The sequence below is a fragment of the Perca fluviatilis genome, chromosome 10 (assembly GCF_010015445.1).
Source record: "Perca fluviatilis chromosome 10, GENO_Pfluv_1.0, whole genome shotgun sequence".
NCBI lineage: Eukaryota > Metazoa > Chordata > Actinopteri > Perciformes > Percidae > Perca > Perca fluviatilis.
In genome coordinates, this window is record NC_053121.1 from 32,300,693 (window position 1) to 32,372,781 (window position 72,089).

The 72,089-nt window shown below is 39.7% G+C and overlaps 1 protein-coding gene across 1 annotated transcript; it reads right to left on the reverse strand.

Moving 5' to 3' along the window:
• Nucleotides 1-12,856: 12,856 nt before the first annotated feature.
• ankrd50 (ankyrin repeat domain 50) lies at nt 12,857-54,303 on the reverse strand. The gene is made up of 6 exons (XM_039813218.1): nt 54,050-54,303; nt 52,454-52,744; nt 51,625-52,344; nt 37,948-38,180; nt 14,926-18,470; nt 12,857-14,620 (listed from the first exon to the last, which is right to left on the reverse strand). The coding sequence occupies exons 3-5, from the start codon at nt 52,128-52,130 to the stop codon at nt 14,929-14,931; spliced, it is 4,281 nt and encodes a 1,426-aa protein (XP_039669152.1). The 5' UTR covers nt 52,131-52,344; nt 52,454-52,744; nt 54,050-54,303; the 3' UTR covers nt 12,857-14,620; nt 14,926-14,928.
• Between the last annotated feature and the right edge of the window lie 17,786 nt (nt 54,304-72,089).

Here is a 72,089-nt window from a genome sequence, read left to right on the forward strand (position 1 = left end):
GAGTCACATTAAAAGAGAGAATGAGCCACAAAGAAGAAGAGCAACAGGAAAACAGCAAAGAGACAAAAAAAGACAGGAAAATGAATAAAATATGGAAAACGGGGGTCAAAAAAAGAAAACAGACATGGACAGGAAAAGCACGAGAGGAGAAAATGCAAACAGGCAGCAAACAAATAATCAGAGAGGATGGAGGTATGGATAAGGAAAAAAAATGGAATGACAGAGACCAGGAAAGAGAAAATCAAAATACAGAGATAGAAGGAAAAGATAGAGGGAAAAACAAAGACAGTGAACAGGGGAGAAAGAGAGTGACAGGAAGAAACATGAATATACTGGCAGCAAGTAAAAAAAAGACATGAAAGAAGAAAAATAAAGGAAACAGTGCCAAGAAGAGAGACGGAGCCAGGTAGCAAGAGGGAGTGAGAAAGCGAGAGCAAACCTTTGCCAACACTGTGAAATTTCCTCAACTCCCGGCGATAACAGCTCTGCATAATAAGCCGATTTAGCAGCTCAGTACCAATAAAACACCCAGGTGGTACTCACTTTTCTCAGCTTGATGAGCAAACGCTGTGGTTTCAAGCGAATCTGCTTCTCATTGTTCTGTTTGTTCTGTACTTGTAATGCTTAGCTACAGTAACACTAGGGAAGAAGCAAGGAGCGGTGGGGGAGTTTACAGGGTGTCAATGATCATTACCGCTTAGATAAAAATTAACATTGTGGTGCTGTGCTTATTGATCTGTCTAGGTAGGATCTGTCTTGATAGGATACCACATGTTGAAAATGTCTTTGATAACTCCTTACCTGTAGGCAGTTCAGAAATGACTTGTATAACAGATTTCAGTGTTGTGGATGAAGTTGTGCACTCTTGAGTTTCTCAATATCAATGCAGAAGTTCCTCTGGATTCTTAGGTCTTATCCTTTTTTAGAATTTACATGACTAATTATGACCGGATGTTAATAATTGTGGATTAAAGTTATATGCAGATGACACTACATTTCTATACAAACGCAAACATAACGAAACACTTAGACCTGGTTTTGTGCTTAAAAAGATCAATCTAAAACTGATTGTATACTTCAAATGCATTTGAATGGTTTTACATTTTAAAAGTATCTGCCTACAAATATCTTGGAATTTGAAAGCAATACCATTTTTATTGACAGTTTTTCACTTAACAGGTAGAAAACAGTTTACACATTTACACTTACACTTGCATTTCTTGACTATGGCCCTGTTTCAGACCTGTCCACACGCTTCTTAAATGACACTTGTTATCAGATCTTACTTCCCTGCTCTATATGCAAATACACACGTACATCATTTTCATTTGTTAAGACCAAATGTGTGTTGTTGTTTTTTTACCAGCACGAGGCAGCAACATACTCGTAATATATATCTTTGGGACTTTTTAAGACAACGTGGATAAAGAAAAGCCAGTTCACACGATTTGAGAATGCTACGCTTACACAGAGGACACATTCGCATACACACTGCTAAAAGAATGTAGACATATGCTGCCCAGACCACATTCAAATGTGGTCTGAGTGATCAGATCTCTACGTCTCGAGGTGCATTCACACCTGTACTTACTGTAGCTGTCCACTTGTGTTCAGATCACCCAAGAAACATGTTAATGCCAGGTCTGAACAGTGCCTACGATGTTGCAGTTTATTTTCAAACTTAACCCTCATGCCTTAACCACCCAGAGAAATTTGACAAATTATTATCCTGTGTCCCTCCCTACATTAATTGTTGTGTCACCTCAATGCGTTATCTCAATGCATTCTCATGAACGGGTTTGTATGATATCCTACAAAACCGCATGCACAAGTCGCATGATTTCCTACACATTATTAGTCACGTGATGACTGCTCACATTACAGTTAAGTGTAGCAGTCTTTACAGTTAAATTTAGCCAACAAACGGTCACTGTAAGCTGGGTATATGGCACCGCAAGGTGGCAGTCCTTTCAGGGTCCGTTGCAGTTGAGTTTAGTTAACAAAAGGTGACCGTCATGCGACGCTGACAATTAAGATTAGGCACCAAAATTACTGGTTTAGAATACAAAAAAGATTGTGGTTTGAATTAAAACACCGGTCCCGTAAAGTAGTACTCCCGGGACACAAACACACATTTCCTGGGTCAAAGTCTTCTGTTTTTCCTGGGACATGAACTCCACTCCCCCTCTTGAAAGCCCTGTAAAATGTCCAGTAAGGCTGAATGAGAGGATTATATGCTTCATGGATTGGGAAAATTCTCTGACCTTTTGGGATTATACAACATCAACAAGAACACTGAGTTGCATCAAAACAGGATTGTCTTTAAGCTGTAAACAAAGATGTTTTTCTAAGTTTCTCTAAAAGCTGACATTTTGGAGATACAAGGTTTCCTTATGAAAGTGATTGTGATGGAAAGAAAGCATGGAGCTATGACATATTGGGCTATCTAGTTTGCAGGCTGCTGCTTTTGTCTGACACCAGAATATCTCGGTCTGTGGAGCTACAGACCTTTCATTGTGTCAAGCTCTAGTCCATTTATTGTCCTTGGCTTGATTAACGATGCAGAGTATGACTGCACTATAGCCAACTCAACCACGCTGAAAAGACCAGTTTTTTTCAGTGTTTTGTTTCCCCACAGACAGACAGACTTCATATTTTACTGGTGTTATCCTGTTCAGTGTTTAGTGAAAGTAGAACACCTGTGTGCATGTTGGGCCACTGTGTTAAGCTTCAAAGAAGAAGACGGGTTTTCCACAGAGAGGTGATGAAAGCTTTTCATCCACGCTGCTTGATGAGAGACTGTAGGGATTATCTAAACAGGCAACAAAGAGGAATACAGTATGTTTAATCTCTCATTCTCCAGTTTTGTTGGCCATGAGTTACTTCATTGTTGTCGAGCAGAGACTGCTTTCATAGCTGCTTGTTTTTAAGCACTGGCTTTTTTATTTATTCAACTTTTTGAGTTGATACTGCCCTGCAACAAACAGATATAGAGCCTACAGTTTGAAATCTTCCTTTTGTGAAAAATAAAAATGCATTCATAAAAGTGCATTCAGTCCTTTTGGTGAATCTAAGAGCTGTTTATGAAAGCAGATGAGCACAACCAGGTCTGCTAAGCCATCTTTTAAATGCTTGGTTCCTGAAGGGCTCTTGAATAACCACCTGCTGTACTACACTGACACAAATCCAGACTAGAATGACCTTGTTCAACTCAAACACTGTGTTTGAACCGTTGCCAGTAAAGAGTGTAAAATTCAGCAGGTTGGCTGTAACAACCGCATCTGAAATCAACTTTGTGATTACGGCTTGTTGGCATTGTGGGAGTCTAAAAGTTTATAGGAGCTATAAAAAAGATTTATTCTGCCCTATAGCACAAAGTGATCATAATGTATCTGCAAGGAGATGATGGGGTTTCTGATCAATACCAATGACGTAATGACTACTTCAGGAGGTTCAGAGATTTCTGGCTTTTAAACTCATGGAAGTTGTTTGAACTGAGGCAAAAGGTATACATGTAACTGTGGTTCTATGAATCATGGCTGATGTCAAGATCATCATCGATTGTTTAGGAGGTGAGCAAAACAAGCTTACAAAGCCTCGGTGAATAAGAACCAAGGCTCAAGAGGTTACAAGGCTAACAGCAACTAGTCATTACAGGATCTGTTTAGACTTTTCATGTTTTAATGCAGAATGTAGGTAATCAACCAACATGCAACTGCCAGATACACACTCGATTTGGCTAACTCCTACTACAGACGCCTCTTTTAGCTTCAAACATTAGCATCATAGGACATTTTAGCCATGAAGGCTCAAACAAAAGACTAATTATTAATGACGCAATATTATTGTTCCAGCACTTCACCTGTTAATACAGAAGGTACCTTCATTAATTGTTGCAGTTCTCTGATGTCTTTAGTTAAGAAGTGTAACTGTTTTCTGTCCACTACAGATCAGCCATGCCAGAGAGCTGTTGATTTTGTGATGCCTTGATCATGACAAAATTAAAAATAAATCACAGAAATTGGATGGGGAATCTCAATACTCGGAAATAGGCCTACCCTCTCTTGAAGTGATCTAATATATATAGACAGCAGCCACTTTGGCAACAAGTGGCAATTTATAATGGTAAAGACTAAAACGTTTTACTGTAGAGACAAGTCATAACGTTGGTGAACTGACTCAGTAATGTAAGTTAAACAGCTATGTATATCTAACATCAGCTAACATTAGCCATCATAGGCTAATGGTAATACCAAGTATAGGTTGTATCAGCGTAACTCCAAGGTGTTTTGAGCAAGTGTGTGTTTAGTCATACTTTTCATTTCTGAGGGATTCAAAGTGCTATTTCCTCCTTCAAAAGTTCATCTCACAAGATCATCTCACTTTAAGAGCAACTGCCAGGGCAGACAAAGTCTGTCTTGGATCAATTAAGGTTAGACGCAAGATCTCATTCATGAAAGAACGACAAATCTATTATGGACCCTAACTTCTAAATCTCTTAAAAACAACATAAATTTCAGTAAAATGTAGCTGGGAATTTGAAACCTCTTTCAAGGTCAGTGGACCTCCAACTACAACATGAATTTCCCTTCAAAATACTTAAATTGCAGTCATTTCCTCTTGAGAATTGTCAAGTAATTGCTGTGAGTTTGGAAAAACATCACCTTTTTTGAATAATGCTCCTATACTGGCAGTGCCAGTCAATCTAATTTGAAATATGGTATGACGAAGGGCTCTGCATGGCTACACTTGTGTCATTATAAAAATGGATGGACAGATTTAAATACCCCTTTGTAAAATTCTTCATAAGTCTGCCACTTGGCTGCCTCCTCATCAAATCACTGCTGGCATTGATCTGCAGAAGTTGACTATTTGTGTGTGTGTGGATGCCAGTTTCCCAGAACAAGTCAGGGGTTCCAATTTAGGGAGCTATCACACAATTGAGGACTGCAAGGGAAAAGTGCAAACAAAGCATAATATATTTTTCATCCCACTTCCACATTAAACTACTACTACTAGTTGTCTATCAAAATTGTTAACTTCATCGCTGACTTTTTTACGACCTAAACTTAGCACAAAAACTAAGGAAATTTGTGTTTGGTAGATTATTTCTCTGTGGTAACAATGCTTTTTGGCAATAGATCTTATACCGTTGGAAAGCCTGTTTAGTTCCCTTTCAAATGGTGCCTGATTTGTAAGGAACATGCATTTGTGGGATGAGCAGCAGCGCTGAGTATGTGGGTTGCTCCCATGAAAACTTTGTCATATCTTCTCTGCCAATGCCAAACAGCTTATTCTGCCATTGACTCGTCTGGTGTTTGGTGGATTGGATGATTGAAGTTTGAAGAAACAAGACATATTGGCAATTTAACTGTGTATTCATTTCACAAACAGAAACCTCAGTAGTGTGTGGAAGAACCATACACAGCCACAACAGCCTGGCACCTCCTCCTCATGCTGGTCACCAGCCTGGTCACACACTGCTGTGGGATGGAATCCCATTCTTCAACCAGCATTTGTCGCATGTCAGCCAACGTGGTTGTGTTGGTCACTCTGGCATGAACAGCACGCCCAAGCTGATCCCACAAGTGTTCAGTGAGATTGAAGTCAGGACTGCTGGCAGGCCATTCCATCCTCTCCACTCCCACATTCTGGAGGTAGTCTCTGATAAACCCCGCCCTGTGGGGGCGAGCGTTGTCATCTTGGAGGATAGAGTTCGGTGCCAGACTGTGGAGATATGGGATTGCCACTGGTTGCAGAATTTTATCTCTATATCTCGCAGCATTGAGATTGCCTCCAATGATAACAAGCCTAATTTTTCCAGTGAGGAGATGCCGCCCCACACCATCACACTGCCTCCACCAAAAGGTATTACTCTATCGGTGCAGCAATCAGCATAGCGTTCTCTGCGTCTTCTCCACACTTTGACCCTACTGAGGCTCCTGTTTTCACTCATCCAATCCACCTAACACCAAACAAGTCAATGGAAACTGGCACTGGCAGAGAAGATTTGGCAAATTTTTCATGGGCGCAACCCACATACTCAGCGCTGCTGCTCATCCCACAAATGTATGTTCCTTACAAATGGGGCACCATTTTGACTTTTTATCACTTTTTTATGACATACTATACTGACTTTTCGTGACTTTTTTATGACATACTATAGTACGCCTTTAATGAAATTTTTAAACATACTATACTATGACTTTTTTATGACATACTAAACTATGACTTTTTTATGACATACTAAACTATGACTCTTTATGACTTTTTAATGACATAATATACTATGACATTTTAAGGACATACTATACTATGCCTTTTCTTTGAATTTTTTATGACATACTATACTATGGCTTTTTATTACTTTTCATGACATAATATGGCATTTTATGACTTTTTAAAGACATGCTATACCATGACTTTTTTGACATGATTGACTATGACTTTTTATTACATACTATTCTATGACATTTTGACACTTTTATTACATACTATACTATGACATTTTAATGACATACTATACTATGACTTTTGTATGACATACTATACTATGACTTTTGTATGACATACTATACTATGACTTTTAATGATATACTATACTATGACTTTTTGTCATTTTTATGACTTTTTTATGACATTCATTTAGTAGGACTTTTTAGGACATACTATACTATGACTTGATATGACTTTTTTATGACGTATTATACTATGACTTTGTAATGACATGAATGACTTTTTATGACATATTATAGTATGACTTTTTATGACATACTATACTATGACTTTTTATGACTTTTTAATGACATACTATGACTTTTTATGACTTTTCATGACATTTTTGACATAGTATATTATGCCTTTACCTACTATATTATGACTTTAATGTGACATACACTATGACCTTTTATGACATACTTTACTAGGACGTTTTTATGACGTTTTCTATTACATACTATGACGCTTTTATGACTTTTTTGACATACTATATTATAACTTTTTATGACTTTTTTTGCAATACTATACTATGACATTTTATGATGCTTTTATTACATACTATACTATGAATTTTTAATGTCATACTATACTATGACTTTTTTTATGACATACTAAACTATGACTTTTTATGATATACTATGATTTTTAGACATTTTTATGACTTTCTGTGCTATGAGTTTTATATGACATTTTCTTGACATACTATATTATGACTTTCATGACAGTTTAAAACATACTATACTATGACTTTTATATGACATACTATACTATGACTTTTTATGACATACTATACTATGACTTTTTATGACTTTTCTTGACATACTAGACTATGACTTTTTATGAGTTTTTATGACTTTTTGATGACATACTATGACTTTTTAATGACATACATGAATTTTTATAATATACTATTCTACACCTTTAATTATTTTTAGGACATACTATAGTATGACTTTTCATGACATACTATACTATGACTTTTTGGACATTTTTGACATACTATACTGACTTTTCATGACGTTTTTATGACATAGTAAACTATGACTCTTTATGACTTTTTAATGACATATTATACTATGCCTTTTTATTACTTTTTATGACATACTATACTATGACTTTTTATGACATTTTAATACAGACTTTCTATTTCTATTCTATTTCTATCACGTACTATATTATGACTTTTTAATGACATAATATACTATGACATTTTAAGGACATACTATACTATGCCTTTTCTTTGAATTTTTTATGACATACTATACTATCTATGGCTTTTTATTACTTTTCATGACATAATATGGCATTTTATGACTTTTTAAAGACATGCTATACCATGACTTTTTTGACATAATTTACTATGACTTTTTATGCAATACTATACTATGACATTTTTGACACTTTTATTACATACTACACTTTTAATGACATACTATACAATGATTTTTTTAAGACATACTATACTATGACTTTTAATGATATACTATACTATGACTTTTTGTCATTTTTGTGACTTTTTTATATGACATTCATTTAGTAGGACTTTTTAGGACATACTATACTATGACTTGATATGACTTTTTTATGACGTACTATACTATGAATTTGTAATGACATTAATGACTTTTTATAACATACTATAGTATGATTTTTTATGACATACTATACTATGACTTTTTATCACTTTTTAATGACATACTACGACTTTTTATGACTTTTCTTGACATACTAGACTATGACTTTTTATGACTTTTCATGACATACTATACTATGACGTTTTTGACATTTTTGACATACTGTACTATGCCTTTATGACATACCATACTATGACTTTTAAGTGACATACACTATGACCTTTACTAGGACGTTTTTATGACTTTTTTTATGACATACTATGACTTTTTATGACTTTTATGACATAATATACTATGACTTTTCATGACTTTTTAATGACATGCTAAACTATGACTTTTTATGATATACTATGACTTTTGTATGACAAACTATACTATGACTTTTAATGATATACTATACTATGACTTTTTGTCATTTTTATGACTTTTTTATGACATTCATTTAGTAGGACTTTTTAGGACATACTATACTATGACTTGATATGACTTTTTTATGACGTACTATACTATGACTTTGTAATGACATTAATGACTTTCTATGACATACTATAGTATGACTTTTTTATGACATACTATACTATGACTTTTTATGACTTTTTAATGACATACTATGACTTTTTATGACTTTTCTTGACATACTAGACTATGACTTTTTATGACTTTTCTTGACATACTAGACCATGACTTTTTATGACTTTTCATGACATTTTTGACATACTATACTATGACTTTTTATGACATTTTCTTGACATACTATACTATGCCTTTATGACATTTGTATGACATACTATATTATGACTTTTATGTGACATACACTATGACCTTTTATGACATACTTTACTAGGACGTTTTTATGACGCTTTTATGACTTTTTTGACATACTATATTATAACTTTTTATGACTTTTTTTGCAATACTATACTATGACATTTTATGATGCTTTTATTACATACTATACTATGAATTTTTTATGTCATACTATACTATGACTTTTTCATGACATACTAAACTATGACTTTTTATGATATACTATGATTTTTAGACATTTTTATGACTTTCTGTACTATGAGTTTTATATGACATACTATACTATGACTTTTTAGGACATACTATTCTATGACTTTTTAATACTTTTTTATGACTTACTATACTATGACTTTTTATGATTTTTCCATGACATACTATACTATGCCTTTTTATTACTTTTTATGACATACTATACTATGACTTTTTATGACATTTTAATACAGACTTTCTATTTCTATTCTATTTCTATCACGTACTATATTATGACTTTTAATGACATAATATACTATGACATTTTAAGGACATACTATACTATGCCTTTTCTTTGAATTTTTTATGACATACTATACTATCTATGGCCTTTTATTACTTTTCATGACATAATATGGCATTTTTATGACATACTATACTATGACTTTTTATGACATACTAGACTATGATTTTTATAACAACAGAACTTTTTATAACTTTTCTTATGACAACACTGATTTTTTATAAAGTTTTTTATTACATACTATACTATGATGTGTTATGACATCTTCATGACATACTATACTATGACTTTTCATAGTAAAAGCATTTTTTTGGCATACTCTATTATGACTTTTGTAATTATATACTATTCTATGACTTTTTGTGACTTTTTATGACACACTATATATACTATGACTTTTGTTTGACACTTTTTAGGACATGCTAATTTAAGTTAATTGATTATTACATTGCATGACATTCAGTCTGCAGTGTTGTTTCCACTGTGAAATAAGTGTACAATCAGGGATATTATTGAAAACGCAAATTGAGCTTGAAAATGGTAATGTCTCCACAGAATATTACTGTTATATATTATATGCTCTTTTTTTTTAGCGAGGCTTTGTACGCGTTCATACCATAGTCTCATGTCTGAAGATGCATTGGCAAATGCACCTTTTTTTTGTCAGTTTTTGCCCACTACGCTGCATTTTTCACCAACTGAAAATTTAATTTCTTGAAAATCTCAGATATGATGAGCTATACAAAAAATGAAAAACAACACGCCCCCCCCCCCCCCCCCCCACCCTCTTTCTTTTTTTTTTTTTTTTTTTTTTTTTTTTTTTCTCTTCCCCCCCCCCCACATTTTTTACCCACAACCTTTTTTTTTTTTTTTTTTTTTTTTTTTTTTTTTTTTTTTTTTTTTTTTTTTTTTTTTTTTTTTTTCATCACACATTCTTTTTTTTTTTTTTTTTTTTCTTTTTTAAACCTGCATGCACATGGCTATTGATGGCACATAGATGAAGGCCATTGGGTTTAAAGTTGTGTCTGGAACGAGTCGGGCCACAACTGTCGCCATGTTGTGTATATTGCGTGGGAGCTTGTTAGCACTGTATCCAAAACAAGGGCATGGGTGGAGAAGAAACAGATGTGGCTATTGGCAGATGGTTCAGGAGGAGATCCTCCAAGCATGGTCAGAACATATTACATGACATCAGCACCAGATGGTTTAATCATTAACACCCACCCTCCCAAAACATACAGAAAAGGCTGTGCTGAAAGTCCAAAAATCAAAATATAACTTTAGGAAATGTTTACACTTGGCGTATTTTTTTAAGCTGCCAGCGTCTGTTTTACATTATAATCCTATAAGCATGTTTTCAAAAAAAGTCCTGAGCGCTTTTTTAAACGCCACCGTCAATGTTTTTTTTTTCTGCAGCTAAGAGAATCTTTTCGAAGTTGAAAAAAGTTGAACTTTTCTGAAAAACAATTGTCCTACGTCAAGCGCTTTTTTGGCAGCTGACCAATGACAAGCCGAGTAGCGAGACCTGTTGTTTCAGGTCAACAAGAAAAAAAATGGAGAAGGTGCTGAAAGACTTGTGCTACTGTCGGAGCACAGCGAGCTATATGATATGACTTGCTTTGTTTTAGCTAACGTTAGTAGTAGCGCCGCTCCGTCTCTATTCATTTCACTCGACCGCTTTGTTTTATCTAGCACCGCTCCACATAGCACGCTTTTTTTTTTATCTACAAAAGACTCTACAACTTTTTCTTGTCATAAAAGACGCAATGTGTTTATTGCCTTACCTGCGCTGTCGCACATTTTTTCATGAGATGTTGGGTGAAGACAATGAAGCCTAATTAATCAGCATAGGAACTTTGTCCAATCCTCACTCTTTGGGCTAAAAGCTAAAATGCTGCTCATTCCAATAAATGCATTTGAAACACAACCGAGTTTTGTTTCTGAAATGCTATTTTGACTTTACATTTTGTAATATATGAAATGAAAGAAATAAATCCTTAAACCTACTCTGTATTTGATCTATCTCACAGCTCCTGTTTGACTGAGATAAACCCGGGGGAAGGGGGGCAGTGATAGCACTTGGCACACTTGTCTGTTCCACTTCAGCTTGATCAATGTGTTGTGATGCCTGCAGTGTCCTGGTTTGGCCCTCCACCACCAAATGACCCACAGTGACGTAGGTATTAATGGTAGCCTGTGGTTTTGCAGCCCCAATACAGAGAAAAGCACTACAGTGGATAAAAAAGGGCCTTTAGATTCAAACAAACAAGATTTATCTGAGATAGGAATGGATGGAGAAAATAATAGTCACTGCATAATTGTCACTTTCTAGTTGCCATTCCCCTATCTGTTTTTTTCCCCTGTGTATATTATATCTGTATTAAAACGATGCAGACTTCTTCAAAGTCAATGGGAGCATCAGTGCTAACACAAGGTTTTCTGTTCCAGACATAATCAATTAGTCTGCCTTGGATTGAGTTGAGATACAGCTAAGATAACCAAACATGTAACCACTGAGTCAGTTGTTTTGTAGTAATGTATTGTCTACGTTTGTATATGGCTGCCAAGGTTATGGTTAGGGTATAGGTGATGGAGTGTGGGCGTCCAGGTGATTGGGGTTTTGTTGTTACGTGATGTGCTGTTCTGTGTAATGTGGTCACGACTGTGAAATGTTGATGTAATATATTAGTATACAATGTATTTGCTGCATGATTGTGTAACTCACACTATGTAGTTCTTTTTAAAAATTATATTTGGATAATTTTTTTAGAAAGGCTTGACCAGGGACTGGGGTTGAAAATTAGCCAATTGGCTAGAAACCTTTTATGCATCTACACATATTGTTATGGCTTTGACTATGATAATTATGTATGTAATAATGTGCGCTGCATTGTCCCTGACAAATAAACTAATAATAAAAAAAAGAATTTGGAATATTTTTATTATATTGCAGCGAACACTATCCGCGTGGAATTTAGAAAAGTGTAACATTGCAACCACTTCATCGGCATTGCCGTGACTCACCGTAACTTTGCTCCATCCGCACCCCTGCGTGTGAGCGTGCTTACGTGCTCACATCTACCGAAATTTGGCAACGTTCAACGTGAATCTGTCTTTGGTAGCACCGACGTAATAAGGCCGTTACCCAAAAAAGGACTGAATTCGGTACCCAAGCCTACGTCAGTATAACTTCAGATACCAGTCATATTAATTTACCAGAGATTTACACCATATTTACCAAATATGACTGGTATTAAGATACCAGTCATATTTCAATTTAAATGTCATATTAATTTACATAACTACAATGCCTTAGACTGTCATAACATTAATTTATTGTACTCATCAGGTCCGTGTATTTTTCTTTTTACCTCCAGTCCTATTGACAATGTAAATAAATTAGCAAACTTTTTTTTTTCAGCAGTAAAGCAAATCTGTTTATTAAGCACTTTAATATACATCAGAAAATCCCACTTCATATAATCCAGGAATTCTTTTTAAATGACAGTTGAATGTACATGTTAAGCTATTTACAATCCAATCACTGACAGTCAAATCAAAGATGACAGACAAACACAGTCAAGACAAACAATATAACTGCTTAATAAGACTATACAGTATGTTTTTTTTCAACACTGTTTCAAGACCCGATCCTGCTTTGAATCCTTCTATTGACCCTTCATGGCATACGTTTGAACTACTGTAGAATTGAAGAGCTGAGAGCCTTCACTAGGGCTTATAAGTGTTTGTGCATGCGATAGGTTTCTACTCCCCCCCCCCCCTCCCCCGATCCCAGTTCTTGGCAAAAAATAGCTCACTGTTGACAATACGAAAAGCCTGCAAAAATACGACACAGCCGGTAAACGCTAACACAGCTCCACACAGTTCATGAGAAACAGATGTTTCAGTTCCCTCCGCGTCACAGTCGAGCACCTCCTCCCCTCCGTCTCTCGCGGGGTTAAGTCCTGTTGAACTGATATTCAGCTTCTCACAGGGAGGAGGTGGGACAGCGTTATGTTGTTTCAACTTTGGCTTTACAACTCTGCATTTCAAACAATATGATTCACAGCTATGAGTTGTCTTAATGGCTGAACCCTTTTGAACCGTTTTGTGCCATGCCCCCCCCCCCCCGAAAAATCCAGCAGGAATTAACTGGAAATTAACCATGTGGCAAGAAGGAAACAAAGCTTGGATTTTGTTTCTTGCAATGCAGTAGGTCTATACATGTAATTCTGCGGACAGATGCATGTTTTTAAATCACTGCTTTTACTTGAAATCGCTGCATTTAGCACCAAACCTTTGCTGACGGTACACAATGGGTTATTTAAATAGTTTTTATGCACACATAAAATAACACACAAGCAACTGAGAAATCCCATAGGGACAAAATTTACTTTTTTTTTATATTTTCAATGAACCTCCCTCTTTCTTAGATATTTGTAACAATACACAAATGCACAAAACCAACAAAATTAGGAGACCAAAATAACTGCAGGCAACTTCTGAACACAGCACCATGGTAGAGCGTAATGCAACACAAAATGCAGCAAAAGTGGCTTTTTTTCCAAAAATAAATATGCTCGTATATACCGGTGAAGTAAATTGCCATAGCTATTAACATATTACACACAACATACTGTAGGTTAAGCACACTGATCCAAGGTTAACACAGATTGTTTGGGGTCTCTAGAAAGGCAGACTATCAATGCACCATTTATACCATGGCATCATTTACTGTTATGTCCTCTGGCCTTGTGACAATGTACACAGTGGTACATTGCTGTCAGTGTGAAAAAGTAGACAGAACAAACATAATATAAAATAATTAAAAAAAAGCATTGGTATGTTTCTCTCAAACAATTACTTTGATAAAACATGGATGGGATACAAAGTGAATAGAACAAATGCATGTCTGTCATTTTACTCTTTTAAAAGTGCATACACTGTTTATTAAATAGCATTACATTAAATTAAAATGATAGTTTGCATGAATACATGAAGAAGGCTGTAACAGATGTAGGCACATTGATGTATCAGTTCACATAAGCCTTAGGCAGCAATCAACAATAGTCCCTAGCTATTATTTTGTCTCCCACGGATGAGAAAAAGGAGTATTTTCTATGTAGATGAAAACCGTTGCTTTGGCACATTCCCTCGATGTCTGCATGACGAATGGCATTCATGACATCTGAAATGGTACAGGAATGATTTGGGTTAATGTTTTGTTTGGGAGGAAAAAAGCTCTGCTTCTCCATTTGAGGCATTCTTCATGCAAGGCTGATTAATTCCAACTAATGATGGTTGTGTTGAGTGCAATCCAGTATCAACTATAAGTTAGTTTTAGCCTCATTATTAGCCACTGTAAATGAAGGGACAAGTCCAAGTCTTGCATACGTGCCATTGCCCTGACCTTAATTTCAACTTTGAGACAAATGCGTTATGTATTTCAATAAGAGCACATACTGGAGGACTATTTTGAAAAGCATCTCTTACCAGCTATAATGGAGTCTCCTTTTTGTAGTTAAACCCAGGGTCTGATCCTTCAATCTGCAGTTTCAGGGCTTGTTTAAGGCTTAGTTCAGTTTCCCCTATGGGATAGTTCTCTAGAACATCCTGGTGGCCTCTGTTCTGTACAGTCCGAGGAACTGATACTCTACTCAGGAAAACCTGACTACCCTGTAGATGATAGTTGGGGTTGGTCATGATGCCATTCCTCTTCTTCTCAGAACAGCTCTGCTGCTGGATAAAGAATTGATCTTGGCTTTGGCCCCTTTCCTGCCGAATTGAACCACCAATCATGATCTTGCAATGTGGATCCTTCACTGAAATGTTTGCTACCGATTTGTTGAGAGCAATCCTCTTGTCAAACTGTGTCATCTCGTACTCCAGAACCTGAACTTGGGTTGATCCACTGTTCTTGACTTTTTTCTTGTCTCCCAGTGCTCCTTTACCATTTGATGTCCCATTTCCGGTCTTACTTCCCTTTGTTGACTTGAAACCAGATTTTAACTGAGACCAGTCAAAGTCACTGGATGGAGATGATGGCTGCTGACCAATGGACTTAGACGTAGAGGAAGGGGAAACAATAGACTGTCTGCTCCGGCTGCGAGGCAGTGAATGCTGTTGGATCTGTTCTGTGAATGTCAGTCCATGAAAACTGTCAATCGGCACAGTCTGGGCTGTGGCAGTAGATGATGTGGTTCTCAAGGAGGAGTTCTTTGAACTTTTGAGGGAATTATTTGAAAGGGAGGATTTCTGTCGGTCTACTGTGGAATCAGGAGATTCGGATGGTGAACTGAAAGCATGGACAGGTCCGTTGGGTAGACCACGTCCAGACGACTGCATATCTCCTGCTCCGGTGCTGCCAGAGCTACTTGATTTAATGGTGAGGGACTGCATTTTACCAGTCACAGCCAATGGTGTTTTCTCTTCCATGGTGTGTACTGGGGAGGGATTGCAGCCATTTAGAGTTGTGCCCCCATACTTTTCCAGAAGTTTAATGATCATTGAATGGCCACCTTTTGCTGCCACTCTCATTGCTGTGCGTCCAAACTGATCAGCGTGGTTGGGGTCAGCACCATTTTCAAGAAGTATTTGCACAACATCAATGTGACCCTCTTGTGCCGCTATGCCTAGTGCTGTTGCTCCCTGGTTACACGTATGATCCACATGTGTGCCGTTCTCTATCAAAAACTGCACCACTTTTGTGTGTCCTTGCCATGCAGCAGATTGGAGGGCAGATCGCTTCTCATTGTCACAGGCATTCACATCAGCATGATAGTTAATCAGCAGCCTCACCATTTCAACATGCCCTTGCCAGCAGGACACGTGGAGGGCTGTTCTGCCCTCAGTGTCACAAGCTTCCACATTTGCTCCATTTTCGAGGAAATACTCTGTCATGGCCAGCTGATTTTCAAGTGCCAATATGTAGAGTGTTGGGCGTCCGTCTGCGTCTTTGTAATCTATGTCGGCACCGTGGCTCAGCAGCAGTTCAACAATGTCTCTGTGGCCTTCCAGTGCAGCCACCCTGAGAGCATTTCTCCCATCATATCCCCTCTCGTCAATGCATGACTTGTTTTCCAGAAGAATTTGCACACAGTCATAATGTCCCTCTTGTGCAGCTAATATCAGCGGTATTCTACCATCATTATCAACCTCTGTACAACGAGCACCTTGCTCAATAAGGGCATCGCACACTTGTCTGTGGCCCTCAAATGAAGCCATGTGTAGCGGGGTCCAGCCTGCATCATCCCTGTGATTCTCATCCAGACCCCTGTCCAGCAGAGTTCTGACCACCTCCACGTTACCCTGAGCAGATGCAATGCTCAGCACAGTCCTTCCCTCACTGTCAATGCTATCAACAGCAGCCCCCCAGAAAAGTAATGTGTTGACAACAGAGGCATGGCCCATAGATGCAGCAGCAAGAAGAGGAGTGCGACCATTGTTGTCTGTGTGATCCACATCAGCCCCACCTTCTAAAAGCAGATCAACTACATCGACATGTCCTTCATAGCCAGCCACAAGGAGAGGAGTCATGCAGTCTTTATCACAGTGGTCAACTTCTGCTCCCCTTTCAATTAGAAGGCTCACAACAGAAGCATGGCCTTTACTTGCAGGAACACAGAGAGCAGCAACTGAGAGGGCAGTCCTTCCATCCACATCTTCATGATTAACTTCGGCCCCGTGGTCCAAGAGGTGCTCAACGATCTCTCTGTGTCCCATGTATGCTGCGGCAATGAGAGCTGTTCTTCCTTCATTGTCTGCCTTGTTGACCTCAGCCCCATGCTGAAGAAGGTTCAACACTATGTCTTCATGACCTCCCCAAGCAGCAGCTCTCAAGGCAGTTCTACCATCAGCATCAGCACAGTCGACTTTGGCACCAGCATAAAGCAGAGCAGAAACTACCTCTGAATGTCCACCCCAAGCTGCTGAGCGCAGGGCTGTCCATCCATCATGATCTGTGTGGTTTATGTTGGCCTCACAACCAATTAAGCAGTTGACCACTTTAGTATGGCCCTGCCTCGCAGCAAGAGTAAGTGCCGTTTGTCCATGGTTGTCTTCTAGCTCCATGTTTGCCCGTCTAGATATGAGCAAGTTGACCACATCGAGGTTTCCACTGTATGCAGCGTTAGCCAGCAGAGTTCTCCCACTGGAGTCACACTGGTTCACAGATGCCCCGTTGTCAAGTAATGTTCGTATTGAGTCCTCTCTTTCCAGGGCCTGTTGTACAATACACGACGCATGGTCATCCTCATTGTTGACATGAGCTCCAGCTTTGACCAGAAGTTGCAGGACCTCCTGTTCTCTTGGTATGGAGGTGGTCAGAGAGTCTTTAGCAGGAGTTCCATTCCAAACCATCCAAAGAGCCAGATTAAATGGCTCAATCTGCAGATTGGAATTAACAAGGTGCAGTGCAAATTCCTGCACTTCGAGTGGCTTAAGATGCTTTGCCCGGCAAGTATAACTCATCGCCAACATCCTATGTCCCTCTGCTGCATTGCACAAGTACTTCTGGGTGCAATGCTTAACATCTAGTAGCCACTCTGCAAAACTGTAGTGAAAAAGGATTTTAGTACTCCCAAGGCCATCGACCAACAACTTGGAGAGAATGTCCATCTTTTTCTGAAACTCTTCCATAGTAAGTGTCATGTTTTTGGTCCAGACTGCATGGTACAGTTCCTTGACCGTAAGTGGCCTGCACGTTGCCAGGATTACATTAAGGATAGGCTGGACTTTGGCAAACTGTTTCCTGACAAAAAGTCTCTGGCAGAGCCACAGGTAGAGGCCATTGAGGGTGCCAGGGATGTCACGGATTTCTCGAAGCATGATAAAGTTTTCCACCACGCCATCCAGCACACGCTCCAGGTAGAGGAAGCAGCCACTGCTTTTGATGTGGAGTTGGTTGAGCATTTCGGCTGTCTCCTTGGTCAGGTGCTGCCTCAGGGCCTCCTCCTGGTCCAGCCTGTGGAGGATATACTGTTGCACATCCTTGACGATGTAGGCCTTGCGCAGATCATCAAGGCTGATTTTGCGGAATCCTGTAAGAGAAGAAATGGACATTAGAGGAGTCGGATGACAAAATGGATAATATAAAAAGACACTTCAAAACTTACTAGGCCAGTATATGAAGAATATGAAAAGATGGAGTGCAAGTGGTTGTAGAAATCACCGTTGATGATAAGTAGTGTTACTTTCCCCACAGTGCTTCTTGAGTCTTTAGCTTATGTCGACCTTGAGATCATACCCAGTATGTATCCACTGATCTTGTACCTTTGGATAATTAGGTTAAGCCAACCTTTAATTTCCTAAGGCATGGGATAATTAACAGTAAAGCTGTGTTGTTGAAGAGGAATTGAGCGCAATACCCCCTCTGGCTGCTAGAAGCAGACACGATCAGCAGGAGTTCACGATCAGTTTAGCCCTTAAATAACTAAGGAAAACAAAATAATGGCAATTAGTGCACTACATTGTGTCTGATACAGAATCAATGTCAGCTGTAATCATTTGATCCTTGGTGAGGGTGAAAACAGCAAGCATTTCAGTGGAAACATGACTGAAATAATGACTAGCTTACATTATATTAAAATATACCTGTACTGTTGTTTAATCATGTATGGCAACACCCAAATGTACTCATCAGAAAAACAATTAAAAAGGGAAAGCACCAGTCTTAGCAGAAGACCTTAAAATGTGCCATGGCATGGAAATTTCACTTTGAGTTTTTTTTAACATTAATATGAGTTCCCCCAGCTTGCCTATGGTCCCCCAGTGGCTAGAAATGGCAATAGGTGTAAACCGAGCCCTGGGTATCCTGCTCTGCCTTTGAGAAAATGAAAGCTCAGATGGGCCGATCTTGAATCTTCCCCTTATGATGTCATAAGGGGAAAGGTTACCTCCCCTTTCTCCGCTTTGCCCACCCAGAGAATTTGACCCACCCATGAGAAAGAGAGAGACATCATGGCTTGCAAACAAGCGAAGCATGGCAGTTGGTCAAGGCCACACCCCCACCTTGCCCCCCTCTCTCCTCCTCAATAGCATTTAAATCTACAGACACAGAAATGGCACATCCTAAGGAAAGCTCATTGTGGGACTGGCTCTAGTGGCTGTAATTCTGTACCAAGGCTGAATTTCGGGAAAGAGAATTCAGATACAGTATTAGGGGACCACTGAGGCCTATTTAAAAGTATCCAAGAAGCAGCATGTCATAGGACCTTTAACGAAATAACATATAATGGTAACTATGTGTAAAATAAAATCATGATACCCTGAGAAAAAAAAAAAAGTTCTTTCAACACTAAAGTTGAGTTGATTGGTCACTTAACCTGCCCATTGACTTAGAGGTTATTAGTGCTTAATCAGCAGGAGCAAATCTGTGGTAGGGGCTTAAGATGTACAAGAGTCAAATGGAGGAGAGCAAGGGAGACATCATTTCCATGCCTGTAGCACATCAGTGGTCTGTAAAACATCTCTCCAGTGCCTCACTTATTATCGTACTACACGCTCCCAGAACAGACCTTTAGAAATCCTTCTGAAAAAAAGAAATTATCACAGTGGGTCTTAATGAATGATCTTTAAATGGGAATTCCTCTCTGAGACGTGGAAAAATGGCTCCATAATGGCCTTGGCTAATGGGCATGAAGTGAACTTTCCTCCATGTTAAAACAATCTGTTCATGGTCTGTGTAAGCCAGCCAGAGGGCAAGAAGAGCATTTTTGCATACTTATATTTGCAGTTCCCATGGTTCTCAGGAGTTACTGGGACATGAAAAAAATGCCACCAGAGACTCCCTCAGTGTTATTGACATACTGTATTTTAAAATGACTAACAGGCCTCCTACTATGGGAAAAGCAGTTGCATTTTCCTCCCTAAAAATGTGCACTTTGCCAGGCAGAACACAGAACAAGGACTCATTAACCTTTTCAAAGTATGGTAATTAAATGTTATTATTGCATCTCATTACTGACTGAACATTTCATGTACTGACAGGAAACTACTCTTAAGAGACTTTTTTGAAAATAATCTATGAAATTCAGCACCAGCACTTTTATCTTGGAACAGTAAACTATGATTGCTTTAATTATATAACACAACTTTTACCTGTACATAATATGCATCAGACTCACAAAGCCTGGGGCAGTGCTCTGTTCATCTGACTGCTATTGTGTGGCTAGAAAAAGCTGTGAAATCTTACTCCACAAAGGGACCAGTGCTAACCACACCTGGAAGCCTAACGACAGTTAGTTGAGTTTAACGACAGTTTCCATGCCGGTACTAACAGTTTGAACAACGGACCCTGGTAAACAGAAGGACCGATGGGTGTTTTTCTATCATCTGCTTCTGAGTTTGTTTAAGATAAGCACCACTCCACTAACTGGGCCTCACAATCTTTTACGTTGTCCCTGAGGCCTTCGTTATATTTCAAACTGTGATAAACCAGATAAAATGAAGGCATTTACACCTTAGATACTGACTATGTTGAATTACATCCTGTGATACAAATTTGATTCTAATAAATCACACTCTTAGGTTGAACTTTGTTATAGGCACAAAATACATACCATACAAAAACTTTTATTGATTAAGTTTTAATTTTATTGTAATAGAGATAACATGGACAGCTGGGTTTAGCACTACACACTAAACTGTAAACAAAGGTAAATAAAAAACAAAAACCTCCCAAGTACAAAAGTGCTTATTCTGAATATAGCTGTGGGGACAGCTGTGCAAATATTTTAAATTAATAAAACGGTATCAAAGTATCATTCTCAATTTGCATTATACTACATGCATTACATTAAATATAACTGCTCAATCATTACAAAAACTCAATGACCCCAACCCACTTTCAGTCCGTCTTTGTTTTCAGTGACTGTGCACATTTTCCACCCTCCCTTTGCCCTCTTTTGTCTGGCTCCATGACCCCCTGTACCAGCTACCACTCCCCTCCTGGAGAAGTCATTGACAATACAAGAGACAGATGCACGGTAAACATTCATAGTAGCTATAAGTAAGTAAAACACTCAAGCACTTCTACCTTTGAGTACTAAAAACCATTAACTGTTTTGTGTATATTCAAAATCTTTGCTCCAAAAAGCTGACCGATTCCTCATTTTGACAGGGCCATGGGAAGAACCGGAATGGGTCTATGAGTCTAGCAATGGCTTCTTTAAGGTTTGTATCAACAGATACAGAAACACTTGAAGGCATCACATGTTCCTAATGTGCATTTAGGTTTTCATGTTCCTAATGTGCATTTAGGTTTTCAGGGTACTCACTACTCCTCTGGCTCAGGCAATCGGAGGATTTCTCACTCTTCCCCTCCTTATTTTCTCTAGCCTTTTGTTTCATGTCAGGTTCTTAAAGCTCTTTTGTTTAGCTTAAAGGCCACACTAGCTGGTGTACATGCTTCCTTCCCCTGCTTTTCAGGCTAATGCACAATCACACGTGCCTCAGTCGACACAGGCACATACAGTATCAAATTTGCATTTACAATTCATGTTTAAAATCAGACATCTTATGCCCGGTATGATCTCCTGCCTATGTGTGTCACTGATGGGTCCTCCTACTCCTTCTGGACCCAATCCCTCTTTGGACATTCTGGGGTTGCTCCAGTTGAGACAGGAAACCCACTGGCTGAGAGAGGGGAAGAGGCCATTAATGGGGAAAAACAGAAGTAAACTATTTTCTATTTTCCCCAGCTAGTTATTTCAGCAAAGTGTGACATTTAATATGCTGTCCTGATTTATATTCTTTGTTGATTTGTCTATATACAGAGGGAAAAACATTGCATTTGCATTACAGCCCAATTCTGGAGATGTTCCTCTATCACAACTATGTTCTCAGGGGAACAAATGAAAAATGCTTCTGTGCTTTAGTTTATGATAAACAGTTTCTCCAACATTCCACGGTCGGTGACACACCAATTATGAAGATATAGCGACTAGGAAAGCTAGAGCAGGGAGGAGGATACAGACATTTGACTGCAGCCACCATGACAAAAAACACTTGCCTGGATTAAAAAACAAACAAAAAAAAAACTCTATATGCAAGAAATAAAAGATTAAAACAAGTAAGAGCCTCCAGTCAGAACACACCATAAAAGACCTCTTCTTTCAGTTGCTGCACATAGTGGAAGATGACCTACAATTTCCACTTTAGTCATCAGCAGACATCAATTCATAGGTCTTGGATGTCAATTGTGAAGTCATGGCATTATTACTACCCCACTCCTGCAGATAAAGCACTAAAAAAACCACAGGCGGAAAGTCATCCAAACTGCATTTGATGACAGTGGTGTAACAGGAACTACTATTAAGTACTACACAAGAATGCAAGAACTTTCATTGGCTACAAATGTCCAATTGCCTTCCAAGAACCATTTTCTCTCTTTCCAAAACCCAACAGTCATGAAGGTCTAGGTTTTGCGCCATTATATGTGGGCTACACAAACTGTAGTGTATTTTGTGTGTTCAGGCTATTTGTGTGTGTGTGTGTGTGTGTGTGTGTGTGTGTGTGTGTGTGAGAGAGAGAAAGAGAGAGAGAGAGAGAGGATGGTTCAGAGTCTGAACAAAAGCGACTGCTAAACAAGCAACAAATGACACATTCATCGGGGTGAGGGATGCAGCTCCCGAGTACAGGCCTCTGAGCCAGCTGCTGCTCGTTACAGAACTGGATACCAGCCACAGGAGACAGAGCCCTGCGTACAAAAGAGGGGCTGTTTGCCTACTAGATTAATTTTTCAGATGACAAACGAGGCAGCGTGTGTGCAAGCATGTTGAGAAATTAGAGGTCCAGGCTTATCAAGCAGGATTTCAAAATGGCAGCGTCTCCGATTTGGCACATTCATTGCGAGACACAATCTTAGGTCATCTGATCCATAAAGAAAACAGAAACCCAAGCCCCGCTGCCCTCTCCTCAGGCTCTCCAGTAAACCCGCGCTCGACAAACGTCTGTTCGACAGCTGCAGCGTTCTGGGCTCCAAAAAACATGAGAGCGCCAACCTCCTAAACACAAGTATGTGGATGAGAGTTGGCTCCAACGGTCTGCAAACAAAAGTCCTTTGACAAGAGTGCTGCTATTTAATCTTTGACAAATACAGTTCCCTGTTTAATTATATACACTCTCTAATTCCTAACAGATGAGTGGAGGTACCACTTTCTAGTTTATCTCGGATAAATGTGGCATATTCACAAGTGAAAAAAGACAAAACCGACTCAATCAACTGTGCAAAGACAACCGCTGCAGGAGAAAATCATTTGAGATTAGCAGCTACATTCTATGGCCTATGTACTGTATATTTTCTGCAATACTACACGACCACCAGGTGAGTCAGTGAAATGACTGCACTTTGACAATTAATTTATGTTACACTAAAGGCAAAGCACATGAAAACGCTCGTGCCCAAACATGCCTGTTGCTGAATTTCAAACGGGATGTGAAAGGGTTTCCAGTCAAACCTGTTGTGGTGCAACTGAACAGTGCTGATAAGATGAGGGGTGGAGCAAACAGGAATACATTGAACACAGTAAAGCCATTTACAAACATGGAATATATAACTTTGCTGATTTCATCCATCTGTTAAAGTTATGGCGTTTTGCCATTAGCACATGTGACTTTTACGTTAATGTTCCTCATGGCTGCATTCAGACATGACATTTACAGAATGAGCTTGCTCGTGTAATATTTGTCACCTAGAGAGAGAGAGAGAGAGAGAGAGAGAGAGAGAGAGAGAGAGAGAGAGAGAGAGAGAGAGAGAGAGAGAGAGAGAGAATGCAAGCCATTGCTTCTAACAGTAAATTACCAATACATTTTCGCATCACTTTAATAATATGTTATTGATAGCGATTTTCTGCTGCCTGTTTTGCAATATCCGACAGTGCACAAGCGTCGAATGACAGGATGATAAGTTGGGACTTTAATTTCTATTTCCTCAAATGCTTTATGTAGAAAGTGTGAACATTGGAAATACATGCAAGACTGTTGGTCAGATTATTATTGTAAGAAGGGTTTTTACCTCTTTTCCCTGGTTGTCCCGGGATGGGAAAGAAAATAGCTTTTATAGACTTTAAAATTTGCTCTTTCACAGGGTTTTCTGATTTTGTGCATAGTCGGTTCTGAAAAAGGAGGGAAAAAGATCTGTCATCCATAGCTGCTGTAATCCTGTAAAAACGCCCACCAATCACTGCCTCATGGTTCGCTTGGAAAGAACCAATGAAAAGCCTCCTTGCCCCGCTCTGCGTACTCTACCCCTGCGGTGTACGGGCCTGAGCTCAATGCGCTTTGTCGCATTGCTAACAGTAGTCACGTTTGTTTTAAACATTCGGTATGATAATATTAGCCGTTTGCTTACCGGTGAATGAGACATGAAGGAAATTGTAGTCCTTTCTCCTCTCTGCTCTGAAGCAGCCGTGCACGTCTGTGTGTGGGTCGGAGGCCCGAGGAGATGCAACTTTCAAATCTTGCTAGTTTTTTTTTACATTACCAATCCTGCCTTTAATCTCTCTCTCTCTCTCTCTCTCTCTCTCTCTCTCTGCATGAAAGGGGCTTTACAGCATGGCTCAGCTTTAAAGGTGCATTCTGATAAACCTATCAAACCATTTACACACATAATAAAACAATCTTAAGACCGTCTATGCAGAACACACCAGGAATTGAAAGTTTTTTTTCTTCTTCTAATAACCAAAAGACAAAAAGTAAGTTGCTGTAAGTATGATTTTGAATGACAGGAGCTCATTAACTGATGACAAGAGACTGAGCCATGAGGCTGTGCACCTGGTCACAAGTGTTTGCCTTCACTCACTGTGCATCCCATAATGGATTTCCCTCTAAGAGAGATGTAACTATATATCATGGAGCTTCTTGCAGCTGCACAGATGACTGGAGATTTCATCTATGTGAAGAAATTCCAAAAGAGAACTGAAATAAGCCAGGAATACACAGATCAAACAGGATCGACTGTATATAAAAACAGTATAAACTTCATTCAAACTGTCCATTTACCAATTTCTGTAAATCTGGGGGAAAAAGTAGGACTTGTACAAACAATATAATCCCTCTTTTCATGCCACATAGTCCTTTTTTTCTTAAATAAAAAAAAAAAGGTCAGATATGTGCTATACATGTCCCATGATCCTTGGATCTTTAGAACCGAGTCCATTTTAAAATAACTCATTTGTTTCTGAAGATACAAGTTAAGTCTACATGGTGGCAGTAAGCTCTTGTAGTGCTGGGAGTTCCCTGCCCCACACAGGATCAAATTCCCTCAATCTCTGCCCGTGTTTTTGTTCATCATTACACTAGCTGACCTCCTGATGACCTCATTTAGCCCTACCAGCAGGTTTCCATTCACCTGCGCAAGGAAATACTAATATAAGTATAGCATGTCAGTCAAACAAGCCATTCTCTGCTACCAACATACAGTGCCAGCAAGGTCTGGAACTCATTTTAGAAGGATTTCACAGGGAAATGTCCAGACTACAGTTCCAGCATGGGGAAAGGTGTGGCTTACTGTGGAATCAGATACTTGCAGTCATCCTTGGCATGCAGGTCAAGGCGGTGTGGTATAAAAAAAACCCAACAACCCGTCTTTAATTTAAAAGCCCCTGCAGCAACACCAGCCAAAAATGTGCCAGGAATTCCACTGCATTTATTCAAATTAAGACTTAATTAAAATACCCTTCCATTAAAGCAAAAACTGACAAGTCGTGCTCTGTACTACAGCCTTGAAGAAAATAAAGAATCTCAAGTCTATAAAATATTTGGCAGGGGCATGCCACATACCAAAGGGCATCACCTCAGGAGGAAAGAGGCCAGCCGGTTCGCCCGCCATGTTCAGAGTCATGTTACTGCAGTGGAGCACCCAAGGTGTTATAGATACAGACACGGTAGACCTGTAATTTGCCCGGCTGTCAGACTGCACGGTGGTAAATTACAGTATTCAGCGAGGATTATGGTCTTCAGCTCATCCAAAGTGAGGCTCGACATGCAGCCTCACAGACGACAACTCACACATGAATATGGACATAAATCAGCTTGTCTGTGTAAGCCAATTTCAAGAAAGGGGGAGTTAAGCTAATTAAATAGGTTGCCCTTGCTCTCGTTACCCAGGCATCGAGGCATCGACACAATCAATACCCAAAACTGTAAGAAGAGAGGACAGAGAGGGCTTTTATTATGCTTTGGTAGCAGCACGCATTTGTCAAATGTGCTCTTTGGTTTAGTGTTGTGCGATTTAATCTCTCTGAGGAAGCTGTTGAAATTGGTTTTATAGTTATTTAAAGCATAAAATAAAGTCTTATTTTTTTATTTCAGATCCTTCCCCTTTCAGTACTTGGCATCCACTCTCTTATAAAACTTACAATTTTATTTCAAAGTTTCAAATTCAGCTGTTGCATTTGTACAGTTAAACATCCAATGGTCTATATGATGCCGCAAAAAGTCATTTACTGGTGGTGGGGGGGTCAGTAAGCAGAGCCATCTTTGTCTCTCTTCGGAGAGCATTCCACAGCCCAGAAGAAATAAACCGTCCTTGCTGCTTTACGACCGTGTTTGTGTTGTCAGTCGGCCAGAAGATCTCGCGGTCCCTCCAGTGAGGTCTTACATTTGAACAAAAAGAAAGTATACAAAAATAACACATCCACGGAGATGTTAAGAGTTTTGTTGGCCTTTTAACGGAGGAACGACCGTGCCCTGTGTCAGACTGACCCGCAGGCCTCGGGACAAAGGGCTGCTCAGAGTGGCGGAGGAGGGTGCATACTTTAAACAGGGCTGCTCTTTTTATTTGTGATCACTGGTGGTAAATCAGCTCTGTCTCTTGGCGAGTTGGGTACAGAAAGCTCCATTCATGGCGGGCAGAGTGGAGGTGGAAGATGTGGTTCAAGTACTAGGGTGGGCTACTCTCCCTCCAAAGAGAGGGAAATACAGTAAAACTAAAACACAGACCCACCCCAGAGTCACATCATTTCCTGAAAGTCTAGCTTGTATTATACAATAGCTGTGGAATTTGAAATGACTTATCTACAGTATATACTTCAGGGTGTAGAAGAGGACCTGCTGATTACTTTTGGGTCAAAAACTCATGTGTCATCGAAGGAAGGAAATGAGTAAAGCCTGCATCAAAATGCCTCACAGAATGAGTGTCTTCTTAAAGTGGCCACGCGCTCCTGTAACATTGCTCAGACTGAGCCAGGAATAAAAGAGTCTTAATTACAGCTGTGATTCATAACTAGAGGGGCTTTTATGTGTGTATATGTGTGGCTATTTTCTATTAAAGTTTCTCGCTGGTACACCCCAAACGCCTGCCAAGTGCCCTCTGTGACTAACTGGAAGAACTCAGAGTAAAATTGAAAAATAAATAAAAATAATAATGTATTTTATGACAGTGGAAATCAATCTAATTGAAGTTGCTATAACACTGCAGGGCAGGAATGTGGTTGTTTAAGGGGAGCTATTATCTTTCACGGCTCCAGTAGCACACTGATAGTTATATTATTATAACTGGCACTGCAGTTGACAAATCAATGCCTTCTCCATCCTTCCTCATCCCTCGCTCATGTTCTCTCAAAAATCCTCCAAAAGTACAGCTCGCTCAAGGTTTTGTTTTGGGTTTCCTTTAAACTGGGCTGTATCGTTGTCATCTACGGCACCTCCTCCTGTATTCGCGGATTAGTCACGACATGCTTCCACGCGGGATGAGAGATTTGAGTGGCAATGCTCTGCTCGCACCGATTATCTCCGATCTTAACACGTGCCTTTTACCTCTTTAATGTAGGGCTGCGTTCTGATAGTTTGTGAAATAGCCAGATTGGATAAGAGATAAATAATCTAATCAAGTCTTTTATCTCCTCTTTGGGTAGTTTATGTATTTAATTATTTTTCAGCTTTATCTGATAGTCAACAGTAAAGAGATGACAGGACATGAGAGAGAAGAAAGAGATGGGGACTGACGTGCCCTGCCAAAAATGTGGGTTCTTTTTTATGTCAATCTTTCAGGTTTAGTTGTAAATATATAATTATATATTAGGGGTGGAATGGTTCATGTATTCGTATTGAACTGAAACGGTACGGATGTCACGGTTCGGTGCATGATTTTACACAGAGAATACACGGTATAAAAAATAAATAAAACTTGCGTGCAAATTAATTAATGTAATGCGGAACTACTGTTAGATCCGCGGGTTCTTCAGGATCCGCCCGCCTCTTTAAGATCGCAAGTTTGGGAAAACTTCCATTTCCCAGTCAGTTCCAGTAGTACAGGCGAGAGAGTGGTGGATAAGACCGCTGTTGTAGATTAGTGTTACGTTTCCAGCGTCGCGGCTGCGAACCGTAACGTTAGTTGGGACGGACGCCTTGTTTCTTCAGGCTGACTATATTAGCTTTAGCCAGGCAGGGAGCAGCTTTCTGCGGTGAAAAATGATGGGGGGTACTTATTGTTTACGGTTTACATCTTACTTTACACACTTCAGGCTGTTGCAGCTAGCTCAGGGGAGAGACTGGATGACACTAGGTGGTACAGCCTGAGACATGCACAATAAAAAAAATTGCCTTCTGCATTTTAGTTTTGCTTTTCCCTCCATTGTACCGAACCGTGATGTCTGAACCGAGGTATGAACCGAACCGTGACTTCTGTGTACCGTTCCACCCCTAGTGTATGTATGTATGTATGTATGTATGTATGTATGTATGTATGTATGTATGTATGTATGTATGTATGTATGTATGTATGTATGTATGTATGTATGTATATATATATGTAAAGTTATTTGTAACTTTTGGTGCTTCATTAAAAGCCTAAAGTCTAAAGGATGTGTTTTTGATAAGATGATTCAAAACTGAATTCAGATTCAATAAAACGCTGACTAAACCCTACCTCTTTACTGTATTTAACCCATTTCTAGATATTCCTAGCACTTTTGTGACAGTAATGTAGTCAGAGTGCTACGGCTGTGACCTTACCTGACTTATTAACTGGATGTCAGCATGACAATGTAGGAAAGCAGGCTATTTCTAGGGCTAGGGCTTCTAGGGGTGAATGTAAATGTACTTACTGAAGCACAAGGAATAGACAGGTATACCTTTGCTAACAGTACATATTAATATCAGATTTTAGGTTGGCCAGTGTATATGCACACACACACACACACACACACACACACACACACACACACACACACACACACACACACACACACACACACACACACACACACAGTGATGTGCTACAATCCATGCAAAGGCAATTCTCTCTTATCAAAGAATTATTCATGAAAATGTGCTACAACTCCCAGCGCTTCTTAGACATCCTCTTATGTTGTCCATGCAGTACTCCCTGCTACCCCTAAGACAGCGCCTACACATACTTGAGAAACAGTGACTTTGACAAGCATGCATCGTAAACAATATTGGGCAGATGGTGGCCATTACAGTTCAGTGATGCCTCCACACGATAAAAAAAAAAAAGATCACACACTAGGCTGGATCAAATGATATTGGGATTATGACTAAAATGACTCTGTGATTATTTTATTGAGACCATGAGCAGAGTGGATAATTTGAAAAACAATGCAAAAAGCAAAACGAGTGTTAAAATGAAATGTCTGCTTTATATTATATTAGGCTAATTTGGAATTTGAAAAATTATAGGAGGCATTTCTGAGTCAGCACAATATCAGTTCTGTACAATTTTGAGATATGGGAGGTATGAGTTGTTGAGAAAAAAAATACATGTCTGAGAGGCTGTTTCTATTTAAACACCCAACCCCCAGTTCCCCACCTCCACCCCGCCCTCTCTTTCCCCTTTCCCTTGCTCTCCCTTCTGCCGGAGGCCTTGTTAAATTGGCACAGATTCTACCCCGGCTCCCAACCAAAATCGCTGCCTAAGTGTTTCCACTCCGCTACCCCTATCATGGCCTTACAGTAGCACAGCACACAGAGGGAGTAGGCACAGGAAAAGCAAGCTTCTCTACATACTGTAGGTCTGCTGTCACTTGGGACTAGGGCTGCAGCTATCGATTCTTTTTCTAATCGATTAATATAGCACTTTATCAATCGATTAATCGGATAATGTTTTTTTTGCATTTTTAAACAACCTAAACTAGGGAAAAAAAGCAACATTTTCGGAAGAAAGCAACATTTGTATTGCCTACATTGCTTACAATATCATCTCTCAAAAAACAAAACATATTAAGTGCATTTAAGTGCCATATTACATTGTTTTTAAAGATTTTTTTTTACAAACGATATCAACCTCAAACTAAGGCATACATTAAAATACACAAACATTACATTAAGTTGTGCAACTTAACTTTCAGAACTACAAGTTTCAACCTGAGACTGATCTGTATATACAGTAGGCCTATATGTAAATATTAGTTATACTCAACCTATTTTCATTTATACATTTGATTATAATGTCACACAGCTCTGTTACACTTATGCCAGAGCTTTCACTATCACTCTGACTTATGCTATTAGATCGTTGATCAGCTGTTTCTCTGTAGAGAGAGAGAGAGAGAGAGAGAGAGAGAGAGAGATGCGCAACAATCAGCTGTTTTTCCGAAGGGATAGTCAACGCGTCAGCTCTTTAGATCAGATCGTGGTCACCACTACCTATTTTCTTGTCTTTGTTTTTGGTAGTTGTTGTGTTTGGTGTAGTTTCATCGTCCATACGACTGTTATTTACTTTTGTCGGTTAAGTTAGACTCCATGTTTTCTGTTGAGATGCTAAAGCACTGACGTCGTGCTATTATCGTGGTAAGCTAGTTCCATTTTGCAGTAGTACCCGCTGTACAGAGTTTTAGTTTTAATTACGTTTGAACTGATTCCAAACTTTGGACACTTTCTGTCGTTTTCGCCAGCCTGTCTCTTCTCTAAGCCCCTCGCTATTTACGCTCTGGCACATAGACAGTGTCGCCAGCAGCAGACTGAGCCGTGTCTGTGCGACAGTAATAATGCTCTGTGCGGAAACACCGTCCGTCAGCGATACAACGTTGGTAACATTGATTTAACGAAGCTTCGAGGCAAGTCATTTTGCATCGAGGATTTTTTGTAATCAAATTATTTGAGGAATCGTTTCAGCCCTACTTGGGACATAAAGAAGCAGCACAGCTACAGATCGATTCAACTTCTAGAACAACCCTGTGTTTGTTTAGATCTCAAGACAGAATTTGTAGTGCATTTCAAAAGATTATACATGAAGAGTGAGTTGTAATCAAAACTGAGTGATCATATAATGTGACTCAGCCAGCAGGATACTCTGCAAAATTCTTGTAGTCCTCCTCACAAACAGAACAGTCTTTGTTTGTGAGGCTTTAGCCGAGCGGATGCGAGCGAGGCATTCTGCTGCAAAAGTCATATGCCTCCTTCTTCCTGCTCGGTCTCAGAGGTGTTGAAAACTTCCAAAAGCACATTCCACTCTGAGACAGACAGACACAAGGAATAACAGTTGAGCAAGTAAAGAAGAATTTTGAGCTTTGCTCCTGGGGAAAAAGGCATCCATTTCAGAAAAAAAAAATATATACATTCCCTGCAGATAGTATGTGTTGAATCAAAGACAACTGAAACTCTTCAGTTTCTCTCTTCAAAAAGGATCCTACATTTTTTCAGAAGTCTTAAAAAGGCATCGGAGCAGACTTTTGGTCCAGCAACTTTGCTGTAAAGCGACCTTCTGGTTAAAGGTCATTCCTCAAGCTTTATCAACACTATATTCACACAACCACCAAATTCCCATCACCGCAGACCAGAGTATACTGGGAAACCAAAACAACCTCCGCCCCAGACAAAATAGGCCGCTCATATAAAACAGGAGTTGGCTTTGCACTGAGCATGAAAGTGGAGTCTTTTGGCAGGCCACTGCCATCTCTGACTTGTAAACAATATGGAGGGTATTTTTAGGGGACACTTGGCCTCAATGTGATACTCTGAAGTCCGTTGGTCTATTTTAAGTCTGGTGCTGCATGAATAAGGAGCATCTGCATGGCTGTATTCATAATAAGGCGTACAAGCTAATGGAGGACACGGTAAGTAGGTGAATGTGTTTGCCTGCATGTCTACATCTGTCTGTGTGAGGGGGAAAAAAGCCAGTCTAGCAGAAGAATTTCCAGTGTTGAACTAAAAGCGGAAGACTGAATCTAGACAAAACAAAGACGCCGCTAAAAGCATCAGCAGAGGAGAAAGGCCAAGGCTTATTGTAGGTCTGGAGGAGCATCTCTATATGCACAAACTCAATAGGATCCAATGACGCACTGCAATAATGGAAGCATTACATTTAGAACAGCATGTTCACATGAACACAGCGACATCACTTCACTTTTTTGAAATGGGGGCATCACATCTGATGTGTGAGCTTGGCTCTGTTCAAACGGAGACTTTTTTTTTTTTTTAAACCAATTGCTAGGCAATTGGAGTAAGAGCTTGACACAAGCTTGACCATCATCAAAGAGGTAGTATAAAAGGGAAAGAGATGAGAGCCAGTCCAAAAAGAAAGAAAAGAAAGGAGATAACTGCTGTTTATCAGATTGTTCCAAGATGAAATTCCCTTCAAACCATATCAAAAACAAAAAGAACAGAGAGCTCATCAGCTAGCAACATAAATGGAGGCAAGGCAAATAGGCAATCACATAAGTCCCTGAGATACTCTGAAGCAAGTTACAGATTAAAAAAAAAGAATCCCATTAGCTTTTACATCCTTGGCATGTGTGGCTATATATTCCCCTGGTGACTCCACTCCCAACTTTATGTGCAAATGCAAATCTGACGATTTAAATCAATGGTTCGGGCCAGACACCGCAGCAGACAGCACACACACACACCCACCCACACAGGATAAACCAGAAAATACGACTTAATGCAAATTGCTGCTGAATGGTCATCAAATATAAAACTTCTTCTCCATCTGTGTTGGCAGGGGGCTCAAAGTTTTGCAGAATGCTGTGAGGATGCTTTATAATACACTCTGATACCATTCCAGAATCTAATCTACCACGGACACCTACGTAGAAGCTTTGATGTTAAGAGGAAAGCGTGGGTGGGCATGTCTCTGCGATTATGAAGTGGGCAGCTTACATCACCGTTGGTTTGCTAAATGAGATGCATGGCACCTACAAAAGACTAAAAAAAAACACGCTGCCACTGTCAACACTGATCAGATCTAAACTGCACTTCCACCAGTCTGATGCCTACACTTAAGATTTCACTTAATCCCCAACACCGCACCCAATCATTTACAACCTACTTTCAAACTACATCGTTGAGTTAGGGTGTAAACACATGACACTCCTAATGAGAGACAGGTGCTCTGATAATGGTGACACTGATCTGCATCATGTAATCATAGCTAATCATTACACAAATGACACCCATTTTAAAAAGAGAACTTAAGCCTGAAAAGCCCTGCTCTTCAAATCATGTGGCGGTCTACACTAAAGTGGACCAAGTAGTTTGAACTGACTGGTCGGCACAGCCTTCCTTAAGGCGCTGACACACCAAGCCGATAATTGGCCGTTGGACAGTCTGGCGAGGTCGGTGACTCGAGTCTTTTCAGTGTGTTCCGTGCAGTCGTCCATCCGAGGGGCTGTCGGCCTTCATTTTGCCCGATTTGACATGTATAATCGGCGGGGCGGGCACTGCCGGCACTCGGACTCAAATGACCCATCTGATTGGTAGAATGCTAACCCGGAAATGGGGAGCGGAATGAGCGTGACTAGAGTCTCTCAAAATCTGACAAAAATATTTTAAACTGACCTTTGTCAATCTGAAATGAAGACAGATTCAGCAACTGCACGGCCTATTTCTCGCTTAAAATGTTTTCAGAAACACGTTTCGGTGAACTATTTTAGTATAATATGAGATCGGATTCTGAACAAGCCGCCATGACAGTCTGGCTTTGAATTTCCGGAGAAACCAGACCCACGTGACGCGTTCGTCCAATCAGCTGCCGGTTTCCATTTTTGTACGAAAATACAGATTAGAGCCACCTGCTGTTATGGACTTTTTTGACCTACTCGGGGAGACCGATCAGTCCAACTGCCTTTTCTGCCGAGGGTCGGCCGTCTGCAGCTTAAGCTGCATTCACTGTTGAACAACGGGTCCACAGTTACATTTGGGCTGAAATTAAATCATTTTTTGAAATCTATATATTTTGATAATGAAACATTGGTTTAAAACCAATGGTTAAAATGAAAACCTAGCAAATCACAACATTGAAAACTATTTATACTTACTAGCTAATATTGCCATTCTAACTGCTATCTTTCATCTCTGTAACATCTCGCTTTTATCTCTCATGAGCTATGTACTGAGTGTTGTACTGTAGTCTGTGCTGTGTATGTTCAAAGTAAATGTGACTGTAAATGTAACATTTCAATCTTTTCTAATAAAAAATTGTTGATCACAAAAAAAAACATTGCTAACTATAATAACGAGATCATCCAAGAGGTACGAATGTATACAAGTAGATAGGTTTAAGAATAAAATCCAACACTGAATCAATAAATGTATATCGTTTTGCATATTTTTTGTTTTATATGTTTTAGGGCTGCAACTAATGCAATTGATTAATTGTTTTGTGAATAAAATTGTGAAAATGTCTATAATAATTTCTCAGAATTGCCTCCAAATGCTTAGTTTTATCCAACCACTAGTCCAAAAGATATTCAGCTTACAATGACAGAAAATCAGCAAATCCTAACATCGGAGAAGCTGAAACACAGAAATGATGAATTGATTATCTTTCCAGTGGTCGACTTGTCAATTAATGGACTAATCGTTTCAGCTGTAATAATGTATATTTTGAATATATTTTGCGACCGTCCCTCAGATAACCTTTAGAGAGTTGCATACACATGTATAAACAGTAAAGTGGTACTCTGCTGCATTCAAAGTGGACATACGAGTATGTACAGGTGCATTATCAGTATTTTATCCCTTTAAACGAACCGGTCTGAAACATGCCTACCCACCTGGGGGCTTTGAAATTAATAACTGCATTGATGCATCGTGATGCGGACCTAGACGATTCTGCATCGATGCAGTGACAGACTATAATCGATTATTGCCTACTGATGTTACTTGTTGATTTCGGGTTTTTGTTTTTGCCTTTTATCTGTTGCCCGCTGTGTTCAGACTCCACTACATTTAGGAAGTGTCTTTTTTAAGAGCATATATAATAAAAACGAGGAGTTCGTATATATGTTCGTATATATCTGACTGCTTGAATTTGTCGATGGAAAACCATGTGTAGCAATATAAATATTATTAATATATATTGAGGAAGTGATGCATCGTGATATCAAGTCAATTCGAATCGTTGACAGGATAATTGTAAATCGAATTGAATCGTGAGACCAGGGAAGATTCACAACCCTTTACGCACCATCTGACTTTTAGAACACCTGCAAAACATCATGGCATTGTTCTTGTGAACATAAGCCAGGGATCAAATTCGCCACTAAATGCTGGGCCAACTTGGTGGCAGCACTCCAGACTGCGACCAAATGGTCGCATTTTGCGACCAAAATTTGAGAGTGTGCGACTGAATTTTACATCCAGTCGCACATGTGTGACCAGTAAATTTGCCCCCTTTTTTTACACCTTAAACGTTGAAATTTCGGTACCTGAGAGCAAGCTTATCTGTCCTCTCTGAAAATTGACAGAGAGCGGTTCTCCGACACAAACACACACACACTCGCACACACGCAGCGCTGCAGACGGAGCTCTGCTGTTTTGTTGAAGTCACAGCGAGTCACGGAAATGCCGATAAAGCGGTTTCTAGTGTGGTTACAGTTTTCCATAACTTCACGCAGACAGCGTTTGCTGCGACATGATATTAATGGCGAGCCGAAAACGGTCGCGGTGCTGTTGATGTTACACTTCCTCGGAGACGAGCAGCCAGGCACAACTGTGGTTTATCTGCCCTGGTGGCTGACTGACAGGCTGAGGTTGTAAGGCAAGGCAACTTTATTTCTACAGGCACCTTTCAGCAACAAGGCAATTCAAAGTGCTTTACATGAAACATTAAAGAGCAATTAAAAAACAGTCATGATGAAAATAAAACAGGCTAAAAAATAATAATATACAAATACAATAATAATAAAAATATATATCTTTTTTTTTACTGTCATGACAGCGATGGGGCTGTCAGTTTACCTTATATGTTGCATCTTCAAAAGTGACACTGAATTTGAAACAGCACATTGTAATTTCTGCATCTATTATCAAAGTATTTATTAGTTATACAGTGGAAATTAGTAGAAATGTGAATATTTGGTTAGCATGTTGATTTACGGTGTGTGCCCCTACATTTTCTGGTTGTGCCCCTAAAATTTTCAGTTGGAGGCCACTGTGCTCCTAGTGAAAAAAGTTAGTCTGGAGCCCTGCTTGATGGTCAAACTGGAGCTGCTGAATTTCAGCAGGTTTCCTACCGTCGCATAGTCCAGTAACGTTTTAAGATGAAATTATTTGAATGCCAAGTTTTTGAAAATGTTATCTTTACATCATCTTAAAATGTCACAACAATACACACCCTGACAAGAGACAAATCAAACAAGACAATACCTGTATCATACAGGTTCCTGATTGGCAGCCTACTGTGCTGCTCTACACAACACACATGATCACACACAACATTAGCAGAGCCACCAAGAAGAAAAAAGTATCATCAAGACAACATTCAAAACCTGCTTTTGTCTCCATGCTAGATTCTCACAATGCCTGATGTCATACACAAAATAGCATTAGAATGTGCAAAATGGCAAATTACAATCCAGAATATGTATTAATATTATTTATTGGGACATTGTACTACACCATTTAGGCAGTAAAAGATCGAAAATAAAAATGTAGCTCTCTTAACTTTGAACCTGACTTCGTGCATCTCCTGAGTGGGGCTGCATAGAAATGACTGCTTAGACTGCTGGGATATTACGTTATGTGTTAAGGAGTACGCCGAGGGCATGAGAAGCTCCCACATTTAGTGGTTTTAGAAAGGTAGTGAGGGTACACACCGCAGTGCGAGTCTGCGGAGGAGACTTTCTCCCACACAGACAGGTCCTTGATTAATGTTATGCCAGCTCATCACCACAGAGAAGGCTGCTGGCCTGACAAGGAGATAATAGCAGCTGGTACGGTACAGTGTCATAGGACATCAAGGAAGCGCTGCAACTCCTACAGAGGTCTGCAATGGTGACCCTAATCTCCTTAGGCATGTTGTCATGTTAGAAAGCTTTCTGCATCTGCGCTAGTCAAACAGCCAGGACAGAAAAGGAACGACGCCGCAGGCTTTGTTTGTAACCGCATTTTCGGTTGAAATGTATCACATTTACACAGAAAAATAGCAAGCGTAGCATACATCTATTTACATGAGCTCAATTGGGTTGTGATTAATAGTATCACAATTATTTTGACAGTGATTTATTGCTGCCATATGACATCCTAAACCAATTATTTGGATATCACTTACAGAATAATGACCTAAATTAACCAAGAGTATATGTGTTCAAGAGAAAAATCTGGACTGTTTACCTGTGAAGAGTTTAGTAATGGCCTTATTCTGTCGTCGTGCAGAGCAGATGAGTAGCAGCCATGGAGGCAGGAACTCATGATGACTGGCCAGGAGCTCGGCGATGGTCCTGGGGGAGCCGGGGGGGGACCTTTGCTCCCCCTCACCTAGCTGACAGCCTTCATCGATGGAGTCCACGAGCAGGAAGAGAGACTGCTGAGGAGGCTTGACGCTCAGGAGAGGCAAGAGGACACATCTGAGGAAAGAAGGAGGAGAGAAACAAAGAGAGGGAAATGTTATGTTTTCACCTTTTTTGATTGTGTCTGACTCATAAATAAACAATAACATTTTAGTTTCTGTTCAACAAACTTCTGAGAGACAGCACTTGTCTGAAGTCTGCATTCAAAGTACAGTATAATTTCAGGCAAATCATTTTCTTTCTTGTGGAGGATTCACAAATAAAAAAAAAGGAGAAGAGGTTGTCGTATTTTTTAAATAACTATTGTAATGTGGTTGCATTTTCAGCTAATGATGCGAGGCCACTGTTCGCAATTAGCATGTCTGATGCTGGAATCTCATTTTCACTCTCAACGCCGCCAGCAAATACCAGACTTCTGCTTAAATTACAACAAGTAAGGCAAGATTTAATAAAGCCTCTTTTACACTGAGTAATTTGGTGAAAACAGATAGGTTTGCTAGTTTACCAGTAAAAAAACAAAATAAGAAACCTTAAACTTGTTGCAGTTAGCTGTACATGTGTTGTGCATGTCAACTTTGCTATTGCAATTACAGTATGTGTTTTATGGATGGCATAGGGATGAATCATCCTTATGCTCCCCCACAACCTGCAAAATATGGTATGACATTGGGGTAATTGGGCCCCCCACACTCAAGTCACCTTTTTTCCACTACTACTTGCTGCCACTTAGGAGATTCATGGGGAAAAGCACTATCTGTCAGAGTTATTCCGATTCTCCACTGGGCATGTCCGTACTGCGTTCCGGCTGCGCCGCTGTTTTGTTACGTCCTCCGCCACGTGCCATACCACGCCAGCCGCGTCTCAGAAGTGGAGTATCTTGCTGCCCGACTCGCAGATTATACTGACTCTACAAGCATTTTACAGAACAATCGCGTGTCTACCTTCCACTCCATTCATGCCTTCTCTTTTCTGGTGCTGTTCTGATAAAAAAAAAGATCTGTGATGTCATATTATGTTTTTCCACCTCCAAGATGAATCTCTCACTGTCTGAGGACTGGACAGTCTCGCGCCCGGAATGCAGCGCAGACATGCTTGGTGGAAATTAGGGGGTTACTGTGTCAAAATGAGCTCTACGGTACATGTTTTTCGGTGTTTTTGAATAGGTTGAATAGATTGTATAGCACTGCAAGTTATTTTTCCCACAAGCTGTACAATAATGTACATAAATATTCAGTCCAATACAACAACTGTTTAATCTGGTCTCATATTTGTTCACAAGAAGAACATAAATTCATACTGTTATAGTAAAAAATGTAGCACGACAACACAAAAAGATGAAGTGTATTAGAGAGAGGTAAGACAAAGAGGACAGGAGAAAGAACTGAACTACTTTAAAAAGGAAAAATTATTTCTGTAAAATAGTGTGAACTTTATATTAATAATATTCCATGGCACATTTAAAAATTTTGTTTGTAAATGATGATGTAAATATCAACTGATCCTAGATTTACTTTTTGGAAATGTTTATGAGTTATTTTCTTTTTTTTTTTTTTTTTTTTTCAAATGAATATTTTCATGAACTTATTATACATGTTGAGAACAATATGTTGTACAAATGTATAAATAAAGAAAAGAATGAAAAGGTCTGGTTTCTTGTAGCTAGTTAGTGCAACGTTGTTTTAATATATTTTAAAATTCAATCCCATTTCAGTCACTCTTTTAGAATCTGTGTTATTCCTTAATTATTTTGCTATCTTATTTCAACACTGCCACTACAACGGAGAGCAGGAGAGTGATTTTACTGAGGCGTAACATTCTCAGTTCATCAGTCTCAATTGGTAAAGAGTGTATGCGTTGAAATATGTCTCCATCCAACCCAAATTGCATCTATTAACCGGCCCACTGTGGATGATTTGTGCTTACAGGAGACACAGTCATTTATAATTCAGTGGATTTTTTTTTTTATTCGACAAAAAGAAAAACTTTGCCTGGGAGCTAAATGTTCAGCCTTGAGATTATATCAAAGACATGGAGAGAAATGTGCTCAGCAACTATCATGACAACTAGCCTTTTGTCCGAGTCAAACCTCGACAAATCTCCCTGAAACATAATTATTGAGGTTTAAATATGAGGCCCCATTAAAACCAGCCCTGTGGCATCCAGTAACAAAGCAAAAGATGATGTATTGCACGTTGTATCACGCATCACATCAATCCTCAGCTGAGCACAAACGAATCAAACTATTTAAATGCTACATTAACCTTTTATCAACGCCAAACTGCAAGCCAGACATGGAATCTACTTGCTCCAGTGCTTATGTGTACCTTCACACATTAACGCTCACTGAAGCTGGATAGCCTGACAAATGCAATTTGTGTTCTCTGGAGTGGAGTTTGTGCTGACAAGACCTCTGTTCCACTGTGACTGCCACCAACAGTTTGAAGCTAGCCATAAGACGTCCGTTTTTGGGGAAAAAAGTCATTTCCCAAGACCCATAAAATTACTTCCAGCTCAACTGGCCGTGATAAGGGATCTGAGGATTTCAAATTAGTGACATTTTAATCTGGGTCTAGGTTAATTAAACATTTAAATAGGGGCTGAGCAAATCAATTAATCGAAATGAAAACTCAAGAGTAGAGAGACTGCTTCAGGGCATCTGAGGCTTTTTCACGGGTAGCTGTTGCGCAGATAAAAATCGGTCACCTTCCAGATGATGGGACTCTTCAACTACCACTCTTCCTTAATGGAACTGACATTGGTTGTAAGCTTTGTCATAAAACACTAAAATACTGTTTTAATGAGACTTCCTCTGGATGCTCAACAGCCTGTCACTAAGCCTGTGGCTCCAAAGCCATTCCCTTTTACGCATCTACCATTTTAGGCTTACATTTTACCCATAGCTCATTATCCTTAAGCACATGGGAGCAGGAATGGCTGGGGTGAAGGTCTGTGTGCTTTCAGTCCAAGTACTAGGCCATACAGAAGAGGCCATTTGTACAATGACTTCACTTTGGTTACTATAGAGAAGTGCAAGTGCCAATGCCTGATATTACATTACAAAATTACCCAAAACGAAGTTGTGTAATATCAAACCAGTCTGATAAAAATTGAATGCTGTGAAATAGTTGCAATGTCTTTGACCTCAGACAACAATGTACAATATGGCAGAGTAAATAACATGTTGTGAAAGTCTTGGAGGAAAAGGTCCATATATTTTAAGCCTAATATTAAAGTATACAGCTTACTTCTGAAATCACACTTTACCCTGACCAATGCCTCCCATATCATGCCAACACCTTTACTCCAATATTTGAAACACTTTTTCCAAAATGGTTGCCATTCTGGGCTGAAATTGAGATATTTCAATTAAGCTGTCAATTACTTATTTCCATTTGCTGATTATCTTTAGTGTATAAAATGGTCTGAAAGGGTCTGAGAAATTCTTCCCACAAATTCCCATAGGCCAAGGCAAAGTCTTTAATCAGCTTGTGTGTCCCGCAAAACAGTCCAAACCCCTAAGATTATCCACTTCTACTGAGAAAAGTAGCAGGTTTATACATCTCAGAAGCTGGAATTCAAATGTTGTTGATTGTTTTTGTCAATCAGCTCGACTGTTCATTTCAGCATTAGATGAAATCCTTTAAAATGTAGCTTCCCCTCAGGTGGACACTGGACAGTTAAACCTGTTTTTGCAAAGCTCCCACAAACTTCAGCTCCTATTTGAAACTTTTTTCCCAATTCCCAGTTTGAACCCTCAGCGGGAAAGAAATCAGTGCAAAGTGTCTCCAACCTTCACGTGCCGTCGTCATGTTGCTCAGCCTTTCAGGAAACACAGTCAATCACTCCTTCTGATGGCTGCAGGCCACAGAGAACCTGCAGCGCCATCTGGGAGCCCTGCCAAAAGGAATGTCCATCCACAGGGGTGACTGTGTGTGAGTGTGTGTGAATGGCTGTGTCTGAGGCCAGGTTGCCTACTGAGACAATCAAATCCACAGTGACAGCCAGTGGGCAAAACAAAGAGACATTCTTTTCAGACAATTCAGCTACTTTCAGGCTGTCAAAGAGTCAAAGGACTGCAGACTGCAGACAAAGAAAACTCCACGGGATGCTGGAGATGGAGAGGGAGAGAGAATAAGCTCAGGAAAAGCTGATTTAGTTTGCCAGGCAAACCTGCAGCATACCTGAGCCAGAAAATTAAAAGTGATTCAGCCACACACCGTGGTCTTGGACATCTGTAACAACTAAACCAATTTCGGTTCTTGCTCAAGTCCTCAACATTTGCCCAAGTTGACGCCAATTGCTATTTAAGAGAAAAAGAAGGGGGGATGTGAAATGCATCTAATGCTCTCACCATCTGTCGTGTTGTGTTCGCAACTGCAGCGGCCGTCGCTCCCACCACAATGTGCAAAGTGAAGCTTTCAGTGTGACGTTTTAGTGAAGATGTCCGGGCCGACAGGGCAGCACTGGGCACAGAGCCAGCGCCGTACAAATGTACACAGCTCATTTTATAGAGCGGGCGCAGAGCCTGAAATCCATGCCACATACTCAAACGCCACACACACACACACACACACACACACACACACACACACACACACACACACACACACACACACACACACACACACACACACACACACACACACACACACACACACACACACACACACACACACACACACACACACACACACACACACACACACACACACACACACACACACACACACACACGAAAACAGAGAGTGAAATACACGAATCATGTCTGGCCTTGACGCTGCTCTATTAATGGAAGTTGGGCCGACTGGTGAGTCAAGCTCTCAGCAGAGTGATACTGACATAGCGTTCCACCACGTTCAGTAAAAAACCAGGATATGCCTTTTTATTAGAACACCTATTTAGTATCTAGTCAACTTAAAGGAAGCGCGCTCAGCGTCTTTGCAAAGTCAAGAGAGCTTAGTGCCACAGAGTTGAACGACAACAGCTGACTCATGCTCACCCAAAGTGAAAGACAACAATCTTGCAGATCTTGCAGTAATCCTTACATTATGCATAACGCTACTGCAATCATCTTGTTCAAAGTGATCACAGTGATGCGGACAATAAGACTGATGCGAGTGGTGCTGAGAGCAAATGTTCTCAACAGCCAGGCTGAGACACTGGATTCTCCTTGTTACCTCAGCCATATGCTCTTGTTTCCTCCTCAATCTGTTATCGTCGCACTCCAGTTTTATCTGATTGGACATGAACTCCAAATGTAAGGCTTCATTACAGTTTTTGCAAAATGGCTATGCGTTGAATAAAGCTTGTTTTTCAAAGCTTTTTATAAATCTAGGGTTTGATACACAGTGATTGCACAGGAGCAGAACTGCAGTTATGTAAGCTGCGGACAACATATTTACATTCATTTGTGCTGAGAGCTTTTCATTAGACAGATAACCCTCTGATGATGTCAACCATGCAGCAGTAAATTAGCTATTGTTAAGAAATACAGAAATGCCAATTATAATAATTTGTTCACAAGAACTGAGTAGAGGATTGGGCAACGTTTACAAAAAAAAAAAATCCATATTATGCTTGAACAACTGCATCGTGTCTAACACAAAATAGCTTAAAACCATGCTGACAGTTTTTTTTTTTTTATTAAATGCACAATTTAGTAACATCTCCCCCACATGAAGCTACTCTGCCCACATTTCATATCTCAGGTTAGAGACAGTTGCAGTTTAGAATTCATGAAGCTCCAATTTTGATGAATTTCTCATTGAGTATTTTATCTCCTCTGTTTTTATCTAGCCCCACTAGCTGGGGATGTCAGTCAGTCATTTGCTCAGTCCACCACTTTGGTCCAGATGTAGACATCTCAACATTTTCTGGATGGATTGCTATCAAACATGTGTACAGACATTGATGTCCTCAGCAAAATATCTAAATACACTCAGCCCCCACTAAAAGCTGAAAATCTCCAGCATGTTCCACTTCAGGCTACACCTCAGTCAGTGATGTCAAATCAGGTGTTTTCCACAAGCTGTCAAAAGCAGATTAACTCACATAGGCTACGGACACGACACATCAGAAAAAAAAAAAAAAAGAAGAAAGAAAGTCCAATCACATTTGAATGGTCCTGTAAGTATTTTTAAAAAAAAAAGTGCTTGTTTCTGCTGTTCTTTAAACATGCTGGACAATGCGAGAATCTGATCTCAGCTTAATGGATTTGCACAATCAATTCTGTGCTGGATCCCAAGCAGACAAATGCCTCCAGCTGTCTGAGAAACAATGTCCTGGAGACTGCTTGGTCGGGGGGAAGTGAGGTGCGCGTGAGAGCCAAATCTGGGTAACTTGCACAAAAACAACGGTTCCTTTTTAAAAGAAGCCCATGGTGGTTCCCCATAATCGACCCTTACTAATGTACTTTAAATTGAAAATGAAGCTGCTATCTGGTCTGGTGATCTTTTTGACAAAGTCTTATGATGTTTTTGATTCTAAATACCCTGTCATGGGACAGGTCCCACACAGTGTTCACATTGTTATTGTGAGGGCTGCATTTGGGAGTGTGTGAAATCTAACCCATTCCCCACCCTTCAATTACATCACACCAGAGTGTTGCTGTTAAGTATGATTTTCTCTTGACTTACCATTTCATTTCAATGTATCTACCCTGTTAATAGGTTGTTTTTTTTAAATCCAAATATTCATATAGACCAAATTCTAATAAAATTTTTTAAAGTGCCCATATTATACTCATTTCAGGTTCATAATTGTATTTTGAGGTTGTACCAGAATATGGAACATGGTTTAATTTAAAAAAAACACCATATTTTTGTTGTACTGCACATTGCTGCAGTTCCTCTTTTCACCCTGTGTGTTCAGGTCTCTGTTTTAGCTACAGAGTGAGACATCTCACTTCTTTACCATCTTTGTTGGGAGGCGCACATGCGCAGTAGCTAGGTAAGGATCACAGCTAGCGGTTCGTTTCTCCAACTTCGGTCAGTACGAGGCAGGATTAGCCGGGAGACTTCTTCTAAACGAGGGCGCACTTCCAACTTTGCGTGGAATACCTGCAGAACAGGGACATGTAAGTAGTTCTTTTGTAGATTATGGGGAACTAGTGCATGTTGTAGCAGTGTTTTGCCATTGAGAACGAGCTAGCATGCTACGGTTAGCCACATTGTTTCGGCTAGTGACGTAGAAAGCCCTGCAGATTTTCTCACCTCAGTCTCCTCACCCAGAGACTGAAGGCAGAAGACATTCAGAAAGCCGTATCTAACTCAAAACAGCATGGATCTTTGTTTTTTTTCCAAGTTTGTATGTGTGCGGAAGCACCAGAGACACAAAATAACATCCCAAATCCCAGAAAAAGTGTTTTTTTCATAATATGGGCACTTTAAAAACAGGCCTCTTTAATCACCAGTCAAACTTCTTAACCCCTTTAATGCAGCCTATTAATGATTTGCAAAAGTGTAAACACACTGCACACTTGGTTTCTAGCCAGCACACATACCTAGGATAACTATTCCAAACCCCCCAAGCTCTTCCTAACCCAGACGAGGTGTGCATTCCTGGCCAGCTATCCAATACTGTCAAAGGAATCTGAAATTTCATCCTTTTCAACCCCCTCCCTCTTCTCCGCACCGACGCTCCTGCCACAGTTTAGTCTCCGAACCACTCTCTGCTCTCCTCACACAACTGTCTTTGTGCGCAAAAGCCTCAACACATGAACACACACAGTTCAAACGGATTTCAACACACAGGTAAACCTGCAAGGTGTCCAGTGCCAGCCAAGACAGGATTTTAGTGCAATTCAACAGATTTCTGATGACACAAGGCAGGACTGTGAGCTGTCTGGCACAGGTGTGATATAATACTAATAACACAGTGCTGAAACAAATTGTCGATCATCATAAAATATTTGATTAAAAGCCCTAAAAACATATTTTCTCAATCAGCTTCTTACTATGAGCGGTGGGATCCAAAATACCCAATTCATTTGGAATAAGGTAAAAATGTCACATATTTACACCCACCAATCAGAGTTAAGCAGTATTTGAATCAAAATGTGATGGCAGTCGAGGGCTTGTTTGCTTATGGTGCAAAACCACTGTCAATTAAATCTGATCTAACCACACAATCCCTTTGAAGCAGATTAGCTGGGTTTGAAAGTGTTAAAACTCTTCATAAATAATACCAGAATGTTTTTTCCCGCAAAAGCTTTAGCTTTAATTGCTGCATATTTAGTAATGGATATTTTATTATCATAATATTAGACTAAGTAATTTATCAAGCAAAAACATTCACTGGTTAGTTTCATAAAAGATTGCTGACTTGCTGCTTTCATCTGCCATTATTATTTGAATAATGTCCGGTTTGGGACTATTTGTCAGACCAGATAAGCAATTTAAAGACTAACATTTGGGTTCTAGGAACATATGATGAAGATTTCTTTTACTATTTTCTTCTATTTCATATTGACTAAATTATTATTCAACAAGGTAAGTTACAAAATCAAGTTACAGCCCTCCTGTGCCTTCATGAATGAGTCTAAACTTGCATCAACTCTTTCTCTGTGCGCTCTTGTAGGAGATTGGGCACCATCATACATGAGCTTTATTTATTGAGTGGGATAACAATAATATGAATGAGTTATGTATGCCCACACAAGCATGTAGGCACATCCACACATAAACACATAAACACACACATAAACACACACATCCACACACACACAAACATAAACACACACACACACACACACACACACACACACACACACACACACACACACACACACACACACACACACACACACACACACACACACACACACACACACACACACACACACACACACACACACACACACACACACACACACACACACACAAGTGGTGTGGAGACAGGGGCTGACCTCAGATTGCTGAGTCATCGTTGCAGCCACACCAGTACTGCTGTTTCTCCTCATCTGCTCGACTGGAGCTGATGCGTCACACTGGGAGCCCTTTTTTTCTTTCTAAAATGTGGCCCTAATCTGCAGCGACTTTTCCACAGCCATGCACCACATGAAAGGCACAAGGCCGCTGTCATTTAGCATCCCTTAACCCCAATAAGCAGGGCCGCCCAATGTGCAACAGTCAAAAAGTCACCACAAAAAGGAAGAAAAAAAAACACAATGCTCCCTCGCAAACTCAATAAAAATGTCTTTGTTGGTTTTACTTGAAACTGAAATATTCCCGAATTTAAAGTGTGTTCAAAAATCAGGCAAAAAACAGCCAACAGAGACATTGTTGAAATTACCGTTTTCTACTGATCCCACATTAATTTGAGTAGGGATGAACCGATTACCACTAATTTTGAGGGTTTTTCATTTCATTTAGATAACGGTCAAGACATCACTGCAAACATTTATTTACATCTCTGGCTTTGCGCCTCACAATTTCCTACAATTCCAAGACCTGATAACTGGATGGAAATATAACCTGTCAAAATGTAATAAATAAAGCTTGCTGTAAGCCAGTAATGCCATGCTGTCTTGTTAAATAACAACTTGAAAAAGCCAAAGAATATTCATGTTCGCCGGAGGCTACCAGACTAGCTCTATCATGCTTCTGTTTTGAATAACGTCACTACTTATCTGAATTATCAACAGTTATTTGGAACAAAGCTACAGGCAAATGTTTGATGTAGCTGCCAGAAAAGCAACATTTTAACCGTCCTGTAGAAAAATATCTGAACTACAGCTTCAATTTCTTCCATGGACACGCTGTGGGAATAAAACACTGCCAAGGAACTTTAAATCTTGTTCCCAAATGTAAGCCTCAGTCATTCATCATTTCTGAAGTCTGTGCCCTTTTATAAAGAAATAGAAACTTGTCCGGCTTCAATTCAAACCTAACTCATGTTCAGTGGAAAACGGTTCAACAACAGATCCACATAAGGTCACACCTAAACTAAAAGGCTGCTTTGTCCCATCAGCAAAAAAAAAAAAACTGTTGCCTTTAGTTTGGCCCACATGGCTGGGTTAAATCCACCTATTTGAAGCCAGCTCTTTTGTCCAGAAGGGAGAAAGTGAGGCATGTTGGATGGCAGGAGGCTCACTGATTGTTTAAAACTCACAAATCCTTTCAAACTGGAGGACGCCAGTCAAAACATGGCAGTAGCCTTTGATAAAGCTAAGACAGAGACTAATTAAACAGAGGAATGTGCGTTGGCGCTGATGGGACACTAGAAGTGTCAAACCTTTCAGATATTACAGTACAGTGTGTTCAATGCACCGCAAGTATCAAGTTTATTGTCTGAACAAGACATTAGCTTGTACCGGTAGACTTGAAGCAGATGAAAGGCAAACTGAAAGGTGAAACTGCCTTTTATCTGGAGAACTGTGGCTCGTGACCTTTGCTGGGAGGCGTCTGCCCTGCTAATGCATCACATTACTTTGCTTAATAAGTGAAATAAAAATGCATCCGAAAGTTGCAACACTCAATTTTAAAATGTCTGCTCGACCGTGGTTGCAGATGCACAGATGGGAAAAGCAATGATCAAGTTGCACCGAGTGGACGTAAACCCGTGTCTGAACCACTTTCAACGTATTAACATTCGACTGGTGATTACTACCAACAAACAGACTTGTTTGTCTTTGACTGGGCTAAAGAATTTGACAGGGCCTTTTGCATTCACTCACAAACTAACATTTAAAATCACAACTGGAAGGGGAATGGGGGTCAAAAGCTCCCCAAAAATCTGTGTTAAACAAGGCCCTTAACTAAATGAAAATTGTATAACTTTTATTGAGTAAAAGTACAGGCCAAAATGTGTTCAATGAAAACGAGGTATGCAACCCTCTGGGAGTTTTTATCCCCGGTGTAAATTAGTGGTCATAATGTTGGAAGAATAAAGTTTTACACCATTCCATGCCTTGTGCTTTCTTTCTTTCTTTCTTTCTTTCTTTCTTTCTTTCTTTCTTTCTTTCTTTCTCTCTTTCTTTCTTTCTACGTCACCTCCAGATACAGCCGACAATCTTGGCTTCCTGAAACCAGATAGCATCTAGAACAGTAGGGGAGCCGTTGAGATTATTTGTGTACAATGCCTGGAACGCTTTTACACCTGAGATGGCGATAAGGCACTCACCAAAGTGCTTATTTGGCTCACAAACAAAAACAGGCTGTGGTCATAAGCACGGTGTCTTTGTTGTCCACAGATTTAGGTCCTGAGCTTTCCAGCGCTATGGAATACTTGCTTCACAAGACGAGGATGAACAAATGTGTCTGTCTGCAAAAGGCCCTCGACATCCAGCGTGAAACAGAGCAGAGCTGAAGTGAGAAATAACCTCCCAGCTGGGCTCAGTCTCTGTTTACAAATGTCCCTACGATAACCTGCATTTTAATCAAACCGGGTCAAACTGAAGTCAGAGTCATCGGTAGAGGACGCATGATTACAAGCAGATGACAAGAGGAGCGCTCACTTCCTAGGAAACAATTATTATATTTTTTTTTTTTTAAAGGAGGAAAAAAAAAAAAAAAGGTCACTCTGGTGACTTTTAAAAAATAATTTACCTTGCTGAACGTTTGACCTACTTTTCCCCCCTTTGTGTGATGTTGAGATGGTGCAATAAGCATCACCAGATGGCCAGACAAGAAGCGTGAGTGGTGTGTGTTCAGTGCTGCATTCCAGCCTGTGTTGCATAGCCTGCCTGGCCTATACTGTGTAGACAAGTCATGCAAGGAACCCACATACACACATGCTCACGTGCAGCTCCTTTCAAAGCCTCCGTCTACAATAACAGTCCATCTTGATCGCGTTACATGTCCAGGCAGGGCGCTGGAAATCCACAAGCCTACTGTACTTCAGTTTCACATGTGCACTTTATCTTTCTGCAGTGCAGTCACTCGGGTCAGTCAGTCTGTGAGTCAGTCGCAGTTCAGATCTCCTTCCTCAAGAGTCTCCAGCCACCTGAGCTCTACTGCAACTTAAAAATATCTGACCTTTCTTGAATCACAAGCCAAGCAGGGACAGTCCCACCCAGTATGCCACACCAGGGGGGAAAACCAACAAAGCCATGACATCAAATAAGTGGAGAGGCTGCTAAGGCGGAGCTATGCGATGAGTGTGAGCAGTCAAAAAAAAAAGTTGGGGGGGGGGGGGATACATCAGGGTCAGGAGGTGGAGAGGGAAGGGAGGGGGAAGGGGTTGTCTTTGCATTTTACATTTCTGGCCAACCAAATTCCTAGATTTCAAACATTACCTGGAACCACCATAGACAGTATATAAACTGGACCAACAGAGCCCGTTGCTCTGGACGGACACAGTGAAGGATATTAGAAGCACTTTTCCGGTGAGGGCTGAGCGTTAGTGCGCAGCCTCCAACTGAGAGAGACGACGTAAATGTGACGTGAGCAACCTGTCTGAAAGTTGTAAGTCTTCTGGTAGCTGTGCCAAGAGAAATCTCAATCATTCCCAATCTTACAGAGACGGAGAGTGTAGGTATATGTAAGGAGATAGCAATAATTAGCCTGTGCCAATGTTAACTAAAATGCTAGTTAACATCAGTAATTAAACCTAAACAGCTCAAGTAAGTCGAAACTGCCTGTGAGCTTCACCTGTACTGTACGGTAATTCCTCTACTGTGCGACAGTAAGTCGCTTGGTTATGACACAATCGTTAGCCTATTTTTACAAAAACGTCTGCTACGGAGCCATAACGTGAGATACAAGGTAATGGAGCCTTTTATACATTGTCGTGTTTCTTTAGAAATAAACAATGGACAAATAGAGTCTTTAAACGCTTCTGATGTAAAATTATTCACTGTCAAAGTGACGTCAAAATGAATGGCAGTCAACGGAATGCTAACGGGAGCTGATCGTTTTGTGGCATCAAAATGGCGCCATAGGAGGTTCGAGTTCTGAAGCGAAGCTTACCCCCTTGGGGTAAGGAATTGTGGAAGAGGAATTGTAGGATCAAATTTGAATGTTCTTTATTCAGATGTTACAAATAATGTCTCTACAACAAGCAGATGTCATGACCAGCCAATAACATTTATTCCTAACAAATTATACTGCAGGTGATTTCAGGCAGGGCTGTAACAATCTTGTGTTTCACACAAAATTCACCAGTTAATAATTCTTTTCAATTTCATCATTTAGAAAAAAAGTAAACATTGCCCAAGGTATTATCTGCAAATGCTTGTTTGGCCGAATCAACAGTCCAAAACTAACAAAGATATTTAGTCAATACTGATATAAAAACTGAGAAAAGCAGCAAATGCTTAAATTTGGGAAACAACTGTTTGGCAGTTTTGCTTGATAACTGCCTCAAACAATGGATTGCCAAAATTGTTGTCAATCAATTCTCCATCGATCAACTACTCCTCAGCCATAACTTCATGTATTAGTTCCTCCTCCTAATGTGTGCTAATCGGTGAAATTGTTTGGCTGTAGTGGATAGTAAGTAGTAAAAGGAAACTAAATAAAGAAAGAGGGCTGTATTTGCTTGTGTGTGTGCTCGTCCTTACCTCTTGAAAGCCTCTGTGGGGTTCCTCTCACACTCTCCAGGCTGCAAATTGCTTTGCACAGCTGGGTCGCGCACCTTCTCCTCATACCCCGGCACCAGCCCGCTGCGGCAGATCTGAGCCACCAGACCTCGGATGAACCCGCCGATGCACAGCGTGTCCGAGTCGTCTGCCCGGCAGAAGTGGAAGGCCAGGGTCTGCTGTTGCATCCCCCGGTGTGTTCCCTGGGCCGATGTGGGCCATAACAGCTCGGTGCACAGTGCGGTTTTCCCGCTTCCCGGGCCCCCTACCAGCAAAACTCCCCAGGAGCTACCTGACTTTGTGGATTCTGCTGTCAGGGTGCCGGGGTTGGACGCACCCCCGCCGGACGTCAGCAGGGGCTGCTTACTGGGAGTGCTGGTCACTACGCTGAGGCTGTTGGTTTTCTCCTGGAGGCAATGCTGGATCTTATGGAAGACCCACTCCCGGCAGTAAAAGCGCTTCCCCTGCAGCAAACTGGTTTGGGCCATTTTGATCTAGTGCTGCTGTTCCACCTATTCCTCCTCTTCATAGGGGTCCCTTCATTCTGACCCTCACATTTTCAACTCCAGCAAAGGTCGGCAGTAAATTCGGACATCCATTTTGCCAGCTGAAAATGTGCCTCCCAGAAAGCAGGCTCAAGTCTAGCCGTCCTTGGTGTTGACGGTAAGAAGAGGCCAGAGTGAATGCGAGGAAGTAGAGCTGCTGCAGATGGCAGGAAAAAGCAGTCAAGCTATGCTGAGTTACAGAATATCTAGGTCAAAATAAAAAAAGAAATCAAAATTGACAATCAAACCATAGATTTTCCACCAACTTTTTCCACAGCTTTCCCACTGGTTGAACTGAGTGCTCCTTGTTATTATGAGTGTGTTGCTTTAGCATGGCGCTGGGCATGGCAGGGCACCCGGCTCTTGAGTGCATCCACTGGCAAACTCAAGCCACCGCCGCTTGATACAATTAGCCATGGGAGTTGCTGATATATTTCCGCTGATGCATTTCAGATGCTACCGGGGGTGACCAAAGCGTGTTTCCATTACATTAACATGGAAGAGACTGCCAGTGCAGAGTCAATTTCTCCAATAACACACTAAGCCTGGCTCGTTCCCTGGAAACAGACACAGAAATAAAGTCTAAATTAGGACACAATTCAAGTACAACATTATATTATATAATTATGCCCAATTAACCATCCTACTCAAGTGAAGGATGAAGGGCATAAACAATCACCAATACAAACATAACACAGTGCATTTATTGGCTAAAAACCTATAAGCAACACCATATAAGCCGCAACAGTTTGCCCCTACATGTTACAGTATGATGCACATTAGTGTTATAGATATTTTACAACCTACACAGAAGGGTTAACTCTATTCCTGCATGCCACAAAAGGTGGGTACGTTGGTTTTCGGCGCTTTCATCCTCCACAATCCACATCACAGCCTGCCTGCCCTGCAACTAAATTCTTGGCAGGGGTTCGTCCAGTTTCTCTAGTCTATCTACTGACCCCTTCCTTCCTATGTGGCTTTAAATCCCAAACAGTCCACATCCGTCCTGAACTGTAGGGGAGGGGAGTCCAAACGAGAGGACCCCCTTTCCTGCGTATACAGGGGTCATTTACATGGGTGGAAGTGGAAGGTAACCCACCTAAAACAGGGTTTAATCGCTTTTTGAAGATGACAGAAATCTTAATTCAGCGTGGATGATGGAGGGATCTTTTAAAAATGGGAGAGGACATCAAATTTAAGCTTCTCTTGAATTTGATTTCTGATGCTTTTTGGCTAACGGCATTTTAACCATCGTTTTTATTTAGCTCTTCATCACTGTCTACTACTGCCTCTGTACACTGGAGCAAATGCAAACATTAACCCCAGCCTCTCCAGCCAAGAACACACACACACACACACGCACACACAGTCTTGCTGGTACTTTGTAACGCTGCCAAATAACAAGGTTTTACACGGGCTGCGATACATTTCCACCTACGGCACTCCCTGCCTCCAACACAAAGCTTAACGTTTCCAAATAAATATGAAATATACCCAGGGTCAGTTGAGTTTTGAGGCGAAAGCCGACAAATAATCAATCAGAGCAAACGACATAAATCCACTCCAGTGACTGAAAAGGCAGCACAAGTCTTTTGTATGGCCACACAAACCTCACCCATTTCAAATGGGACACAATTTACACCTATGGGGGCTTTTTTTTTAAAACCGTCCATACTAGCTAACAGTTGCATGCTTAAGGAGAACCCCCCCCCCCAAAAAAAAATAAACCTTACATGTTCCCTGTCGTAATTCTGCAGACTAAAACTGTTCCTTAAACTTCAATATAGCACATTGTGGAGCGTTTCACTGTTTTCGCTACAGTTTGAAATATCTCTCACAGCCCCAAACGGTTTTCCTCTCACCTCTTGCCGATTCCTTTTGGTGTTTTTTTTGTGGGGGGGGGTTGCTGTGTCCGTAGTAAACACCCTTTCTGTCCACGTTAAAACCAAACGCTTCAGATAAACCATTCGACCGTTTCCTCCGGTGCAATTTAAAGCCCAAATGTCTGCATTTGAGCGACGTTCATATCTTTCTTTGAATCGGTCTTTTCTCTGGCTGTCGGCTCCTCCTGCTGCCCGACACAGCTCCACAGTGAGCCGACTGACTCTCCGCCTCCAAACACTCGACATTTCTCTCCACTGCATGCAGAGCACACACACCAATGAGCGGCGCAAGGTCTTATGGGACTTGCAGTTTTACCCTCTTGTCTCCATTAGTAAAATAAAATGAGGTGATCCCATAAATAATTGCAAATTATTTAGCCTATCGTCCCAAAGAATCATAAATGAACCACAATTGACTTGCTACTAGTAAATATACACACATAAATACAAAATTAAAAGTGTATTCATGTAATAAAATAATAAAAGCAGTAAAAACCCAGATGAATAAGTGAAACATGTTACATTGTTTTCTTTTTCATTCCTTAATTGGTACATTGTTGTAATCCAAAAGGAACCTTCAAGGAGGTTTACTTTGGCTTTTTACATTTTCAAGAATGTAGTAGTCAGTGTCAAAAAAAAGTAATATTTTATTCATTTAAAAAAATGCATTTAAGTTAAAACAAATGCCACACACTAGTTTTCTCCCAGAACATATGTACAGAACATGACCATCTCCAGTGGTAGCCTACTGGCTGATACAATATATTATAATGATATATGCAGTGTTGGGCAAGTTACTTCCAAAATGTAATACATTATAGATTACTAGTTACTGTCATTTGAGAGTAATTAGTTATATTACAATATTACTGTCTCTGAATTGTAATGCGTTACACTACTTTTGCATTACTTTTGAGTTATTTTCACCAAAATAACAGCAGAAGTTTGACTTGTCAGCTAGCTTGTGAATTTCACCACTGGATCAATAAAGTCTCATCTTTATCCACTTTAATACATCTCAGATTATTCATAATATTTTGTATAATTAATATGAATATGCAAAGTAACTAGCTATAGCTATAAAAAAAATAGATAAATTATTTGTACGATAGGCAAGTAGAAGAAAATGAAAATACTCAAGTACCTTACAGTTGTATTGAAGTACGGCATTGTTGTAAAATGTTTGTTTAAAGCACTTGAATAAGAAATTCATGTTGTTTAGTTTAAAACAGTCTAAAGGAAATTGTCAATTATAGTGTGATTAAAACTCACTATTTACATTATTTACAGTACTTGATTTACAGCTGATATGTGAAAAGGTTCACAACCTTATTTAACAGTAATTTAGTTTTACTGCGAACCATCACAGGAAGTGCTTTTATTTTGAAGTAGACTACACGGAAGTTGTCGGTTGTGTACTCTTGCTAACTTACTGAGATGCAACTGTTATGCATGTTGTTGATGCAACAAATACTGTCTATGGATGCAACATGTCCGTCAAGCTAAGTTGCTCACTTTCTTGTTTGTAAAACTGCAACTGTAATAATTATTACTGTTCATGACAGAAACATATTGAACAGTAAATGGTCACAGTAAAAGACAAGCGTTTTTGGTCGTCAAGCCATTCCACTACAGGCAGAGTGATGCTGCGTTCATGCCACCTCGGAATAACAGGCACCGCCCCCCTGGTTACGTTGTTTTTCCGACTGGCAGCGTTCACATGGTCGGGATGCGTGTTCTTCTTCTTCTGTTATATTGGCGTTTGGCATAACAACTTTTTGCATGACTGCCACCAACGGTTGGCCGTAGCCTAGAGCATCAGGTGTGTGCAAACATGGAGGCCACAATAACAAAAAGAACATCGGCAGGTGTTTTTTTGTGTTATCTGCAGGACAACGAACGGGAAAAGACACGGATAATGTTTTGTTTTTTTATACATAGGCCTATTTATGAATAATTTTAAACATGTTATGTCTGTGCATGTTTCTTGGCAGAGGCATTTGTCCACAATAAACAGTTTATTATCATTGAAATATGTTCAGTGAACCAAAGTCGCCTTGGGAACTCGGTTATCAAAATCCAGCCCGAGTTACTCTCCACTGCTGATAAACTGCAATGATTTACGTGTAAGCAAGCCTAAACATTAATTCCCGACATGTTTAAATCTGTCAGTGGCTCGGACACACTGCTGTCCGAGCTGACATACCGTCACCTGTTGGGACACACCGTGCGTTCATGGACATCGGAAAAACGTTTTTCCGAGTGAAAACATCACCATTCACGTAACTTCCTGTGGGAATCGGAGGTGGGAAACTCGGGCTGGATTTTGATAACCGAGTTTCCCAGTTGGTGACGTGTTGTTGACAACTGACGTTTGATGGAGGCGACTTTGGTTCACTGAACATATTTCAATGACAATAAACTGTTTATGGTGGACAAATGCCTCTGCCAAGAAACATACACACAACACAAACACCTGGCGATGTGCTGTTTGGATGCTCGCATAACAAAACAGCAGAAAATCTTTTGTTATTGTGGCCTCCATGTTTGCACAAACCTGATGCTGTAGGTTACGGCCAACCGTTGGTGGCAGTCATGCAAAAAGTTGTTATGCCAAACGCCAATATAACAGAAAAAGAAGAACGCGCATCCCGACCATGTGAACGCTGCCAGTCAGAAAAACAACGTAACTAAGGGGGCGGCGCCTGTTATTCCGAGGTGGCATGAACGCAGCAACAGATGTTATGAAATACTCACGGCTTTTTTTTTCCTGTGAACAAATCCTTCCCGGTGTTGGGAAATTCTTAAAAAATTTTGCGTTAAAATGCGTTGTAACTCGCGTTACTGAGATTGTAATTGGTAATAATATTACCGAAATTTAATTAGTAATGCGTTATATTACTGCGTTTCAGCAAAAAGGAATACATTACTGTAATTGCATTACTTTTGTAACGCGTTACTCCCAACACTGGATATATGATAATCGATAATAAGACAAAATGCAAAATGAGCAGGTGTGGCCTACAGTGTAATTACCATTGCATCCTGTAGTAAAAACACACAAAAACAAGTGCAACTACACTTCCGTTTTTTTGTTTAGTGGAGTTGTCTTTTTAACACATTAAAGATTGGGGAAATGATTTGTTATTTAGCAAAGACAAAATTTAGCATACACATTTTTAAATGAACGATGATGAATGGTTGTTTCGTGTCTTTAGAAAAAAATATGGTTTGTTTTAAATATATGTAACTGGGACTCCCTGTAGGCAGTATTGATACTGAGTAGTTAAATGAAATGAAGAAAATTGATTGAATTGACTGAAATGTATTATGAGTCTCATAACACTAAACATTCCTCTTTTTTTTCCTCTGAACATATAAAATCCTGCCATAAAAACAAATCATTAAAAGCAGCATTAAAAACAACTGCTACTGACTTCAAAACAAGCCATAAATCTGAAGAACAAGGCAAGGACGAAATCCAAACCCTGATTATTTAGACTGTGTGTTTATGTGCCATGGTGGTCGGCCCAAATCTGTGGTTTGTTTTTCACACACACAGAGGCTGCCAGCATTAAAGTAGTAGATGCAAATGATGAGATTATGTTTTGAAAAACTGTATCCCATCCTTCTCCATCAGTGAGTTAGTACAAACATTCCTGGGTTGGATGTTGGCAGCGTTGCTTTGATGCTACAGTGAAATGTGCCTTTTGGAGGTGGCCTAAGACGCAATAGTTTTGTCTTTAAAAACATGATGTAAAAGTTGTTGGCTTCCTGTTTCCATTCTCCCCAAGGCGTCTCATTGCAGGGCATCCTGTGTATTTGCAACATCTGCCCATGGCTGCTGATGAATAGGTTCAGACAGCACCAGAAATTAATAATACAACATTGAACAGCATGTGCTCAACAGAATTGTGGCTTACTGAAAGTTATCATTTAAGCAATGCCACAGATAGTATATGCTACATATTGGAGCAGGCTTTATCCCATATTATCATTACAATTAAATTACTCATACTTAGTTATGTATGTTTATGGATCTGCGGGAAAGTAATGAACAAAGTATTAATCAGAAATGAAAACATTATCAGGTTGTTCTTTCCCCCGGTCCAACTGTTAACTGTGATGTGTTTCAAACCTCACAGCTGACACGCCAGATGTTGTCATTGTTAGTGAGCAGCTGGCAGGTGTGTGTTTTGGAAATCACATTTTAGTTTTGACAATAATTTGAGGAGGCATCCCATTATTTTGCAGCCTGAATATGAAGGCTGATACTTTGTTTTTATTTGGCAATGTCCATAGATTGGTGCAGATTTATTCTGAATAAAAGCAAAAAAAGAACTTCAGCCATTTCATGTCATGTCATGTCTTTTTTGTATGGTTGTGTTTCATCATAGCCCACCATGAATCAAAACAGCTTGTTTTTTTTAATTCAAGTGAAATTCAGTTTGACCCCTAACCCTAACCTGTTTGCTGTGTGTTTCAGCTGCAGCTGCAGAAAACCACATTTTATTTGTTACATAAGCCACTTTAGAAATGAAAAAGCACTAGTGAGCAAGTTGTAGAAGTTTGTTTTCCTTCCTTCCATCAGGGATGCACATGGGGATTGCAGGTTGATGTGTTTTGATCTAACTGGAGGCTGCTGATCTTACAACTTATTCATCACTCCCTGAGGAAACACTTCAGGGACTTTTTCTTCAAGTTTTAGCTGCAGTAGGTTCTAGTAACTGACAGTGTTACCAGCTGATGCTGTCTGTGCTCTCTTGAAGATAACCCACTCTTGTGTTGAAGTCAGTTTCCACTACAAATTGTGGTTCCTGTAGTGCTGCCCTCTTAGGTTTTAATTCATGTTAACAATAAAGGTTATGGTTGGGTGTCACAGAGACAGGTTATTGTAAGGGCATACACAAATCGATGTGGAAACCGACTGTGACACAACACCTAACAAAGAACAAAACAATAATGCAATGGAATACAAGCCTGTAGTGACTGCAGCATTGTTGCACCTTAATGGGTATGTTAAGGCACTCATAGCACTTAAGGTTAACACTTTGGTCAAAGAGATATTTTGCTTATTTACATCCAGCTCTGTGTCATGGCTGTGTGGGCATTGTCGAGTCGAGGTCTGTCGAGATCCGAAACAACATCTGAAAGCATTGCCCACACAAAGATGACACAGAGCTGGATCGGCAAAATATCCCTTCAAGGTTAGGGAAATGTCATGGTTCTGGTTAGTGACTTGAATCCCAAGACACAACATGTTTTGAACAACACAAATGTTGTCACATTTACCGAAAACCACAATCTTTCCCTGACTGTAACCATAGTGTTTTGGTGCTTAAAACAAACCACAGTCTGGCTGCAAAGCCCAGTCTCTGTTCTACATATAGAGATTATAATGTAATTGTGAAAACAATTTAGTAATATATAAATGTAATTTCTAGGAGACAGGGTTGGACCGCCAGCAAACTCTACAAAAACACAGGTTGTTTCTGAACCCTCAACTACACTCTCACTTAGAGATAGCAAATTGGGAAGAACTGAGAATTATGATAATGTTGTTTGATGACGCAGAACGGCTGTACGCTCACTCAGTGAGAAGTATGACTGTAATTTACATAACTTACACAACCATCAGGTCATTTGCAGTAGCAAAAGATGTGGAGGACTCTTGTAAAATTACAGTCTTTGTGTGGTGTAAGTGAAAGTACAGAATCAGAAAAGTGTATAAGGCCTTTGACCGTTATTATGTGCAACATGCAGCACAGCCAACCAGGCAACTAGGGGCCCGCTTTGCTTCTAGTTATTTGAGTTTATTATTGTGCTCACATGGTGCACATTCCAAAATGTGAGGGACAGCGGCCCCATAAGAGGTAATCTGGCCATAATATACAGCAAATGAGTATATATCTGTACAGTACAGTGCACTTTGTCACTAAACAGTTTTAAATTGCTCCATCTCTTAAGTTGACCACAAAATATATTTTTACCAAATCAACCATATTTTAGAAGTTATAATAACGCAGAGAAACTGCAAGCCAGACACGTATGTCTGAAAAACCAACAGTAATGAGCCTAAGTTTGATAAAGTCCCTATAAACACTCTCATTACTGAATTCCACAAACAAATTAGACCACCTACCGGAATATTTTAGGAAAATGATGGTTACCTTTTTGTTAGGTTTATCAAAAAGCAAAATAAGCACTCAGCCGAAATAATAACAGTGTTGTGAAAAAAATAACACTATTACAACAACAGTAGGAAGCCTGATGATTAGGAAAAACAAAACACTCTCTATATTTACCAGCTGACCACTGTCTATTCCGCAGCAAATCAAGCTTGATTCCCCGCAGAGTGTTTAAAACAGTAAATATTACATCAAGGACTCCCATTATTGAGTGTTATATAAATTTCCCTCACTGAAAACTTGTAGACGTTGGTTTTCATTCAGTTACTGTTCTGTCAGATGTGTGGAGGTGCCCCCTGTGGATGCGGAGAGGAGTTAAACAAATCAATACTATATTGAACTGCCCTCCAGAGTCATAACAACCACTGATCAACCTTACATGATACTTCATCAGCTAAATCCTCAACAAATAAGCAAGACAAAGACAAGACAAAGATGAACTGTTTGGGTCTTGTTTTCTACCTATATTTCTCCAGGTAATTATAAGGCTGCATTAAATACTTTCAATAAATCTATTAATTGGTGATCCCTTAAGTTTTCCTTTTACACTATCATCAGGTCCAGTATTTTGGTTTATGACAAAATACCTGCAAAACTAATGGCTTTCCCATCAGTCTAATCTTCACCTTGTGTTGTGGTGCTAATTAGCAATTGTTAGCATGCTGACATGCTAAACTAAGATGGTGATAATAGTAAACATTACATGCGTAACATCAATATGTTAGCATTGTCATTGTAAGCATGTTAGCATTTAGCTCAAAGCACGACTGTAGATTCTTAGTCTTGGTTTATCATCCAGCATGGAAATCGTCTCTTTATATTTAGTCTGCATCGATGACATTTCATTTCCGGGATTGTTCAGGTGCTGCTGTAAATTCCGCCGGATGTCCATCACCTTCCGGTTTCTTTGTGTTGGCATGAACTCCGGTCTGCTAGGTGAAAATCCAGTGTTGTTTGACCCATCCACCACCCCAATCAGCCTCCCTACGCGGAATTTCTGGCTTATAAACTATTCGCTACCGTTGTCGCTCTTAAAGGTGCTGTAGGTAGGATTGTGAAGATCCAGGACTTTTAACAATTTTAACATCGACAACTTCACAGTCCCCCCTTTCCGCTAAAGCCCAAATCGGTCTCCTAAGCCTCTCCTCTCACAAGGGAGAATGAATGTGTGTGCATGAGCAGTGATTGACACGCATTTAGACACCCCCCTCCCCCCCCCCGGCCCTGATTGGTGCATCTGAACCAGGGAGCTGTGGATTTTTGCAAATCACACTACAGGCTGTAGGTGGTGCCAGAGGAGCCAGCAAATAGCCAGCAAATATATATATATATATATATATATTTCAGCAAATATGACAGAAAGTTAATTTTATAAGTCTTACTTACTGCACCTTTAATACTACGTTATCCTTAAGTGCCGCGCAGATGTCCTCTGCCCAGTGTGTTACATACACGCACTGAAGGCTTATTGCCTATACCTATAGGCAAATTTTTTATACCACATTGCACACTGACATACATTATGAGGGCAGTTCTTAAAGAGTGCTCAGTAAAACACTAGTATTCTCCAATCTGCCTGCCTTTCCAGTATCAGCAGGAGCCAAGTAACAAGCTTGCTCCTCCCCACAGGAAAACTCCAACGTCGCATGTTGGTGTTTATTCCATTCTTTTACATCGAGACCGATGTATATATCCACTCCCACCGTGCTCACCAATCTGCCGTATTCACATAATTGCACTACTTTTTCTGTATTTTGGCCAACTAAATACCAACTGGTCCAAGTCACATAGTCCTCAGGAGGCTGGATTAGCATGAGCTGCCATGATTGTTCCCTCTTTTGTGAATATTCAGAAATATTCTCCACCTCATTATTAACAGTGCGATGACGCACATTTGGTGATTGGGGTTTGGCTCAGGGACACTAGGTTTGATTTTGAAAACTGAGTTGGACTGGTCCATGTCTTCTCTCTTTTGTGTCTCTTCTTCTCTCTGACTTGGCCGTTGCTCCAGAGTGCTGTAACATGTAAGCTATGGAAAGCTGGTATTGTGGTTGTTTTGCATGTTTGACTGAAACAAGGGCTGAAAGTGCGTTGTTTCTTTGCTGTGCTTGTTCCTCATTAATCAGCTAATTAGCATAAAGGCCACTGTAATGTATATAAGCTCTGCGGAAGATGTCTGTGCTTATGTTCAATCATGCAGTATCCATGCCATTACTTTGTTAGCTAATGCTAATGTTGCGTTATAAATAAAGGCTCATATTGGATGTTGCACATTGTTTACAGCTGCAGTGCCTAATAAATAGAGGTGACAGAAGCACAAAGAAAGCAAAGGCTGAAGGAGGCAGCTAAAGGGAGCTTTGTTATAAAGCTGGTTTCAAAGCAGCAGCAGCCAACAGCTGAATAATGATGACTGAAACTCCCAGCAACTGGTTCTTACACACAACCTACAAAGCTATATTTCTTTCTGTATATTTCGGAAGTTGCTATGTATTTATGTAATGTAAAAACCACATGCTTATGCCCATCTGCATTGCAAATTTAGTGAAATGGGTGTTTTTAGTTTGACACTGCTGTTTGCACATCCAATTTCTATATTTAGACCCAAGCAGGATAAGGACTTTGTTTCAAATTGTATAACATAAGTGCTGAAACAATACCTGACATTTGGAACTGATACGGAAATACTATAAAAGCCAAAGCTCAAAGAAGCCAAAGCTTTGTTTAATTTTGTCTGAACATAAGCAGCCATACAAGAACATGAACAGAAAAAGCAATAAATGCCAATGTTTTGGGCAGTTTTTCAGAATGAGTGCTGCAGTCACATAATAAGTAGTGTTTGATAACGCTATGCAGGAAATAATAGTCTACAAAGGACGAGGAACAAAGAATCAACAAACTGGATTATAGCTCCTGAACTTCATTGGACTGGACAAGCAACGCCTCGACCCTATGGTCTTACCGTAATGGCTAACATGAGAAAGGGTAGAGATTCAATGCCACGTTCAACTAAATAAGATAAATTAAGCACTTTTAATGTCACTCAAGATACATTGTCAAAAATCTAATAGTTGTAAAAACAGTTATCATAGAAAATACAAAAAGATACAAAGAAAAAATATTTAAATATATTTCAAAATATAGGGATTGTGGTATACCAACATTGTATATGTTTAAATAGATCCTTTCCTGGCTGGAAAATATTTGTAAATAGGGATGAAATCTCCCCTCCAAATGTAGAATATGGATTTACTGCAGTTATCACAATACTGGAGAATAATAGACCTTTTTCCACAGCAGATGGTGTGTGTGTGTGTGTGTGTGTGTGTGTGTGTGTGTGTGTGTGTGTGTGTGTGTGTGTGTGTGTGTGTGTGTGTGTGTGTGTGTCCCCGCATACATATATATGAGATACGTGTGTGTGTGTGTGTGTGTGTGTGTGTGTGTGTGTGTGTGTGTGTGTGTGTCCTGACATGACATTTCATTTGATATAGTGTGGCTGACACAAGAATGAGGTTATACAGTTGGGGGAGGGGGATATGTTGTTTTATTTCAGCCACCACCTCTCAAAATGTCCAAGCAGGTCCCCGCAGTAAATACTGCGTCATTTTACGGGAATGACTTCTACACAATGACAAGCAAAATCAATATCTAACCACCCAGAATGATAATGTGGTAATAATGAACAATGGCGATGCTGACCGTGATAACTCATGCAACAGCACTTCACTCAGTCTCTGAATAGAGGCTGAGTAAAACATAATTGGCAATCATGGAGCCTGAAGCTACAGGCCTGTAAGTGCTAATTTGCAATCCCAGGGTGGGGCAACGCTTGCTCCTCAAGAGTTTACTTGTGTGTGTGTGTGCCCCAAGTGTGAATATATATGTGAGAATGTGTGTGTCTGTGTGTGTGTGTGTGTGTATGTGTGCGCACTCATCAAAAATAATTCAAATGCATGATCAATTTCTGTTACTATGGGTGATGATAAGCGGTGCAAAAACAGATTGAACCTGGCATGTACCTTGGTAGCATTCACAGCTGATTAGTGTGTCCATTTATTTATAGAATATTATTTCATTGAAGTGATTCGTGGTGGCACACACTCTAATGCTTCAATGCTTTGAACGTCACCCAGCAAGCAAATGCACTGGAAAAAAAAGTCCCGTATCAAATATTTTTGGTCTGTAAGTGAGTACCTCAAATTATCACCCAGCGTTTTAGTGTCTTTCAGTTCGTTGTTTTAATTGTATGGTCAACGACTCTGCTGTACCTACCTCCCTCATCAGCGTAGTTTTCAGCCACAGCAAACACCTGTTTTCAGCAATAAAGGTCCTAAAATCTACTGTACGCTACCTGATGAGCACCAAACTCAGGCGGAAAAAGATAGCAACTAGCTGATTAACATGGTGAATGTTGTGGAACATCTAGCAGCTATATATATATATATTTTGTTAATTTGCTATTATGCTCTGACATAGGTTTTCTCATAGCTTCATTTCCCGTCAAATGACAGCTCAATCATGACATATATCTCATTTTTCTGGTATTCTATACACTCGCTAATGTCAGTTTTCAAATTATGTTGCCTTTTTATGAAGGATGTAGGGCCCAAAGGCCTTTAGAGCAAATAGAGATTTTCTCTTTTTCCTGTCAGATTGGACAAGACTTCCCAGCTCAGTATCCTCAGGCCTATACACAAGCAGTTGACAGGCAAACTGCATGATTCACATGAGTGACCCCTTGGCAGTTTCAAGGCTACTGAGCTGTAGAAAATGATGTTGTGTTTCACAGCACAGCTTCCCTAAGATCAGAGAGATATGATGATAAATATGTCAGGAGTTTGAAAGCATATTGAAATATATACTTTAGGGGAAAAACGTGATGTGTCTGATAGGGAGAAGGGACCAAAAATTAAAATGTCATGTTTTTTTAAGGACACTTTCAATCTTTTCCAATTAGCTTACTATACTTCATGACTAATTGATAAATTGCACTGCGAAAAACATCCATCATACATCCACCAGCCTTATGTTGAATCTTATTGTACTTAAAATATGTGTGACATATTGTTACACTCCAATCCACATGCACTTATTTGATACAATATTAGTAGGATATGCATTATTCTTTTTTTATTCTACATGTCAACACTTGATTTTATAAAATGAAAATCTGAAACAAATAAGACTACTTTGGGGAAAAAAAGCCTAAATAGTTCCACCCAGTGGAAGAGCTGTTTCAAAACTAATATTTGAGATCAATGAATTGACAACAAAGTTGTTTTTAAGCCTCACTGACCTGCCAAGATATGTTTTTTTTTTTATTTTGTCAATGAAGACACTTTCAAGAAATGACATGTTGACTCGAAATGAATCACGACCTAAAGATCAAACATCTGGGGTTTTCATAAAGATAATGAGGCCAATTGAATTGATGGGAGTCAAATCTGCCAATCTGAGACAATCTACTTTCAGCACAGATTAAAAAAATAAGACCAAAAAAAAAATCCAAAAGAAGTTATCACAGAGAAAAACCAACCTTTATTGCTGACAAACACTTTTATTTATTTTTTCGATTTTTAATCTCTCCCCAAAGGTCTTGAGGCGCAACAAACTATAAAATCATTAAGCTAGATTGCTTCCATTGACTTTATTTCCTCTATATGGTTCATGAACTCATGTCCCTCTACTCTAGAAACTGGTGTTTGCTGCTTCGCTACAGGCTCGTCCAGCCCAACAGACTGGAACTAACAACCTCTCTCTGAAATATTTATGTCCCTGGAGAGTGTGTGTGTGTGTGTATGTGTGTGTGCGTGCGTGTGTGTAAAGGTGGCACAACATTACATCCAAGCTAATGTGTGCACTGCATTAAAGCAAAGGTTCTTCTCTGTGTGCCTGCAGGCTGTTTCTTTCCCTGTCACGTTCAACGATAACTTGGATATTTAATAAAATGGGATTTTTTTTCAAACAATAAGCTGAGATTTATTGATAAACTTGCATGTGTCACAGTTTGGGTTAAATACGTTTGTTTCATTAAAAAGGTCCCAATATAAAATACAATAATAAAATGTTATGCTCTACCTCAAAAGTCACGTTTATTCATTTAGACTTTAAAGGAGAATTCCAGGTCATTCAAACTTTGGTCTTCATAGTTTTGTCTATCATTTCTATCAGTTGAGATTACATTTTACCCACCTGAGAGATGGCTGAGATCTGGGAATAGGGTAAAGTAAAATCACCACAACAAAGTCAGACGAGGAAAGATATGTGAGGTTGAAGGTCAGTAAATGTGAGATGTCAGTAAGAATTCTTCATTTTACAGGAAAACTATCTGCACACCCCTATACATTATGTCAGAGTTGAACAAGGGAAAACGTTCATCAGAAGTTTGGCTAATCATTTCATTGTTTGCCTTCTTTACAACCTGTCCAACTGTCTGACTGCTCTTATTATTCTGTCTTATTCCGTCTGACTAATGTTAGCGATGTTCATGTGTTCCTAAATCTCAGTAATAGAGTTTATTACTAAACAGTTTTGGTTACCGATAGGACTGATAGGCCAAAGGTATAAAAATAACACCCATATTGTAATAATACAGAGTTCTCCTTTAATTGCTAAAGTCAAGAAGGCTGGTGTTATCACAAACGATAAAACAAGGACCTGTTTCCTTTCTTCTTTTAATTTTTAGCTGCATAGCATGGCTTTATTCGGCCTGTGGGTCCACCACTTTGGCTTAAACCGACATATCTCCACAGCTGGGTTGCCCTGGTACCCAGAGGATAAATCCTAATGACTTAGGTGATCCTCTAGTCCAGTGGTTCCCAACCTTTTTTCCTTGACGCACCCCCTACTCATGTCTAAGAAAATCTGAGCCCCCCTCCCCCCCGAAACCGAAGTTGAGGTAACTCTCGAGATAGAGCCTTACTTTCTTTTTTGATACAGAGGAGTTATCAGCACTTTTACATTTCTCCGCCATGTTTCATTCATAAAATAGTGATGCCGTGGCGGCAGGAAAGACGAGGATGATAGCAGCTAGCAGCTGACCTGATGACAGCAAGGGTCCCAGGTTAAGAGGTCCCGGAGGTTTGGCCTACTAAGTAGCCTGCCTACAGTTTTAAGCGAGAAGAAATATATATAGTTTTTATACTGACTTTTGTATAAATTATATATTCTAGTGTATTATCATAATTTGTTTAACATGTGCAAATATATATATTTTTTTACCTCAACCTCAAAACAGATAAAGACTTGCGCACCCCCTGTGATCGTTGCCCCCCCCCTGAGGGGTGCCCGGACCCCAGGTTGGGAACCACTGCTCTAAGCGATGTTGGGTGACGTTACTTCTTGTTGACGTATGACGTTGAAGTATTGTCAAACAAAACTGAGGCTAGCTCGCCCCTCCCTCCCTCCTCCTCCCGTCCCCTCCTCCTCCCTTCCGTGCTTCCCCCAACCCCCATCCCAAAATCCTTCTGGTCGGTTATTGGCTGGAAAGCTGTTTGTTATGTTTCATGGTGCAGGTTGGCGCAGTTTGTTTTTGTTGCCGTTTGTAGAGCCAGGGCTGTCTACAGAGACCATGTTTTTTTACAGTGTGTTTATGGGACAGGCAGATAGCAGATAGTGAGGAGATGTTTGCTGTGACAAAAAGAGTTGTGAGGACTATGGTTAACTGCTCCTCAGATCTATGGATGGTAAATTGAGACAGCTAGTTAGACTACCTGTCCAGTCTGAGTTTTATATTGCACGACTTGTTCAACGACTTGTTCCACCAAAACGAGTCCCTTCCTGAGGCTATTTTGCAGAGGCACCGTGCTCCGTCCGGCGCTTTGAGCCGCCCAAGACGATTGTGATTGGATCATAGAAATGCTAATAAACCAGAGCACTTTTTCTCCCATCCCTGCTGTGTGGACTCGCCAGACCATCCTCCGCAGCGCTGTGGAGGAAGTTTGGGCAATGCAATGACTACTTTGGCCTAGACTGAAATATCTCCACAGCTGGGTTGCCCTGGTACCCAGAGGATAAATCCCCATGACTTAGGTAATCCTCTGACTCTTGATAAAGTACGACCAGCAGGCCAAAGTTGTCACTTATCCAGTGAAATATCTCAACATCTACCAGATGGATTTACACAACATTACATACTTCATTTCTATAGCTGCTTTGGTTTATCAATAACGTTGCCAGCGGATGAAAGTATTAATCAAACCAACAGAATGACTTATTGAATGAATGAATGAAATAATTAATAAAAATAGGAAGGAATGAATGGCCTGAATAAATACTCTCCATCGACACATAAGTCAAGCACCTCTGCTGCTGTTAGCTAATGGTATCACTACGGTTTCTGTTCTCAAAATCTACACACATTTCTCATTGTAAATTCATAACCCCTCCTGAATAATTGATTCTAAATCAACACAAAAAGGCATCTCACAGCTACATGTCATCTCCAGAAATCTAGGACATGGAAATCGATTTGTGAACACTGTAATGCCGTTCATACAGTTTGTGCATCATTAATGACAGATCTGCTAAAGGAGATGATAGAGGTGAGTGATGCTGTGTTCCTCTACCTGTGCACAGGACTGAGTTTAAAAATATCATCCCGCTGTGTTATATAACCACCACAGAACAAGTTATCGGCATCACTCTGCATTCCTGTTCTCCTTTTTGACGACTCCTTCAGTTTCAGAGTTAGTTTTTTTTTTTCTCCAAATGCTTTATACTCATACTTATACTTTCGCTGACATGAAAATGGTGGTGTCTTTGTGTATGCAAAGCAATGACAGCGTCATGTGTCTTTGCTTCCTAAAATTACTTACTTACATTGGTACATGTATGAACAGACTTAATTTGATTCAGCTTTGGATGCACAGAGTGAGCAAATGGATGCATTAATAAATGTATCATGTAGTCATTCATTTGCTTGAGTCTTTGAAGCTTCATTTTTAACACTGGCATCCAAATTCAGAATAAACATTTGCATGCTGTGAAGCGTTTTGTTTTTGTTTGCACGTCTATTCATTCTGTTTAAACTCGGTATTTATACACAGTTGTAGATGAAGATTAGGCTACGCTAATATTATTAGTATTATAGTATTTGTGGAATTAGATTACAGTGGTCGGATTGTTTCAAATTTGTGTGATCCAAACATTTCCAATACCTCCAGGGCGTTGTTTCTGTCGTAATAATAATGTTTCTGTTGGCCTAAAGTCACAATTATTATTTCATCATTTGTTATGCCCTTATTGGATTAGCCTGCTACCCATGTGTACTTATGTAGTGAAAAACTAGTTATATTCATTAGAAAGTTGATTCAATACAGTTTTTATTTACTAATATAATCCAAAGAATCACTTTTGTATGGTGATGACATCATGAAATATGACGAAAAATGTGTCTATAGCATTTATCTTACTTAAGATAGACAGTACATGGGTCATCACATACATAAAAGTGCCATTCACATGTAATTAAAGACATTACAATAACACAGTTTACATGTAACTTCAAAGGTTTTGTCAGTTCTTAAATACTATTCAATACCTAAAATTGCCATTTACATGCAATTGAAATGACATTCACAATAGTGCTATTTACATGTAATTTCAAATGTTAATTTTAATTTAATATTTTAATTAAAACTTCCCATTGTCATACCCATTTTTAGATTACCTGCTACCCAACTTACAGACAGTACAGTAATATATATATATATATATATATATATATATAGATATAAATAAAGGAGTCAATATATACATTCAAATGAAATAAACAGTAGTAAAATAAAGTGGCTTTGATATTTGCACTGTTTAGTTCTCCATCAGAATAAAAACCCAAAACTGAATCCCAGGTTTACTTGGTTTATGTGTAACTGCAAACAAACCCGCCGCCTGTATGACACAGAACTGCCATTAAAAGTCTGTGTACTCTGCCATAAAAATGTTGTAGTACCACAATCTGTGGAAAGAATTTGTCATTAAATGGGATTCTGTGAAATGAAACAAAGGAAAGTTTCTTTTTTGTTGTCTGTTTTGAACATTTGTTGACCTCCCCTCAACATCTCTTCCAGTGTTTATGGAGAAGCTTGTCAGCGTGATTTTATGACCATGGGGCTGGTTGTTTAAAGGACACACACTCTCCGCTGAGGCTGCAGTTTGTATTTGTGGAGGCCATAAAGTCAATTAGTGTGAGGTCTCACCAGGCTTTCCTGTTTATTGTACTTCCTGTTTGAGTGATCCGACACACTGATGCAAAGACTTGTGGAATATCATCAGATCTGTATCAAGTACTATATTTGCACATCATTATTTTAACCATCTTTCAACTATACAGAGTCAGAGCATTCTGATTATTTCATATTTGATGTCAGATATTTTTACACTCCCACCAATGTTGTGCAGTTTTTCTTGTTTGAAGTAAACGAGTGTCAGCATCGTTGAACAACAGATGAAGATAGATGCATCCAGAAATCTCTTGAAATTGGGTGAATTGTAACAGAAACTGTTTACTGTAAAAATCACCCAAATTCAGTTTTGCTTCAAAGTATAACAATTTAGGACTCAATAACAGGCTGAAAACAGAATGTTTTTTGCAGATTAATAACTTCCTCTAAAGTGGGTTATAGCCCAATGTGGACTTAAACCGACGACCAGGGGCGATTTTTAGGATCAGAGCTTTGGGGGTACTACGTACATTTACAAATGTTATTCTGTTGTGCTAACTGTGGATTTTAATATAATTTTGGACCATCATGTTATGGGAAACACAGAATTATGTAACTAGAAAGACACCAACAATTCTGAGAAAACTTACTTTAATGCTGAGCCACATGGCCATTACTACAAAGGTCAGGTGGTATTACAAATAAAATGCTATCATGCAAATATTGAATAAATGAAGAAAAAAAAAGCATCAAATTTAAGATTAGGTATTAACAATACATTCATAATAAATAAAGATATAAAGATAAAGATATTTTTGGGCTGAATAAATAATTATTATAACGTACATAACAAAATAATGCTGGTGACACACTGAAAATGGTTACTATGAGGCCATATAATCACACATTAATGTAAATGGGCTCTTAGGATCAGTATTTAGTCACATCCAATATCTACAATGCCAAGACATATAGGTAGGCTACCACAGTATGCAGAAACAGAGAAGGGAAAAAAGGTGATAATAATATTAACATATTTTCACTCTTTCAATCATTATTTTTTTCACTTGATGCAGAAATGTGAACCTAACTTACCTGACGTGTGTCAGACATGGCTGTAAATTACTCCCACGAAAGCCCCAAAAAACAGCTCATTCAGATATCTTAATGTGAGAGTTTAATGGACCCGTCATCATGCCCATTTAGGTTTTAAACAGCTTCGCCGACTTTGACGGCATGTTACGACCACGTCCCAACATGCTATTGCTTAATGTGGTCGCCACCTACTTGTTCTGCTGGATGTTCAGTTGATACCAGAATCTCCACTGTGGCTCAAACACTGATCTGCGGAAGCTCGTCAAACACATACTTTTTCTTTTTAACAAGTCTTTTTAGGGGTACCCGGATCAAGTTTTAAAAAAGGGCTAAAATCGCCGCTGTCGGAGACCCTCCAGGTCAAGTCCCCACAAACTGAGCTACAGACACCTCTGGGGGCAATGGTTACAAGTTGTGAACACAACTGACATATCATCATCTTTTAATTTGATAGGGTGAACATATCAGCAAACAGCTTATTTACACCTCCACCAACAGTTGAGGAGCAACATTTGGAGTCGTGTTTCTGACCACCTGATGACTGTAACTTCAATATTCACTCTCTTTTAGCTCTGA

Bases quoted from the DNA above. Each gene is read 5' to 3' on its own strand.
- ankrd50 (XM_039813218.1), bottom strand. From the start codon at position 52,130: ATGGCCCAAACCAGTTTGCTGCAGGGGAAGCGCTTTTACTGCCGGGAG. The intron at 38,181-51,624 runs GTAAGGACGAGC...TTCTTTCCTCAG, and splicing joins CCCACAGAGGCTTTCAAGAG to ATGTGTCCTCTTGCCTCTCC. The intron at 18,471-37,947 runs GTAAACAGTCCA...CTTCTCTTACAG, and splicing joins CATTACTAAACTCTTCACAG to GATTCCGCAAAATCAGCCTT.